The 65,726-nt window shown below is 32.2% G+C and overlaps 3 protein-coding genes and 1 long non-coding RNA gene across 7 annotated transcripts; all 4 read left to right on the top strand.

The window, feature by feature from the left end:
• The first annotated feature begins 8,011 nt into the window (after positions 1-8,011).
• Positions 8,012-10,579, top strand: LOC148605199 (uncharacterized). Its single transcript, XR_015915795.1, has 3 exons — positions 8,012-8,265; positions 9,263-9,372; positions 10,133-10,579. It is a non-coding gene; the product is annotated as an uncharacterized LOC148605199 (long non-coding RNA).
• A 13-nt stretch (positions 10,580-10,592) lies between these two features.
• On the top strand, positions 10,593-14,679 carry LOC148605198 (membrane cofactor protein-like). Its single transcript, XM_088547960.1, has 4 exons — positions 10,593-10,726; positions 11,171-11,338; positions 12,959-13,141; positions 14,247-14,679. Exons 2-4 carry the CDS (start codon positions 11,290-11,292, stop codon positions 14,336-14,338), a joined length of 324 nt encoding a protein of 107 aa, XP_088404086.1. The 5' UTR covers positions 10,593-10,726; positions 11,171-11,289; the 3' UTR covers positions 14,339-14,679.
• Positions 14,680-23,696: 9,017 nt separating this feature from the next.
• On the top strand, positions 23,697-48,739 carry LOC148605197 (sushi, von Willebrand factor type A, EGF and pentraxin domain-containing protein 1-like). Of its 4 annotated transcripts, XM_088547959.1 has the most exons (10): positions 25,615-25,929; positions 27,436-27,631; positions 35,900-36,101; positions 36,518-36,627; positions 37,973-38,116; positions 38,725-38,790; positions 39,192-39,365; positions 44,741-44,923; positions 46,768-46,944; positions 47,601-48,739. In XM_088547959.1, exons 4-10 carry the CDS (start codon positions 36,576-36,578, stop codon positions 47,705-47,707), a joined length of 903 nt encoding a protein of 300 aa, XP_088404085.1. In that variant the 5' UTR covers positions 25,615-25,929; positions 27,436-27,631; positions 35,900-36,101; positions 36,518-36,575; the 3' UTR covers positions 47,708-48,739. The 4 variants fall into 4 exon arrangements, with proteins under 4 accessions (XP_088404082.1, XP_088404085.1, XP_088404083.1 ...); XM_088547956.1 differs by lacking the exons at positions 25,615-25,929; positions 27,436-27,631 and adding an exon at positions 23,697-23,856; XM_088547957.1 differs by lacking the exon at positions 27,436-27,631 and having other exon boundaries at positions 25,628-25,929.
• Positions 48,740-58,812: 10,073 nt separating this feature from the next.
• LOC148605196 (uncharacterized) lies at positions 58,813-65,519 on the top strand. The gene is made up of 6 exons (XM_088549811.1): positions 58,813-58,840; positions 59,736-60,041; positions 61,261-61,450; positions 62,074-62,196; positions 63,631-63,732; positions 63,952-65,519. The coding sequence occupies exons 2-6, from the start codon at positions 59,758-59,760 to the stop codon at positions 64,657-64,659; spliced, it is 1,407 nt and encodes a 468-aa protein (XP_088405937.1). The 5' UTR covers positions 58,813-58,840; positions 59,736-59,757; the 3' UTR covers positions 64,660-65,519.
• Positions 65,520-65,726: the final 207 nt, after the last annotated feature.

Raw genomic sequence — 65,726 nt, 5'->3', positions numbered from 1 at the left:
ATGTATATTTTGCTCAATATAAATCATGAACTTTTCAAAAAATAAAGTTGTGTAACAGAAAAAGAAAAAAAACCAAAAAAGACAAAAAAAAAAAAAAAAAAAAAAAAAAAAATGATTTGTATCATTTCATAATATAAAAAAAAACTTTTAATCACGAGATTGATCATTACTTTAATTCTAGTTTCTAATTGTCCTGTTATTAAAATAGTCCCACATTCCACAATCTGTAGTTCGATCAGTTTTGCTATTACATATATGTGTAAAACTTTGTTTGATATCACAGCCGGAAATGCTGAGTTGAAATGCACAGATATCGGAACATGGTTAAGAACACCCCCAACCTGCAGTAAGTTATTGTGTTAAAGGGCTGTTATTCAAAAATCAAAAGCATCTTATTTGCATGACTCACAAGAAGGCAATGCTCGTAAGTCTTAAATATTGTGACCAAGCTAAATACAGTTTATTGTTATGCATTCTGCATAAACTAATGACAACATACATCATAGTTAGTTTCATCCTGGCGCTGTTATGATTATTAGGTTACTAGCGCAACGGCGACTTTACGTATCCGCCTCATCAATAATATTTCCAAAATAATAAGTATAAATAAACTATAATTCTAATATGAGGCAGGTAAACCTGAAAGTCTGTCCAATACATTCAAGCCACCATTCATTTTGTAAGCCATGTTTTATCACCCTAATAACCTTTCAATACTGTTTATATCTTCCTGATGTACGTCTCAATTGTTGGTATGCTCGAACTGACAAGGTCCAACATGTCTTTTGGCCGAATTGTCCGATTGAGGTAAACATTATGGTAACTAAAATACTGCGTAACGTCTTTAAAGATTTCTTTTATTTTGTTTTTAGAATTTGTTCGTTTTATTTTTACGTTATTTTGGTTTGATTCATTCTGTTTCGAATAAGTTCGTTTCGATTCTTTTTGTTTCGAATTCTTATGTTGTGCATATGTTATGTGCCCAATAATGACGGGTAATGTTGATTACGTCATTTTCTATACACTTGGGCGTAACGCTATCAATTGTTTTTACCATCCCTATCTTGGTAAAAACTATGATACTATTTGTATTTAATCATCGATGTTTTCGAGACTGGTTTGAATCGCAATCGTATTTACAAAGTATACGCAAAAAAGCTGCAATGTTGTTGTTTTTAAGATCCTAAATCGGAAGGTATAAATCGGATATTGATACTCTGTCAGAACCCAGTGAATGATACAACTATTGAATTTCCATTAGGGGGCAGATTTGAAAAACAAAACCGAGTTAATTATACGATACTCATCGTTTGTATTGATTGAATGCTTTGTTTGTTTATTGGTTGTTACTCCGTTCAGCTCATCTCTTTTTGCATTTTAATTTTGAATTTTTCTTGTAAGTTGCTCTTGTGTCAGTAATTGTGTTTACCCTTTGGTTAACCATAATTAGTATCCTTCTTTTATTGACACTTTGGTATTTCATTTTACTAATTCAGATTTGTTTAGTTGCAAATAGGAAAATCTTTCGAACAAAACTAAAGAATGTTTTCTTGTTTGAATATGTTAGCCATAATTATGTGTGAAGAGCTTTGTGACGTATCTAATTCTACCAAATCACTACCTGATCCGACACATACTGCAAATGAACTGTAACATACATCTGTAATGCTGGAAATTTAACTCGGACGCGTCAGGAAGACAAAAAGTGATCTTGCACAGCCCCAGTTTGTTGTTAGTGGAGAAAAAAAGGAAAATAAAGAGATCGAATAAATACGTACCATACACTATGTAAACTATTACACGGATTCTTACTTTCATGCGCACACCCTGAACTCCTAAATACAAAATAAAAAACTCTTTTTTCAAATTACAATATAATTTTAAACTCAAATCGATTTTCGACAAGTTAATAAAAATACTATTAAATCGAATCACTATATATATATATATATATATATATACTCCTTATACCCGTATATATGTCAGTTTTAACAATTGCCAAAAGAAAAATATGGGCAGTATTTGACGTAATGTGTACAATCTGAGGACCTCGTTGTGCTGAATAATTATCGCATAGAAACAAATTAATATGTTCTGACTACAATCTTATTAGTTTATTTAAGTCTTTTTAACGTCTAACTTTGCCAATTGTGCATCCGCTTCTTGCTGCTCTGTTTTTACATTCCGAGAAGGCCGATTTTATCCAGAGTTAATTTGGTAAAAAATGGACGAAATCAAGTATTGTCTTTGAATTTCAGCTTTTTCCTAGTAGTTTTTCAATGAACAATTTTTCTGTTTGGTGATGTTTCCATTTAATTCTTCTATATAGAGCTTGACATTAAAGACATAACAGGCACATCTAAGTCGGTCTCAAATCTATGCATTTATTTTGAAAAAGACAATGGAGGAAAGTTTGCGATAAAATTCTAGAAAGTTTTGTCGGTGTTCAGATTTTATTGTAAGGGCCAACCATATCGCACATGACGTATTATTATTAAGACTTCAATCATCGTATCGAAAGTTTAATGGTCTTCACCATGACGTGGTAGACAGTTATGGCATATATTTTAGATTCTCAATCTTAATCGGTTATTACCTTCATTGGACAGCACGAGAAATCTTTTGCAAGAAGATAAATTGCTCACCTGAGTTCATCCCGTTTTTTATCGGGTTCATGATGCTCTTTTCTACATTCACTTATACTTTTTTTATTTCTTGTTGTTTGGTCTTGTTCGTTTATTTATGCTCAAACACATTTTCAGATGGATTTAACCTATTGGATATTCCTTTTTCCAATGACACATCGGTATTTTCTGCTAACTTTCTTAAAAATAAAGGAAACGTTTTGGTTATTCTAGTCTTTAATTGCTGCTGAAGTTAGAACTTGAAATTGATTTTTAGTCGTAATTTTGTTTTATTACAACGATATTTTTTTCCTAAATATACACAAAAATAAAGTGTCTTTTTCAGCGGTACATGTAATTTCAGTTTCATACCTCGATGTACCAATTGCGTTTACGACAACAATGCTTTTAGTGGTATTCCGTACTTATAAACTGGTGTAAACATAATGGACACGCTAAAGACCAAAGGAAAGATGAATAAAATAATGAGACGAACAGATGAAGTTGTATTGAACCTCTTATTGATTGGAAACCATAATAGGAAAAAAATAAACAATATAAAAGATACAATGATCTTTAACATCATAGTTCAAATGAATTAAGAGATATATAATTAGGTTGCAATCCTATAATATATTTATGGTCATCCAACCTCTGACAAAAATGTTTTTTTTAAATTTTTGTTCTTATTTTAATTACTCCTGTTGTTGCAAAAACAGTTAGTTAACTGCTGATGGAATTAACGACATCGACATTTTCAATTGTGTTTTGCAGATAAAGCAGAAAACGTGAAAATGAATTCTTCGAAATTTTAGGCACTGAAAATAGTTTATTTACTAGTTTCGGTATGGCTGTTAATTGTATAAAATGTGTACTAAAGTATATAAGTAGTACATCAGTTACCAATCATTCCGAAATAAAATGTATAACACACAATCTAAGTGTTGTTTCTTTTTTAAATGAAACTCGCTGACAATTGACAACTGGGGAGAGTTCTAATACAATTTGAAGAATTAATATAATAAAGTGACAAAACATGCTGTCAAAAAAGTGACCAGCTTAATGATGTTCCCCACACACATCTAAAGGTTTCAATTCAAGACAAAGAGTGAAGTAGAGAAATGAAATTATAATAAAGATGCATATGCTACAAATTAAAATGATTTAGCCAATTGTGAAACTAGCGTTATAAACTTCAATGCATGTTTTCCTACTAATTCGTCATTAGGCGCAAATGTCCGTGGAAAAATGACTCTCTTACTGTTGGAGTAAAAACTAGAACTTGAACATAAATGAGAAAGAATTATGAAGACAATGTCAATGAAAGAACATTTCCGTGCAAACGTATCGATAAGTTTCAGTTCATATTCAAACTCAGAAAATAAAACACATATAACCGTATAATTGACTCAACTAATGATATTGCCCTTATGTTTACCTTTAACTAAACGTAATTGAATTTGAAATTTAAATATTGTTCATGTAAACCAATACTTCAATGACTTTTTATAGTTCAATAAAAAACATCCTTGTATGAAAATTGAACCTACTTTTTAGATGTGGTAAACGTAGTAAGATGCGTTGTAAGTGATATTTAAGTATGATGCTGCCTAAACACCAGGCAGTATATGATTCATCATATTTCAAGACAATCAATAAAATTGTTCCAATACATTTGTTAGGTCCACAAAACAACTTTCCTTGGATTTACTATATATTGTTACTAGTTATAGTGTACATATTCGCCCGAGAAATGTCCCTGTACTTTTCTGTAGAAGAACGTAACCAAATTTAAGTGTTAAATTTCCATTGAAAAAAAATCACCAGCACTTTTATTTTTAAATACAGTTGCGATGAATCCTACCGAAGGATTTTAAATAGAAAAAAGATATTTGTAATTTAGAAATGCATTAATCACTAATCAAAAGTTCATGCCTGATTTTTGTTACTTAAGCATTTTAAACAAAATGTTAACAATAAAAATGTGCAGACTTCCAACCATGTATCACATTTTGCATGATTCTTAGCTGAAATGCTACTTAAATGAAAAATTTTTCTCCAGAATTTTTACACTCTAACCAGCCAATAAATAATTAAAGATATAAAGGGAATCCCAAATATTTTTGATTGGAAATTCTGTGTAAAATGTGTAACTACATTAAGAAAGCAAATTCACAGTAATGGATAAATGCATAAATATATCATAGTATGTGTTCTTCTTATGTTCAACAATGTACAGACCAATTAAATAGTGTTATAAAGAGTGGACAGTACAGAGAGAGTATAATAGTAATTTAAGAAACAGACTTTGCAGATCCGAAGTACACAACAACATCTGCTTATAGTTTATCACTGCATACAATTGCTGATTAAAGAGAACTTAGTTTTGTTTGATTGAATAAACTGTGTTTCCAATTTCCTTTTTTGATAAAATGATACACTAAACTTGTTCATTGTGTAAAATTTTGCCACAGCTAAAAATGGTTTTATGGGAATGGATGTTTACCCTTTTTTGTGTTATTTTATCGTTTGAATTGCGACTTTCTCTTGTGGGTAAGTATACACGTTTAAATGCCATGCGTCTGGCTTACAATTGTAACGATGCATTTTTAGTATCTTAAGATGTGTATAATGTTTGGCTGCTGCAACACTTCATACACATGTATGTGCACTAAAATTATATACATGATAACAATGTATTAATGTTTTATTGATGTAAAATATGGGTATAATTGAAGTTTGGAACCTGTTGAAGTGCGTGTAAACGAAGGTTGTTTTTCTATTTATACGAAAATCAACAACTCCTGACATGTATTATTAGATCTATGATAAAACTATAAAATGTATGTGCATGGTGACTTAGCATAGCAGAATTGTAAATACATAATGAGGAAGTTTGGTAACCATGGAATTAATTTACTTCTTAATGAAAATAAAAAAAATTCTAACCATTCAAACTACATAATTTATATGGAGAGATTTTAAACAGAATCAAAACCTCATTAGCAAACGGTTTTAAGCACATCTCAGTTTCAGCATCGTGTAAAAATACAAAGAATAAATGGATATTGTAAATTTGTCAGAGAAACAACAACCCCACTAAGATAAAACAAAGTCAGGTCAAGGCCACCAATGGGTCATCTCAACGAGGAAACCGTCACACCACAGTGCAGGCTGCAGCTTGTCCCGAAACACTGTTATACAAAGGAACAGCGAAAAAGTTGCCCTTGTATACATCACCAACATGGAAGTAAACAGAAAATGAAAATAAATCATGACTTAATGAGGCCACAAATTCCTAGGAACAGGCGAAAAAAAACAAAAACAAAACAAAAACAAAAACAAAAACAAAACAAAACAAAACAAAACAAAACAAAAAACAAAAAACAAAACAAAAAACAAACAAACAAACAAAAAACAAACAAAAAAAAACAAAAAACAAAAAACAAAAACAAAACAAAAGAAAAGAAAAAAGAAAAAAAACTGCGTTGTTAAAGTACTTTGGCACGATCACAACCTCCTTTATACCTGGTACTGTGAAAAAAAATCATCTCACTATTAAACATCTTTTAAACTAGTTTAAATATATTTTACTATACATTACACAAATGCACTCACATCGGAATAATATCAGTTAACCTACATACCCGATTCAGACCTTTTTAAACCTACAAAATGTTATTTCCCCATCGTATTTAATATCAATCCCTATTCTGTCCATGCTGAATTTTGAACCACATTACATCATAAATCATACAATAAAGAAACAATCCCATGACATACCGAAATCTACTTTAAGATATAGTTAATGAGTTTAATGAGTTGACAACAATATCATTACTTTATTCAGCTTTGTGAAGAAGCTTACCATATAATATAGGGTAGGAGATATCCGCACGTATAAATCGATTACAAGGACATTTTTTGCCGTAAAAAACCCGAAACATTGTTTGAAATACGAGCACATCGAACTAATGGGGATATGTGAATATTTTTCCGTAAAACATCTTAAACATTGTTGCAAATACGAGCAAATCAAACTAACTGTGATATGTTAACAACATATGATGGTGAAAAGGGACATCACTATTTAAAAACGGATAGTTAACAATAATGAATGAAAACCTATCCCTTTTATCGTTAATTTCAGTATAACGTTTACCCTTATTGATATGAATACTAAAATCAAGAAACAGACATTGTTTATTATCAATATTTGTTTGTTTTTTTATTTCACAGAAAGTTCTGCAGGGTATATATTTATTTATAATAAAAAGTATGTAGGCATGCATTAAAAATTAAATACAAGTATCAGTTTCGGAATTGCTGTATTTCATGCAATACCTGGTTTGTGAAATATGATGCGAGTACACACTACAAGTTAATATATAGGTAGGATGCAGGCATGTATGCATGGAAATGTTTTATTTCTCTACCGATATGACCAGGTGTATGAGAGTAGATTATGACAAGTTAACCAGATTTTCTTTGGAAATAGATAAGAATTACATTCATCAACCTTGTTTCGTACAATTACACATCTTTATGCTAAAATACTAATTCACCGATTCGGGGATTTATTTCAATATAGTCTATGTTTGGGAAAATCAAGTTAAGTCACTTAACTGGCTGTCATTTACCATGTATTTATGACAAACACACAATCAACATACGTAAAACTGCCAACAATAATAATAACAATCATAATAAAATAAATGATAACATTGGCACATTGAGGTGATACGTTGATGTTATACAAAATGCGACCCATTTTGTACATCTTTTTACATTTTGTAGATACCGTCGGATGCTATGGGCTGACCATTGTATGTTAAGTCGAGTACTTTCTCAAACCTTTGATGTTCAGTAACAGTATATCTGTATCAGTTATCCTTACTTTGTTTTTAAAAGTCGAAATGCTCAAATATATGTTGATGTAGCTCTCCTGCGTTTCAAATTTACTGCCCTAGACATCCGTAAATAAAACTGCAATGATCCTGCAAAGTAATTTAGAGTCATTCCAAGTGCTTATTTCATCCCCTGACTCTTATTCAATTTATGTTTAAAAACTTTATGCTACCTTTCCTTTTTCACATTACCAACTATATGACGTCAGCTTTGTCATTTATTAACTCCATTTCACCCATTATTTGAACATGTAGTCATACAACCGTTAACAGGCAAACTCATTTGTATGTTTTTAAAATTCTTGACATATATATTTTCCTTCTATAAGAATACAAAAAATTGCACAATTTCAAAATAGTCTACACTTTTGCATTTGAAAACTATAGCTTTTCATTTTGCTTGTCTCCGGGGTGGAAATGAAGCCATATAATACTGTTATGTTTTGTTTAACATTCTTTACATTAACTATGAATATGACATTTAGGCAGTTGTTACAGTAAATATTTTGACACAGAATGACCCATTTTTCAGAGAGCCGTGACTGTGAAATATCTACTGAATTAATGGATAAAACATGAATTTACAAACGCCCCGGGCATGGTGATAGGACAGGATAATTTGGTACAAATACACTTACATCGTTCACTTTAATGGTAGAAACATCATATTATTCAGCATACACATGTGTTTTTAACCAAACTCTTTCACCTGACAAGAGCATACTTATTTTCAGGTATCTATCAAATATCATCATGTATTAATTCAATTGTTTAATCCGTTATTGATATATCTAAGCGTAATCAAGGGAACCAAGGTTATAGCGGCAATCAAAAGAATGTAATCCAGGGACAAAGACCAGACATGGAAAACAGACATACACAAAGAACATAAAGTAACTAAAATCACACATACAAAGTAACAAAAGCAAATGAGCAACTCGGACTCCACTAAAAACTGGGAGCATGGACCAGGTGCACCAGTAGGGTAAGTGTCCCCTGCTTTTCTAGAAACACCCGCCGAGTTGCTCATAAAAAGGCTACCAGTCTCCGGAGCTGTTGTTTACTAAAATGTTTAGCTTACCCAACTGGAGAGATTTATTTGTTAATTTTGTTTAAAATAGATGACTAAATTCAAATAAAATTTTTACACTCTATTTCAACTTTTATGTGTCAAAATGACGTCGAATAACATGTCTTCTACGTTTCGTACATGGTTGTAAATTTCGTGGACACTTGTTTTTTTTTCGTTTCGGACATATTAACCACGCAACAACCACACAATTTTACAACTTATTATATTGTTTTAAAGATTTGTTTGATACAACTTGCTTTCATAGTTGGTAAATGTGTGGTCGATGTCTCTTTAAAAGAAATGTAACTAACTCAAGTGTTTTCAAAATTTGGCAACATTAGCATATTTTGCTCCTTTTTGCACAACGTTTGTGTGTTTTTCATGGTAAACTATTAAACAAGTTTTACTATCTAACTAAACATATCCCTGATCAAAATATAGTACTAGTACAAACATTGCTTTGACAGGTTTGTTTTCTGGGTCGAATTTGAATAAAAAACCGAACATTCGCCTTTGTACATTTCAAATCAACAAAGGTATATACATATGTATATGATTTCACTAAAACCTGCACCCGAAATTAAATGCGCCTAAATACCAATCTCAGAATTTATTCGTCAATTATGTATCCATGTTTTTAACCTCTTGTAATTTTGTAGAAGTGATAATACATTTCGTGATGAAGATATTAGTGCAGATGTCCGAATATATCTGTGCATGAAAATGACTAAAGTAACGGATGATTTATTTTATTTCTTTTTACTAAATGGTAAGTACATGTATGTATTGTAGTTTTAATAAAAATTTTATTTGAATGATTGTTTGATTGATTGATTTATTGATTGATTTTGTGATCCTTGATCTTTATTGTGCCAGCGTCCAGAATCAATTGTCCGCCGGTAGGCTCACCACTCAAATCGCTTAAATTACTCAATCTCCGACCCAGTCAGTCGTCTCTCTATTCCCTTAAAAACAAACACACACACACGGCACTTGCAATTGTAATTTGATATTGAAACAGAAAAAAAAACCTTAAATACAAAGCAAACCTTAAAAAAACAATACAACAACAACAACAGCAAGAAGTACATTGTATAAAAAAGTATTCGAAGCAAAAATTATTGACACAGGAAGTATTCATGAGCAGTAACGTCAATGAAACACCTTCCTGTTACACTTCTATATAGAGCACACTTTCACATTCATTGAGAAATCGTCTTCATCAATCTCCATTGATCTCGTTTTGTACACCTTTGTCTATTTGCATAGTATACTACACAAGTATTTGCTTGAACATAAGTATAACCTTTGTGTTAAAAGAGAAACAAAATACCGATTGGGTAAAAACAAAAACCAAAATAGTTATTTTGTGACCTCAAGTACGGAAAGGAAATTAAGCTGACCTCATTATTTAAGGTGACAAGATCAATGAGAAATTTTTATTTCTTACTGTACACATTTAATACTCAATGTTTGGGTATCATAGTAGGTAATATAAGATGCACTTACTAACAAATTCATTTCATTAGATGAACAGACAACTCCTACCGAACGGGTATCGACTCAGAGATGAAGACATTACAATTTCTACAAACACTGTTGAGAACACATTTTGTCAGTATAATACTAGTGACCCACCTCATGACATCAGAACTCTTCAGAGCAAAGGTAAGCCGCAATATTGGTAATCAATTTTTAAAAAGAGAAACAAATGTAAGAAGCAGTTAAATACAGTGTAGAAGGCTGTTCTAGATCCAACCCTTAAGGGAACACAGAGTTGTTGCTTTTTGATAAAAGATATATAGAAAAATCTGTATGCTCCGTAAGGATTTGTTTATTTTGATAAACGGTCAAAAATGGAGTTTCATTTACGTAAATGTCTTAATGGGATCGGTTACGCAAATATGATCACCCAAGGTACTTATAATTACCAAAGGCAGAAAGGTAAACGACAAAAAAAAAAAAAAAAAAAAAAAAAAAAGAAGCTTTTCTCCCTTCCATCATCCATAAAAAAGGAATGACTTACAAATATATAAATACAATATGTATTTCTTAAGGTACATCTGAAGAATTACCATTTTGCATTAGGCTATGTGAACCATTAAATGGTACATGTGAATCAGGTAAGTTATTTTTATTTTTTTCCCTCAAATGTGAGCGTGCCAATGCGAAACGCCAATCTGTTATTGTGGTCCATCTGCTTACTATTTCTTTCAGTTTGTGTATATATTTGTACTATCAGTCAATATGTTTTCTTTTCTTTTTTTTGGCGCATATGCGGGGTATCAGCAATATGTTTATGACATGCAAAATATTCCACTTTTAGTGAACGATGTCCGATCATTTATGTTCAAATGGATTCAATAGAAAATAATAACATTATAAAAGGGAGGTTATGAACATTTGCCACTAAAACCTAAGTATACTTCACCAATGTTTAATCATGATATATTAGAAAATACACCATACTGTTTATTAGTTATGAATAAATTTTGACATAATATTTCAATCATCACAAGTATGTAACACTAACATTAATTTATGTGAAGTCATATTTTTTATTCTAGTTTCAAACTGTCCAGTTATTACAACAGTCCCACATGCCACAAAGACGACATTCTGTAATGGTGATGCCATTTCATTCAAGTGTAATAATTTGTATGAAATCACCGCCGGAAATTCTGAGATGACATGCACAGAGAACGGAACATGGTTAGGAAAACCCCCGAACTGCAGTAAGTTTTTGTGCCAAAAAGCTAATCATAATAAAACGAAAAAAAAAAAAAACAAAAACAAAAACAAAAGACAAACAAACAACTGAACAAAACAAAACAAAACAAAACAACAAAACCAAAATAGTAGAGTGGACGGCTAAGACTTTTTAGAACTTTAATTGGCCTGGAGGGTACAGGACTATATTATTTGATTAATTAATGTAGTTTTTGAAAATCATTCTTTTCGAACTGAAAAGTGGTCAAGTTGTCTGCAATTTTGCATCAATTAGAGGAGGGATCAAAGACCAATCGACCCCAATACGCTTTGATAAATAATTTAATTGAAATAATGCTTATAGGTATCGCTAAACAGGTAACATGTAAAGATCAAATGAATAGAGCTCCAAAAATGAACAAAAGAACTTTTTTCCAACAATAGTTGACTATTTAATTACTGAACAAAAATACCCCCACAATTAGTTGCATTTTAGTGCATTATCATTGATTAAGAGATAATAAGACACGGTAGAATACCACAGTGCGTATCTTAAAAATTTTAACTGAAAATCAAATAATACAAACATAGTTTTCTCTCTTCGATCTGCAACAGAAGATTTGTAAAATGAGGTTTGAGGTGGCAAATTTTCACGTCTTAACTTATAATTGTTTCCGGACAATTTGTATAGTTTTCGGGCTCATTTATGAACAGAAACATATGCAAAGTATCAAGTATACCTTACGTTTTGGCCATGAGACTTAGGGTTTTTGAGATTCATCTTTGTACGTACCAAAGTCATACATAGTTTTATTTTCAATTTCTCTTAAATAGCTTAAAAAACAAACCAGATTCCTTGTGAAATTTCACCCGCACAAACAGTCTCTTTGGAAGTTAAGACGAAACAGAACTTCAAAGAATGTTTTACTCTTATTTATACTAAATTTTTAGAAGCCGTATGCATTGTACATGATAATAAAATAGTTGTTGAAGAATATAAGTACAAAGAAAACATTATTGCCCAAGGAAGGGGCGGATCAATGTTATTTGAAAAAGATATGGGCTCTGATCAAGACGTCAATAAACAAGAGGTATAATCAATCATTTGCTAGTTACTGTCTATAAGATGTTTTAAACTTACATTTTTGCAACATAAACATACATGTGCAGAGCAGTTTTTGTAAGTGGTTTGTGCACTGTATTTATTGATATAAAAAAGGTATTTATACTTCTATTGTCATATTTTAACAAGTTAAATAAGTTGTTTTGAACATGTACAATGTCATAACTTTAATTTTCGGGCAGCCTATCACACCTGTCTGCTCCATGTAAAAGATGAATAAGCTTTTAAAGTTAACAATTCGATACTCATGATATATATTGTTTGTCTTGCTTTGATATTTAGTTGCTGTTTTTTTTAGCTCCGTGCTGCCTGCCTGTTTGTATATTCTTATTTTGTTTTGTTTATGTTAGTTGCTCTTTTGTCAGTTATTATGTTTTACTAACGGGTTACTTATCTTTAATACCCCTTTATAGGCGTTTTGGTATTATTATTCTGATTTGTTTAGTATCGTCAATATAGTGAAAATATGAAAATTAAACTTTCGAACAAAAAATAAAAAAAAGCACTTGTTTGAATGTTTTAGCAATGATAAAGTGTGAAGAGCTTATTGGTGTATCTAATTCATCCATATCACCAGTTGAACCGACACATACGGTGAATGAGAGTGTTACATACATCTGTAATTCTGGATACAGACATTCAGCTGGTAATTTGACTCGGACGTGTCGGGCAGACAAAACGTGGTCTGGTACAGCGCCCATTTGTTGTAAGTGACGAAAACAACACACACACAAAATAATAAATAATTATTAACTCTTATAATGTTTATCACATATACACCTCCACATCTCGAATACCTACATAGAACGAAATATATAAAATTATAAAATGACCCGTTTATACTTATTTAAATTTTCAAAATGTTTAACTCAAATGCCAAACAGTAATATTTCCAAAAGACCAAAAAAGTGTGTAGAATTTAACGATTTGACATATGTATACATTTTGTATACCTCGCAGTCCTGAATGGAGCAGATATAGATAATCTTATTACTAGCTTATTCATACATTTTAGTTCTTTTTATCTCTTACTGTACCAATTGTGCGACCTCTTCTTGCCAAATTGATTCCTCATTCCTACAGAACTGAGTTTTTCCAAGAAAAGATCGCAATATAAACCTGTTTTTTAATATCGTTTTTGTTTTGGTTCTTCAATGAAAAATCATTTGTATAAGGATAATCTTCATCTAATATTTCCTAGGAAGCTAGAAATTAAAGACTTGACATTCATAAGGGAATAGACGACGGATGAAAGTTAAAGGGGAAAAATTCTAGATTTTGTTGTTAGTTTACATTTTTCTTTGGTAGCGCTAAGTATGTCGCAGAGAACATATTAATATCCAGACTGAAATCCTTATATCGGTAGTTATAATGTCTTTGCAATGACATAGTCAACCGTTGTGTCCTATATGTTTGACAAAATGACCAATACACTACATTTGTCTTGGTTTCCATTCCTATTAACCGGATTTGACATTGATTGTGCAGCACCATAAATGTTTTACAGGAGACAGGCTCTTTTCTTTGTAATCTTTATTTGTTTTATTGTTATGTGTCCCTGTCAGTTTAAATATTATCAATATTTTATAAGAAGAATTTAACCTCTTCACATTCCCATTTCCATTGGCATTTCGTTATTACGAAGTTTTCTACTTAACTGTTTTTACATGTAGGTAACACCTATTGGTTAAGCTCATCTTTTGTTGATACTGATGTTAGATTTTAATGTTAATTGTTGTCTTATACATGTTTTATTACACAGGCGTAGGCTTTTTTTTAAATAAATATACAGAAATGACTTTTATTTTCAGCGGTAATCCCGGTTTCATCCGTCGATGTATCAAATGTTTTCCCAACAGGTATGCTTTTTGTGGTATTCCAAACCTATAAATTAATATCGTGATAGTGAAAGCAAAAAAGACACGATGGCATCCAATAGAGAGAAAGATAAAATATATCAGGAGTCGAACGGTTAAAGATGTATTCAACATTTTCTTTATTGGAAACTTTAATACATATACGAAGAAAGTCTCTGTCATATATATTTATATATTTATATATAAATATTCATTTTTATTCTTATTATAACCATTTTGATATTTAGAATGCTGGATAGTTTATGTCTATTAAACATATAGATAATAATATTGACGACCTTGATAGTTTAACTTGTGTTATAAAGAAAAAGTAAAAAAAAACGCAAATTTATTTTTTTTTCAAAATTTACAGTGACTTTCCTACCACCATGACACACTTTTGTTACCAATCTGCTGAGCAATACAAAGGATTGACAAAGCCATTGGGACATTTAAACTAACCAATTGCTATTGTAAGAGTTGATGAACAGGTAGTCACTCACCCATGAAAATTTACTTGGTCAGGTGTAAGGCAGCCAATACTGGCTATGTTTAAATTTCACATTATATGGACTTATCCCAGATTGTGAATATAACTCACAACGTGTTTTGATGGAATTTAATGTGTTTTTTTTTACATAATTGGTATTTTTTGTACTTTCTAACTTTTTCATGGAATAAACAATAACAATAACAATGTTATGCTACTATTTAAAAAAAAATCAAACCAATAAATCCACATCTTGAATTTAAAAATAACCATTGCACTAGATCCAAAACTACATTTTACGGTAATGAAAATCATTCCACTTAAAAAAATGCACTAATTCCCAAACTATTATATTTGAATGAAAATCACTGGGCTTCAATAATCCACAACAGTTTCAAGGAAAACAGCATTCAAATCCTAAGCTATAAATTCAACGAACTGCACTTAATCCAGAGAAGTTTCAATGTAAACAACAATTATTCCAAATCTTGAATTTCATTGAAAATCATTGCACTTATAATCCCAAATTATAATTTCTATGAAACTCAATAATATTATAACACAAACCAAAATTATTATTAACATGATACTTAATCCCAAACTATGAAAACCAGTGCAGTTAATCCGAAACATCATAATTCCAATGGAAATCCTTCAATTAATAAAGCGCTCAATTCACTTTTAAGCTTAGTCATAGTTATACTCAAAATTGAATTAAATAAACTAAGAGCACTATTTCAAAAAATGCAATTCACGCGAACCGCATACTGTTTGTCTTTTGTATAACACTTGTTCCTTAACTATAGTGTGAATCACATACTTTTCACCAAAAGGATACATTGGTAGGCCCATTCCAGTTTTATGAAGGAGGGAATAAATATTAATTGAAGTCTCATTTTTATATTAATATATGAGACTTCTGTGCAATGTAGCAAAGATACAAAATAAGAAACAAAATATAATATTTAAATTTCAATTTCTCTCGCCAATGAAAAATAAAATAGTCCAGATAGCTGCTTCAACTTTAAATAACTAGGATCTAGCTATGAAAAGATTCATAGGTGAGTATTCATCATCTCTTTCAATAGCAACTGGTCAGTTTAAATGTCCCAATAGCTTTGTCAATCCTTTGTATTGTTCAGCTGAATGGTAACAAAAGAGTGTCATGGTTGTAGTAAAGTCACTGTAAGGCGATATAAATGGTTGTTTTGTCAGTTTCGGTATGTGCCTTTTTCAAAATTGTGTATAAATGTATGTAAGAATACATAAAGTACCCATAATCTCGTATTAAAATATATAAGACATTCTCTTGTCTCGTTTGAATCAAAAATCGCTAACAATATGCACCTGGGTAAAACAGTTCTAATACAGCTTGAAATACAACTTCTTCAATAGAAATGCAATAAAGTACACAAAACGTACAGTCATACAAATGATCGGCTAAATTTTGTTCCCTAAGCTGTACAACAATTACGCTGAGTATATAACAGTGTATTGCATCTTTAGGTATCTATGAAGCATGTGTACAGTATATCGAAATTTGCAAAATATATGATTGGTATTTTTTTGTATTTAATAACCAATGGGTCCATGCCACTGGTAGTGGACTTAAGAACCCCACGAGTATTAACCGACCCAGTAGTCGGACTTTCAGAATTTAAAATCATATTTATCAAAATTTGCAGCATTACAAATTTGATTACTTGAAACAACAAGGCTTCATTCATAAGATAGAACCTCATGGTGATGAATTCGGCTTCTTATTTTATTAGCTTCGGTTTTGAGTTCTTCTTAATTGATAATAAAGTTTAGATTAGATCTTCTGGAATACTTAATTATAATGCTGCTGATGAGAGGTTACTCCTTAAAACAAGTGTACAGAATATCAAAATGTGCAATATGATTGACGTCTGTTGTATTCAAAGCAAAGAGTGAGGGAGAAAAAAAAACGTTTGCGTACTCAATAACAAAATAAGTTTATAATGGATTCTTAAATTCGTGGTTATGAGGTTTTCAGTATACATATCAATACGAATCTATTTTTCGCTTGGAACCACATTTTGTGGTATGGCCTACCCACGACAACCACGAAAATTGATACCCAACGAACAAAAGCACTTTTACAGTATATGTTATCAACTTAAACCTTATCCATATCAGCTACCAATAGTGAAACTGGCGTTCAAATCCTTTAATAGAATGTTTGTATATCTACGTTTCTTTCGTTGTCAGTTCACTGTTGAATTCATAATAACCCACAAATCCAATTAAACTTTCGTCCAATTCTTCTAACCAGACTTATACAGATATAGAGGTCATACTATAAGCTATCTGTATATCTGACTACTCATATATTATAAACTTCACCCTTCGTACAAAAGACAATTATTAACGTCGTAATATCAATGTCATGTGTTCCTTGAATCATTGAGTCTTAAATATTTTCTTTTATTACCTATTCAGAAGTGTTAACGACCAAAAATGAGTTTAATATAGGAAAAGCTATACTATTTTCGGCTTGTACCATTAACTCATATAAAAGATACTTAATCAAAATTTAAGATAGAGGTTTCTTTTTATTTTACAAAATACCAAATTATTTTTCTATTAACGCATGTTGGATTCGAACAAGTAGAATGAAAAGTTATATTATTACATTGAGTAACAATGTAAACTTCAGAGAATAGAGTATTTCGAAAGGAGAGATTTGAAAATGTCTAAACCAGGCGTCCTATGTGAGGTTGACAAAACTGTCATTTAAATTGATTTTACACATATTACCTTGTAAATGCATTTTTTGTTTCATATAACAAACTTGGAATATTTCTGTATAGTTAGCGTCATGCATGTGTGTTTATAATTTATAAACGTCAATTTATATTTTGCATCGATACTGATACGGTAATGTAAGGTTTACTAGATGTTCCAGATGCAAAATCATTGAATATTTCATGAAATCATTGGAAATGGATTGGTATATCCGTATATTTGAATACAAAAAATATCAATAGGAAAAATCTAACAAAACGCGGGAAAAAAAGAGAACAATCGGAAACTATGCGAGTAATTTGTGACTGTACAATTAAATGGTTATAGTACTATGAATTAAATCCCTAAATTGTTCAGTCCTTGACAAGATGTAATTCAAACATGTACCGGTCATACAACTACTTTGTTTGTCGCTATGTTTTAACCAAATTAGAATATAATAAACTTAAGTTAGTCACTTACACAATAATATGTAAAGGTAATACAACGTAGGAGAACAGTCTTACAATAGACGTCTGGATGCAGGTGTTTAACATGTGCATATGTTTCACAATAACGGTGAAGTGTCAATTACTAAATACCATCTTATGTTGTAAAATGTCAGCAAGTTTACCAATTAATAAACGACATTACGAGAGATTGCATCACTGTAGCAGTATAAGCATGAAATGTGGATTGAGTGACGGTTGATACGCTATAGGAGTCTGAATAATAATTTCGATTTGAGTGACATGCCAACATTGGAGCTAAACTTTGCAAGCTAGTACAACAAAACTCCGTTTAAGCGTGTCGGACAGGTAATAACAGTACATGTACAGTTTGAAACAGCTCAAATGTGCCCTAGAACACATTGTTTATTTTTGCTCACAAATATGATATAAACCAGATATGATATAGATAACTAGATATTATGTTACACATGTTATATGAACATTCTCTTTTTCAATTATATTAGTTTGATATATCCATACACTAACGTTGATGCAGATGCAAGGGCCACATAAGTTACAAGCATACCTTTTTTTTCAAATAATTAAAATCAATACGTCTGCAGGCAAACTATTCGGTAAATCAAAAACAGAAGGTTTGAAACGACAGAAAAAAAACAACAGTTGGTTGTTAGAATTATTTATTTATAATTGTTTCATATGGTGCATTTGTATAAAAATATTTTTGAGAGGTCAGCAATTATAAAAGAATAATCAAGGTTATAGCGGTAATCAAAAGAATGTTATCCAGGGACAATGACCAGACATGGAAAACAGACATACACAACAAAGAACATAAAGTAACTAAAAACATACATACAAAGTAACACAAGCAAATGAGCAACTCGGACTCCACTAGAAACTGGGAGCATAGACCAGGTGCACCGGTAGGGTAAGCGTCCTCTGCTTTTCTAGAAACACCCACCGAGTTGCTCATAAAAAATCAAGTCCGGGGTAGACAAACGAGGAAAGGAAAACTATGACCCGTTGAATAAATCAGTTTTCATGGTGCAGGTGGATACACCATAACAATCCACGAGTTCATGATGACGACCATAAAAGTTCTGTAGTGGTGACTTCAATCTTGTAGCAACATAACCCTGTTCCAGAAGCCTATTTGTTAGAGTTCTAGCGCGATACAAAAATGCCATTATATTCTCTCAGAAACATATGGGCAAGACATAAAATAATTGGAATGGACAGACCACCAGTACCTTTCAGGCCTCTGGAAACAAATATAACTGTCTTCTTTTTATAACAAATACGAAACACAGTCATTAGCAATTGAATTATGTAAAATAACCAACGTCAAATATACAGATAGGTAAGACATATTGACACGACAAACCATCACCAGTGATGTATCTGTTCCAGGAGATTAAACCAACACTAATAAATGATCATTTATGCAGCAGCGCACAGTTTACATACCACTTAGCTACCCCTGTTTATTTTAGTATTCACACGGACCTCAATATAGAAGATTGAAAGAAATGTTTTGTAAAATTTATGATATCAACGAATGGCCAGTTTCAAGGCCTTTATTTATACCAGTACACCCCAATTTCAAATTTCAGAGCTCAGAGTATACAATCTTCTTTCGCACTGTTTCGTAAAGCAAACGTCTTGTACTAAACTATATAATTCATTTTAAGGCTAAATTGTTCAAACGAAAATGCAGGTTTTTATTTTTGTTTGTTAGATTGTTGCTTATTTCTTTTAGATTTTAAAACTGACATACACAACAAAGAATATACAATAACCAAAATACAAAGCAAAAGAAGTAAATTAACAACCTAACAACCCGTGATTGGACTCCGCCAAAAACTTGGAGCATGAACCAGGTGCATCAGTAAGGTAAGCGTTCTCTGCTTTTCTAGAAACACCCGCCGATTTGCTCATGAAAAGTCCAGTCCAAGGTAGACGAAAGAGGACATGAAAACTATGACACGTTTAGCAAATCAGTTTTGACTGTGCAGATGGATACACCGGTACGATCCACGAGTTTATGATGACGACCAAAAAACTTCGGTAGTGATGTCTTGTACCAACAAGACCCTGTTCCAAAAGCCTAATTCCAAGAAGTATATCGCGATACAAAAAGTATGCGTAGTTACCATGGTTAGGGTAAGACCTAGTAATAATATGATATGAAAACTCCATACACAGAAGCAGGTGTGTTGCCACATATGAAAGGAATGTTAACAATACGAAATAGAAACCCATCGCATGTGTCATATAGTCTGATAAATAGTGAGTTATTTTCAATATATATATATAAGTTTTTTTATTTATGTTTACCACATACCGTTGCTTCTTTTGTGTTATTGTGTGTTTTATCTTTTTGTTTCTTTTGATGATACCTATCATAATATATTATAATATCATTTTAACTGTATGTAGAAAAAACAGTCACACCACATGCTTAATACGTGACTATATTAATACACAGAAGTAGAATGACCGATTGGCATCAAACAATACGGGTTTCCTTATAAAACTTAACATCGTTGTTTTAGCTTAAAAAATAAATATATACATGGTTCTTTCTATCCAGAAGGCAGTTTTTTTTTTTAAATTCCATTTTGAAGGAAAAAATATTTACAGAATACAAAATACGAAATTAAAATTTCAGAATCTCACACTATGACAAACTATTTATACAATAAGATACTTTTATAAATGTATAACGTCAGCATCAAGAATACTTATATGTTATTTTAATGTAATTATATTTGATAATTGATAGGATCAGGTATAAAGTAAAATCCTTTCTAGTGTTGAATGCCCTGATGTTGAAACTCTCTCGACCCCTGCTGTTCTTAGGGTCATTATATTATCCTTAATTGCACATTTGGGTATAAACTGAAAACCGAAAATGTAGAATAAACATGCTGGGATATAGGAAATTGGAACACTTCCAACTTGTAGTACGTTCCTTATGCATGTATAAATGTACCTTAAGTAGTGGTTTTATTTTTTTGTATGATTGTGTTTCAAACAAAACCTAAAATTTATTAAACTTAATTTGAGTTACGAAAGGCTAGATTTTTGGTTTCCTGATAACGATTTATCATATGCGACAACAGTGTGAGATATGCAAATTGCAAATTACTAAAATTTTGATCATAATTTCAGCATTTATTTCTGTAATTTAGTATACAATTGTGGCATTTGGTTAACATAAAATATTGCTTCCCGATTTCTTTGTCTCGCCCTTATTTTTTTTTTTTTATAAATGACTGGATTTCGAACTGTGGTACATGTATAACAGGAACTTATTTACAAATTTGTGAGACAAGCGTACTATCAAAACAAAAGCAAAATCATTTATTTGATAAAAATGAAACATTTTTTTTATGATTATCTGTGTAATTCATTATACAAAATGCATTTATTTTCCTACTCTAGTCAGACAAGTCCTGAAAGCAATCTGTATTTGGGGCGTCCTGAAAGTAATCTGTATTTGGGCCGTCCTGAAAGTAATCTGTATTTGGGGCGTCCTGAAAGTAATCTGTATTTGGGACGTCCTGAAAGCAATCTGTATTTGGAACGTCCTGAAAGTAAAATATTATCAATTACAATTGATACCTCGTCTTGTTTTTATTATCATTGAAAGAAACCATTGTATTAGACAAAACACTACGCAATTGGCAAGATTTCTTTTTTGTTGTTTTAGATGTAGTAAACTGTGGCCCTCTATCGAGCATGACTTTCACGGATTGCATTACGACCGGGAACTCGTTATATGGACATAATAACTTACACGTGCTCATCTGGTTACATACATGTCAACGGTGTACTACCTCGACAGTATCAAGCTGATCAACAGTGACATCATACCGCGGTCGTTTTTATAGTAACATTTCTGAATCAAAAGTAGGTGATAACTGCTGAATTTGTTGATACACAATCGTGTTATATCTTTCATTTAAAAAAAGTAATGGTGGTTTATAGACTACATGTATCTCGCACGGTTTGGTAATATTTTAAGTACATATTCTTTATCATGTAATCAAAGGGTTTTCGCATTTATATTGGTTAGAATTTCCCCTTACTGAGCAGCATATGCACGAACAGACTCATAAAACTATAATATAACTTAATATAAAACTATATAATATATATAATATAAAACTCATAATATGTTTTGTTTAATATAATGTTTACCAATATAAATGCAATAACCACTTGATATAATTTATTTCAAATAAAACAAATTTATACCTTTACCATAAAGTCTCAATTGCATCCTTTTCGTTTTTATAAAATATATAAATTTTCTGTGGTCTAAACTGTTATATTTAGTCAACATTGAATAGTTTTTACAACTAAATATCTTTCATTCAACATCTCTCTTTCGAAATCGTTATTGTTTTTTTACTTATATAAAACAATATATGATACGCTGCATAATACATGTAATTTGGGCTATCAACTTGTATTTGTTCAGTGAGTAAGATATTGATGTAGAAATAATGACTGCCCTTAAAGTGCTGACTTTGGAAAACCAACAAAGGAAAGCAAATAATAACATTGATAAGATATGATTCAAGTATTATACTTATTTATACTGGTGTGCTTAACATGAATCTGTGTTTGAATATAAGTTTAACTATAATATATACAACATATAGGCAAAATCATGTGTCGTCTATGACGTACAGTCGTGCACATGTATTTTTAAAACCATATCACAACACCGATATAATTTGTTATTGAGAATTATACGTACAGGTGTGACAAAATAATACATATACTTCAATTTGCATTGTTGGTTGGAATTTTGAAAACAAAACCCGATGAGATAATTTGTTTGTGATCTACACACTGTTGCAAAGTGCAATGTCATATTACAGTACAAGGAAACAATGCAAAGGTTTTTTACCGTTTACGCCCGAGTATTGAATTCAAATAACAATTGCACAACAAAAGAAAACGAAACCTTCAAGCGTATTAAGTGTTTTATGTTTCATTTATTATATCATATTGCAAAAAAAAATAATAATAATAATAAATAAATAAAAAAAAAAAAATAAAGGATGAACTAGGGGAACTGGAGCAACATTTCCCTCTCAAGTAGAATTTTGATCATTCTCACTCTACAAAATCACCAAATATAATCAAAATTACAGTCACTTTTACCTTTATAGTATAATGAAATAAAAAATTAAAATCTGTCATCCGTGTTTGACTTGTCATCTATAGTTATTGGTTATATACAATTAGAATCAGTAGTATTCAAGATAAAGTTTATCTTGAGCATACATTTAAAAGTAAATACAGCAGTTTTGAATATTGTACTCGTATGCATTTTCGCTATTTTCAGTAGACAAAAAGCACAATAAATAGTACATAGAAATCGTTTCTCAACACTACCCAACACATGTAATTTGTTTTATGAACCGCCAAAGTTGATATTTCCGAATATGTTCGATTGAAAGAATTCACGATAATTTATACGTTTACAGCATCTGATTAAGGCTGAAATGATTAATCTGTATCAAACATTGTGACATTAATAGGGACATTTAAAATTGTGCTTGCATCATTCAATGTAAGGTTTTAAAATAAGAGTTGGCGAATATGACTATTTATACACTAGATGTATTTGTAAGTTAGGTAATTATACCATATGTCGGTTTAAAATACATGAACATAATGAAGATTTAAATGAAAAGTCAGTCTTTGAGTCGCAAAAAAAGATTTAAGGTGAAAACTGCAAATAACACAATACAGCTGAAGAGATCCGGAGCCCGGCAAATTTCTAAAGAATACATTTTGGCATTTGTTTTTGCATTTGGAATATCTGTCTCTGGTAAGATTTCTTCTTCAATATATGTCTTTGGCAGTTGAATTTTTAATAACAAAAGATAACTTGCAATAAGATAAGGTTATACTGTACCTTTATAAAAGTGAAAATACTTTTATTTCATAGGTAGATTTTGTTACTTTATATAAAGAGTCAAATTTCTTCATTATATCCACGAATGCAGTCGACATCTTGAACTCGCTTTTTCGTTGTCATATGATTATCACATTAAAATCAGATTTGAAATTTGGTATTGATGCAGAAGTTTAGTATAACATTAACAATACATCAGCGTTTTTAGTAGCATACCTCGATTAATGAACAAGAAACATATTTTTTATTATGATTAAACATTTTTAATCAAATCAAACAAGTAGAATTGAACATCAAAATCTTAAACCTCAAACGACAGGATCTAAGATCTGTCGCATTATTAAAACAGTACACGGTTTTGCCGTCATCTTTGTCAATAAAACTTCACACCACTAATATTTGGTGAGTTGAAGAATTGAAGTGTTTGCATTGTACTCATATTTTATTGCGTCGTCTCTCCAATTTGTGGAAGTCGGCATATTGCTAGCCGAATATAAAGACGGAAAGTCCCCATGTCTTCTCCTGCTGCCTGAAAATCTACCAATAAGACTACGTAGGTATCAAAATTGTGTAAAATAAATTAAAATAAGGGTGATACCCATTGTCATTGAGGAGACAACCAACTACAATACTTCCTTTCTAAAATAGATAGTAGAACATTATGCAGAGGGACGACTATCAAAAACCTTTGTGGACAAAGAGATAGACATGTTTACAAAGCGTGTGACATGATTGTATCAATATACTTAAGTAGGTATTCGTAGAGGACAATGCACTATTTAACATGAGCCCCTCAAATTGTTAGGCACCTTTAACCTTGCTACCGCAACATCCAGTTCTTTTTTGAGCTGGCTAACCCATTTTAGGTGGAAGGAAATAGGAGTACATTATAGCATTGGTGTTTCCTTAACATTGGTGCTCCCAGTCCTAGTTGCTCATTTGCTTTTTGTTACTTTGTATGAATGATTTAAGTCACTTCATGTTCTTTGTTGAGTATCTCTGTTTTCCATGTCTGGTCTTTGTTCCTGGATTACATTCTTTTGATTACCACTATAACCTTGGTTTCTTTGATTACTCTTAAAACATTGATTCTTAAGTTAATATAACGCAGTTCATTTTTAACGAAATGGAAGAAAAGGAACTGTTGTATAAATAAGGGGTAATCCTTGAACAAAACGAAGCCAGTAAAATTTTTGTGTAACATACGACCGAAGTATCCTTTCGATACAAACACTTGTAACTAAAAATTACGTATGGACAGTAAATATATAAATTTGTCTGAAATGCTTTTAGAAGAGCGAAAAACTGATCAACTGACATTTACTCTATACTTTGGAACATCTATATGCAACTTGTTGGGCTTGGTAAAGATTCTCCATACTATGAAAAACAATCTAAATTCTTAATTAATCGATGATGCCAAAATACTGATTTTTTTAATTTTCGACTTATGTTTTTCTTGTGTGGTGGACTTTTTTTTCAAAGGACGGTCGACTATCAAATGAGAAAAATGTGTTCCTCTACTCAATGAACCATTTTGTACACATTTATGAGGCTGAATTTGAAGCTGGTATGAGAAAAAAGGAGCATCGTTGAGCCAGATCATTTGATCTATGTGTTCATTATATATATTACGTATTATCTCTACACAGTCCTACATATGTAGTTTGGAATTTTATTTATGGACTCTATCCAAAAGGACTTTTAGATTCATCGTAACCTTAGTGTGTGCGTGTGTGTGTTTGTGTGTGTGTGTTTTTGGGTTTTGTTTTGTTCTTTTTAAATGTCGTACCATGCACGAAACGTTTTCTTGTGGCTATAATATTGCACTTTACACACAATGGTACAGTTCAAGTATTGAGGAAGTATATCAAGTAGAATGACACGCATTACGGATGTTATGTCCTTGTTGAAGTTGAGCTATGAAGTCAAGTTGTTATCAGTTTTCTTCTTGCATCTGTCTCATTTTGACCTTTATGCTGTCAGGTAAGTACGATTAAAAGTATATTATATTCATAAACAGATTACCTTCAGAAAAACGTGAGTAAAATAATGGCTTACAGTTTTTTTGCAGTATACATATGTGAATTCGTTGATACACACTGCCTCTATATTGAGAGGTCACTGACATCACATTTGCTAATCAATATCTTCATACGTGTAACTTTTATGACTTAAATAAAAATTGAATACTATATTCAGTAAGAAGCTAAGCAACAAAAGAAACAATAACTATGGAATATCAAAACGTCAGTATTTAGTTTCGCAGGTGAATATAATACAAATATTTTCCCCACTTTTCCTGATAAAAGAATTCTGAGCCCAGTCTTTCTCGTTTCTCTTGTCATAGCTAAGCCTCATCCCTTGTACATATCTTAAACCTCCCCCTCTTAATGGACGTAACCTCCAGCTTACTTAGCAGGTTGATGACATCTTAATGATTCGTCATAAGAACGATGAATGATATACTAAGCTATACAGCGAACATGAAAGACAGTGAGAGAGGGAAATGGCTACTGAAAATAATCAAATTAAGTCGAAAAAAAACCTGAAATTGAAGGAATGATTCTAAGATTCACAATGAGGTATTTTTTGCTCTGTTGCATTTAATATTTTTGACTATAAGTTGATTTAATATCGTTCTCAGATTAAGCGCAGTCTTTAGATCCCTGTAGTGACTACACTGGTAATAATGACACACATGTGCACACGCATGTGAAAGAAACATTTCATGCCACCCATGTGATACACTTCTGAAAACCTCATGTGCTATGAATCGCATATGTAATTTTGTGTTTCACATGCGTTTTTCATGTGTGAAAGAATACACATGCTTAATTGTTTCATTTGAAAACTATGGTACAAGTACTGTACATATACTTTATACTTTCAAAATGTCCTACTTATCAAACTAACATGATGGTTCATTATGAATCATTGTTCTCAAGTTCAACAACATTGACTTTGTAATGTATCTTGATTATCTTGATCTTTATTATTGATTAACACAACTAAAAACTGCACATAATATGATTAACAGTGTGTGGTCAACGATGGGTATGGCCAAAACATTCTAAAACTTGATTCATATCTTGAAAGTTAAATATCTCTCTTATGATTAGATGTTTGACAACGAATATGTGATTATGACCAAAATGAAAGTTGTCAAAGAACTTTAAAACTTGCTATTAATTATACGAAACAATCAATTCATACAAAAATGAAGAACATACTTATTTATGGGCCTAAAATGGCAGAATCAGGAAAATGTTGTTTTTTCTCCGAGTTCTATCATGATTATGGTCATCTCCTCCCCTTTCAACAATATCCCCAGACGGATTATGATGGAATGCAACACATGCCCCTGACCTGATATAAATGTACCCTCAAGACTACATTAAAATCAATATGCCTACACTAAAAGATGGCAAAGTTACAGCCTGGACATGAATCTGTGATGCAAAATGATTAATATTTAATTTGATCTTGCAGATAAAGTTCATGGTCAAAGATCATTACACATCATCTTGAGCTGATATGCTTACATGCCAAATTTCAAAAGTTTACATCAAATGACAACAAAGTTACAGCCCTGTCATGACTTTTACCATAGTGGCAGGGCCCTGATAATGGAAAGAAATTTTATATGTATACACCAATGATGACTGATGGATCTTTAACCAATGAGGTATCTGATCTGAAAAAAAAATGCAAATAATGACACTCGTGCCCTATTTCATTGATGTCCCAGTTTGCAGTTTTAACGACCTCAACTCTGATATTCTTCTACAAAAACCACATTTCTGCATAGATTACTCGTTTTAGAAAGTAATAAGAGCAGTGCTCCAGGTCCCCCGCCTTGCAACCCCCCCCAAAAAAACATTCATGGAATATCATTTTCGTACCCCCCATAAGCTTTCAACTGTCCAAATTTGGTGAAATTATATCATGGCGTTCAAAGATAACGCCCTGGAAACCAATTTTTGCATCCAAAGTTATATTTTGTTAAGTCAATGTACCTTTCACCTAATCTACACAAGTAAGTGAGCTTGTTTTTGGAAGAGATTCAAATTTCTTTATTTCTACATACAAAGTGGTCACTGTAACTTTAAATATTAATTAATATTTGAATGAGTTTTGCATAAAGCCCACCTTTTGTAAATAAGAGGAATTCCCATTATATTTTGTGCATTGTCTGCTAGACCCCAGCAAGGTATTTAACTAAACCCCACAAGGCACATGATATTGTCATAAATATTAGTGTAAACATGCGGCTTTTAGGTTATATATATATAGCTCCATCGTATCAAAGAACTGTGTATAGCGTGATGTAAATCCAACATTATACCATCTTCAAAATAAGGAATGATATGTAAAATCTTGACCCTCTTTCTTAAATCAAATCTCACAACTCAGAAACTAATTATGTAAAAAATAACAATATGTTGCATGCTAAATTGTATGTCATGCTTGGAATACACAAACTAAACCATTACTGTCAAACTTGTAAAGGAAGACACCATAATTGTGCAAATCATTATGCCAAGGCAATATATACCAAAACACATTTCCTCCTATACAAACTAGTTACGGAAATTTTCAAATGCACCGCCTAAAAATAATTAAGTCAATTGGTTAACACGAAGTAGATGAGACAGAATTCTGAAAAGGGGAGACAACTACATGTACAAGTCATTATGCAGAGATATCTGCTACAGAAAATGTAAAACGGACACAGACTGAAAAAGAAGGTGATTGCAATATAGACCTCACTCATAAGATTGAGCTGTAATACAGTCAGGAAAACTCCAATAACTAAGAAATGTATAAAGTTTGAAGTTAATTAACTGAGGGGTAACCAAGTTTCAGTGTGACATGTTAACGCAAATTGACAAATCGCCATTAAAGTCAATAAATAACTTACAATGATTGAAATAAACAATTATTACAGTTTCATGGACATTGAGGCAAGGGTTTGTGAGTCCGAAAACAAAAAATCTGAAAAATCAGAATTCATAAACAAATCTTAGCCAGGCTCTCACTTAAAACGAAACAGTTCAACAAGGTTTTAAAAATATTGATGACAGAATTTTTCAGTTATAATGTATTAGACAGACAGTTGGATAGACAAAAGTATACCATGTTCTCTCTAGTAAGACAGGCATACATGTTAATAGCTTTAGTACTGTAAATAGGCCACCGTATTTTCTGTTCAACATCTCATAAAGGTATTTAATGCAGTAACCTTCACTCCCGGTAAATTCAGTTTCGGCTAATCTAGCCTGCTTGAGAATTTTTTTTTATTTCTTTTTCTTTTAATTTCTACCGCTTTAAACATGTAATACACTATTCATCAACTAATGTTTGCCAACTAATTCTTTTTCTTACCTGTATCAACTTTACATGTGCATGTGTATTTACTAAGAAAGTTAATATATGCAAAGAAATTCTGTAAATGCTTTCTATGCCCATATCCCTCTTTTTTTATCAATTTAGCTCGACGATCATAATTGTTGTAGCTGTCGCCAAAACCTTTAAGATTTGTTAAACCTGTAAGCATCTGAAATTATGTCACACTACCGCAGAAAAATAGTCCCACTTACATACCCCATTAGGGTTCAAATGCAGATAGTTCCATGAGTTAGGTCAACTTTATAGGTATCTCAAATATATCATATATATATATATTTAATTCTATACTATTTACGTCAATTTAAAAAATCCAACCAACAACTTTAACCGCGAAATAAATATGTCGATTAATTTGGTTATTATAATAATAACGAACCATTTTAAAATAGACCTATCAGTACCTACTTATTTCTATGCATTTACTCGAATAAACCAATCGTTTGTTACATTATATTCATTATGTCGATATATTTGAGTTGCCTACGAATGCAATTTTCTTTGACGCATAATATTCCATTCGGTGATTAGCTAGAAAATTATAAATACTCATCCGTCGTAGAAATGAAAAAGAGCAATGCTAAGAATTTCATGCAGGGCATGGTGGATCTTTATATTAGCAAAATTGGGGCAGTGGTTACGATCAAGAAAGAGGTTCCAGGCAGTGACTACACTCCCCTCTCCAGGTTAATATTTACCGCTTATTTTTTGCTAAAATTTAAACAAAAGAGTGGCATAACCCCAGAAACCATCATGATCCATAATCCGCTGTGTCGTGTATTGTTATAAGGGTTACCAATTCCTGATATCAGAAGCCTGGAAATGACATTAAAATGAAACTTTTTTTGTAGTCGACGGCAAAAGATTTTCGATAATATATTTATCAGGACTGGTGTCGGTCTGTGGTGTGGTGATATTGTTTTTTGTAATAATAATTCTATTTGGCTATTCGGTCATGTGTTATTATGATGGAGCTTTAGGTGCGTCAGGGCCCTGAACGTGTATGGCGAGTGTTTACTGCACCAGACATAATTGTTGAAATGTTATTCTAGGACTATGTCGTTTATTTTATCATTCATGTCTCTGGGACAAGGTGCCAAGAAACTAAGCGCTTACATAACACACAGGTGTCTATGCGATTACTTGTAGGAATTAAGCTGTATAGCTTATCAACTAAAAAATGTCGCTAGTTGAGAGGGACATGTACGCTGTAAGGTTAAGGCTGTTTTAAGTGAAATTATAAAAAAAACCCAAAAAGTCGCATTCTACAATAAAACTGTTTTGAAAGGACTAAAATTGCTATTATACGTTTTCTGTGAGGTTTGTTTGATAAAACAGGTTTTAAAATACACGATTTTTCTATTTTCTATTTTTCTTTTGAATCACGAGATCATTTCCTGTCTTCTTCCAACTCAACTACAAAATGCTTTTGCCCGACCTGTGAATCGCAACCAAATTTGTTGAAATTTGGTAAGATAGTTTGTATCAATGTACTTGTCCTGAATTTTGATGGAAAAAATGAATCGTCAGATTAGGCAAGAAAATCATATTAGAAGTATGTTTTGGGGTAAAATTTGTTAATCTGTAAAAGTCGGCGAATGATTATTTTGTTTTACTATCCCCCGATTTTTTGCCAGATACAGATAGATTCCTTATTTCATTCCGATTCTATTAATGTATGACACAAGAAAGTCGGTTGAGTGGAACAGATGAAAAACCGACATTGTACGTTTTAACTTTCGTTTCTCTTTTGTTTACAAACGCTCAAATGATCTATGTTTAGAATCAAGATTAAGCGACACAATGGGTTATAAGGTAGAGATATCCGATATTTCTTTCCCTTATGTGTTTTATTATAACCGTGCACATTCGTACCTTATCCATTGTATGGCAGTGAATGCTTTAAATTTGTAATACAAGAGTGCGTGATGCTGCACAGTTCGTTGATCTATATATAGCACTGATATATGTATGCGTTGTGAATGAGATGGATTTTATTGCAATTACACGCCTGTGCTAATAAATTTATGGATTTTTTTAATGTTGTAAATGTTTCGACTATTATGGACATGCGGGTAATATTCACATAAAAATGAATAATTGAGTAAATAATCATTCGAAAAGGGGGGGGGTGCCGTGAAATGTTCAAGCTAGTAAACAACGCCGTCTTCCATATATGGTAAATAGGCCACGCCTACTAAAATCGTAAGATATGTGAAATAAACAAACTTCTAAAGAATATTTTAGCTGAAAACTAAAGTGATGATTGAAATCTTAATTTTTTTTTCTTTTTTCTTCCAATGTATCTAGAAAGCATTTCCGAAAAACGTCTGTTTAAAGGAAAATTGTAATGGCCTGCATATGCACACGGCGGGTGTTTCTAGAAAAGCAGAGGACGCTTACCCTACCGGTGCACCTGGTCCATGCTCCCAGTTTTTAGTGGAGTCCGAGTTGCTCATTTACTTTTGTTGCTTTGTGTGTATGATTTTAGTAACTTTGTGTTCTTTGTTGTGTGTGTCTGTTTTCCATTTCTGGTCTTTGTCCCTGGATTGCATTCTTTTGATTACCCTATAACCTTGGTTCCCTTGATTACCCTTTAACGTAAACATTGCTTATGACATTGTAGTATTTTATGACTTTGTTATTTTATGTAGTAGAAAATACACTTGAAGTTTTCAAAGACCCCGATGTAGCAAAAACATTGTCTACTGTACATGACAAGTATGTTGTTGTACCAGCAGACAAAGCCCAAAACAAGATTGATTTTGTCTGTAAAACGTTTTACATCCAATGTTTATTATCAGAGGTAGACGTAGAAAATAATAGCAGCGATAAGACCTATACTGCTACCACACTCTCCAAAGAAGAGGTTGTGGACAACCATTAATCTGTGCTATCCTCTTTTGGTCTCTCTACCGAGGACGATGATTGTGATCTACCGTCTATGTACTGGATTCCTAAACTCCACAAGAATCCATACAAACAACGTTTCATAGCTTGATCTGCAAAATGTACCACCAAACCTCTTTCAAAACTTTTAACTTATATACTCACAACTGTCAAAGAGGGTCTGCAGTCCTTCCACAACACTTGTTACTCCCGTAGTGGTATTAATTCGATGTGGATCCTGAAAAATTCGAAAGATCTTTTGGAGACAATTAGTTCAAAACTATTATCTGAATGTAATAGCATTAAAACCTATGATTTTTCAACACTGTATACTTCTATTCCCCATACTCAGTTAAAACCTCGACTTAAAAGCATTAAATATCGTTATTTTTCCAAAAAAAGATGGTACACGTAGATACAATTATAAAGTTCTTGGTAGAGATTCCTCATACTTTGTAAGAAATAATTCCAAATCATCTTCCAAATATACAGAGAAAGATGTTTACAAAATGCTGGAATTTTTAATCGACAACAAATTTGTCCAGTGTGGTGGACGTGTTTTTCAACAAACGGTCGTCATTCCAAAGGGACCAAAGTGTGCTCCTTTACTTGCTGACCTATTCCTTCACTTTTATGAGGCTGATTTTATAGCTGATCTGATCCGAAAGAAATAATATTGTTTTGCTAGATCCAATAATCTCAGTTTCCGCTTAATAGATGACGTATTATCTTTAAACAATCCTAATGTCGGGGATTTGATACATTGCATCTACCCCAAAGAATAAAGGATACTACAGACACTGTACGGTCAGCCTCATATCTTGATTTACACTTAGAAATCGATGGTAAAGAAAAACTATAGACTAAACTTTACGATAAACGTGATGACTTTTCATTCAAAATTGTCAACTTTCCTGTCATCTGTGGCAACATCCCTCCAGCACCTGCGTATGGAGTGTTCATATCACAACTCATACGATATGCCAGAGCTTGCCGAAACTATGCAGACCGTTTGTATCGCGCTAGAACTCTAACAAATGGGTTTCTGGAACAGGTTTATGTTGCTACAAGATTGGGGTCGTCGTCTTGGGCTCGTGGATCGTTGTTGTGTGTACATCTGCGCCATGGGGACTGATTTATTCAACTGGTCATAGTTTTCCTTTCCTCGTCTGTCTACCCCGGACTTGACTTTTTATGAGCATTTAGGCGGGTGTTTCTAGAAAAGCGGAGGACGCTTACCATACCGGTGCACCTGGTCCATGCTCCCAGTGTTTAGTGGAGTCCGATTTGCTCATTTGCTTTTTTTACTTTGTATGTATGATTTTACTTACTTTATGTTCTTTGTTGTGTATATCTGTTTTCCATATCTGGTCTTTGCCCCTGGATTGCATTATTTTGATTACCGCTATAATCTTGGTTCCCTTGATTACTCCTTAACTATTCTGCGTATCTAAGGGTATGCTTTATTTCAAAGATTGTGGCTAAAATATAAATAATTTGACAGACATGGATATCATTAAATTGAATTGAGACTTAAAAACCAAAGGGAGGAAAGGGAAAGGCCAACTAGTAATTTGTTGTTCAATTATGCAGTATGTTGGATGATTTGTTTTAGTTCATCTAGGTATTACATGTAAATCAATATTGAACCTAAATATATCGTTAACTGGTGGACGACATGCTACGATGCATCGCAAATATTGTGTTATGTTTATTAAATGTCCTTCGTAATTAGAATAGTGAATTTAAAAATAAATCAAATAATTCAGTATGAGCGATTTACAACAAAAAGCTTGTATTTAGATACATTTGAATTCGATTCCATATTTTTCTTTTTTCCCTGCTTTTATCCGATAATTTTGTAGTTTGACGATTATTTGAAACGTATAAATTCAAACGATCGATATAAATTGATTCACTAAACGAATACTTTGGTTTAATGTAAGTAGCAATGAATTCTTCAAGTCAAGTGACTGTATATATTAACAGTATATGAAGTACTGTATCCTGTGATCCATCAACTTTCTTGGTTTTCTTCTTATTAAATAGAAAAAAAAACATAAACCACAATGTAACATGTCGGAAAAAAGGCAAATCAGACTTAAACTACTACATGTACATATCTGCATGAATTCTGCATGTCATCAAATTTTATTGACTTGTGTAAAAAAAAATAACAGATTTTTTACTCGAAATATTTAAAAAAAAAAAAAAAAAAAAAAAGAAAAAAAAAGAAAAGCAATAGAGAGATAAAAAAATCTATAAAGAACACAGCATGTATATATTTGTTCAAAGAAAATATATATTTGGTACCCAATAGCTACATTTGGAGTACTCCGAATTTTATTTGACCCTTCAGCCCTCCCCTTTTTTATTTGCATTTAGATATGTTGGTTTCGGGTCAGAACGATATCTCATAAAAAAAAGTTGGTGATTCAGCTAATCGTAATACATTTGAAATCCAAAAAGAGTTTACAAGTGTATCAAATGTATGGGCAAGTCACTTTTAATTATTCATTTATAAATACTTATCTAACAATAGGATTGGTACAAATATAATTTTTAAATGACTGTCTGAATCGCATTTCCATTTTCACGAGATGTGATGAAAAATCGACCCACTTTCGGTTGTCCTTTCAACGATTTGACAGCGCTCCTGTATGCATTAGAACACAAGTGTAACACATTTAAATTTTACATGTTTCACATGTGTATTCTAAACACACGCGTTATATGTGAGTTTTCTGGAACATGCGTTTCACATGAAGTCAAGAAACATGCGCATTACGTATCTGATGCACCTGTTTAACATGTGTTTTAAGGAACATCCGTGACACATGTGTTGCATTTTTACCCTAGTAAATATTTTTAAATGTTAGTCTTATAGTAATCAAGGGAAGCAAGGTTATAGCGGTAATCAATCAACAGAATGTAATGCAGGGACAAAGACCAGACATGGAAAACGGACACACACAACAAAGAACACAAAGTAACTAAAATCATACATACAAAGTAACAAAAGCAAGGGAGCAATTCGGACTCCACAAAAAAAAGAAGTCTTGGAGTATGGACCAGGTGCATCCGTAATCCAGTACTTTTCGTTGTTTTTTTTTTTTTTTTTTTTTTTATCACTACTAAGGTACTTGTACAGTACATTTCCTAATCAATGTTAGCTCATATATAAATTTGTTTTAAATTATTGGCGGTATATCAATAATAAATACTTACTTGAAAACCAAGATAATTGCATAATTTTAAACACTATTTGCTCATTGAAAATACATATTTCTGTACGATCAAAAGAACTAATGCATTGTGTAATATGATTGACCTACCTGAACATTATTCAGTGATCATGAAGCATGTCGGCTCTACATTGTTGTGTACTAAGTAAAACATGTGCTCATTCTTCCTATAGGGAAATAGACAGCTAGCCTAGTCATTTATTGCAAAATATTTATTTTTACCATTCTTTGCCATTCGTGGCATTTTCTGTTTACAATATTGTGTTGTTTACATATAATCTGATAGTGGTATCATTTTGTCGACATGTCACCATGAGTTATTTTGAAGGAGCATTATGTTAGTCAGTCTTGAAATCTCCTAAAAATACTGTTTACTATGTAGTATTAATTGGGATGACATTCTTTTTTTATAGAAAGCCTTGTTTGTGAAATACCAAGTGAGTTAAGGAATGGATCGTGGATACATAAACTTCCGGGGCAGAATGATAGGACAGTAAACTTTGGTACAACGACACTACGTTCGTACACTTTAAGCGTGCAAGGAACACAGATTTCGGCTTACACATGTGTTTTGAATCAAACTCTTCCATCTAACAAGAACATCTTGATTTTTAGGTAGTGATATGAATTATTACATATGTAATAATTTATATAGTTGATTTTGAAAACGAATATAACTTGTTGTCGCCTGCCATTGTAAACAAATATTTTACACATCACTGTTTGGCCGTTTTGATTGCATGCATTTCTTGAACAAAATTGCAACATCGTGCACAAATAAGGAGACTGTTATAATATTATATATAACGTTGTCATTTTTCTGACTCACAAGTCCTTCAAATTGAAAGACACAATTTGACGAAAACTGTTATGCAATTGCTAATATTTTGTTTAGTTGCTATGGACTATCTAACATATATCAAATTTCTTTACTATCTATCGCAAATCGTCTTAATAAATAATAATCGTACCCACCAATCTCTCGTGTCCACATGCAAACATTCTATAATATATGTTTATTTCTCTTGTAGAAGTGATGAGCAATACCATGATGCAAGTACTTCTCGGAATAATCGAATATATTTGTGTATGAAGATGACTAAAGTGTCGGATGTTTTGTTTTATTTCTTTTTACTAAACGGTATGAATAAAGCGTTATTTTCATGTGTCGTCAGAATAATACAAACGTAATATATTTGTTGAACCATAATATCAATTCTTGAAATAAAGACATGTATATTATAATATTTATCCTTATTTATCCTTATTGAAAACATCAATTCTTTATAGTTGAGTTGTTATTTTTATATCAATACTTTGTAAAATGAACGGAAAAAATGTACATATTCATATATTTTGTACAGAATACAGCTGTTTTAAATATCTGATAATGTATTTTCAGTTTCATTAGTATTGGGCATTGTGACGTCACACACGTTATCGCAACCCTCTTTATCAGACCCTTATTTAAATTTCTCTAACGTTTTTGTGCTTGGAGTTTTTAAGTATTTTTTTCGAATAGCAGAGCGTAAATCAATGAATTAAAAACAAATTGAAAGAAACTATAGTAGTAGAAAAAGCGGAAGTACAATAGTTTGAATCAGGATCATTAAATTCAAGTACAACTGCACGTAAGCATCACTTATTTTTTCCTGTTAAAACATATGATAATGTGGCCATATCACCCTCGACGAAAATCAGCCCTCGGGATAGAGGCCCTCTGGCTGATATTGGCATTTCGGGAAGATACGACATATGATATTTGGTTAAGACAGGTGTTCGATTAATCAAAATAAATTTATTAAATGCAATTGATATCAATTGTCTATAAAACAGTATTTGTTTTTGAAGAGTTTCCGGATAATTTTAAAAGTGTTTGGTTTTGACAAGTTTCATTTTGTATATGATGTAACAAAACCTTTTGAATTCTATCTTCCTTTTCTGCTAATATGAAATTTCCGTACCTCATTTCATACTCTCGGTCGTCAAACCCTTTTCCGTCCATCTATACACTTAAAAAGAGAATAACCAATTTCTTTCCACTAAATATATATCAATGCATATAGTGCTCAAAGCTGTACAGGTCATGAAAAAAAATGCTGTATACGACTCCAAATGAGTATTAATTTAGAAGAGTATCCGAAAACGTTGTTTACTTCCTTTTACCTTTTGGTACGTAGTTACATGCTTTTTTCATCACTTGGCTGGTCTTAGGTTGATTAATAAGCATAATTTATAACCTCAGCCATACTTTGAACTTGAGCTTTTGCAGAATGGAAAAAAAAACAAAACAAAACATATTAATAGCGTCAACTTAATGTTGTGTCAAATACAGAAAGGGGAAGTACCGAGAAGCTGAAAGACTAAGACAACTTTAACAATGAATTCATTTTACTGATAACCGAGTAAATTCAAATACGATATACATCTGATATAATATGTACATATTCAGATTATCAATATCTTTTTTCTTTTTTATTACTTAGACGAACAGACAATTACAAGTCCATCCGAACGAGTATCGACTCATACGGATGATGTTACCATTTCATCGGATTCTTTTGAGAGTACATTTTGTCAGTATGATACTAATAACCCACCTGATGATGCCAGAGTTCTACAAAGACAAGGTATATATATGCTATTCCTATTGTTCGTTTCTTTTCTTGCGTGTATTTTGTTCACTATTTCATTAAATATAAAAAAATACACGTGATAAGAAGGTAAGGGAAGATAAGTACACCTAGAAATCTGTTTTAGTACCTTACATTTTGTCATCAAGAAGACGTTGCCTTTAGTGAAAGATCTATGCTATTATTTCATGTTACATAGTTTCCGAGTTTATAATGATTGTCCTTAGGGGAGTCAACGTGCGATGTCTAATATACATTTTGTACATTTATTTGGTGGTCATGATTTAGTCAGTAGAATATTTACCTGTAGGTAATTATATGTGACCGAAATAAACAGTCCACAAATATGTTATTCAATGTACTGAACAGCTTAACGACGCGAATCATACAGCCACGATTGTATATATTCGCACATACGTCCTGTAGCAGACTGTAACGTTTTGCAATATCTGAATTAAAAAAAAAATAATTACGCCACCGTTTTGCCCTGTTATTAGTAAAATGAAAACAAAGTCAATATAAACAAGAACAAGGAAGTCACTTTGGAGTTTAAAGTTCTTTTTTTTTTCAATCGAAAATTTATAATGATGTACGTTTCTATTTAGGGACATCTGAACAACTACCTACTTGTATAAGGCTGTGTGAGCCGTTAAATGCGACATGCGAATCAGGTTTGTTTTATTGAATACATTTTTGTAAATTCCAAACGTCTTTCATTAAAGGAAAGCATGCCGAAATGTTGAGCTAATTCATTCATCGCTTTGAAAGATAGTCCGTTCGTTCGCTGAATATGTTCACATTTCTTAAATTACGGTCACTAGGTATTTTATGGTGTAACTGAGAGGTATTAACCATACGTTTATAATTTTTAAAGTGTTTAGTTTGTAGCGCACTGAGTATTCGATCTTTGGAGTTGAAAAATAAAGTTAAAATAAATAATCTAATAATTAAATGGCCGTTAGAAATGTTTGTGGTCAAATTGTTATTGTAAAGTAGTTAAATTATATGAAGTTTTCATATAAGAATATTACGATTATTCTAAAAAAGTGATGAACTGTTATTTTAATTATAGTTTCGAATTGCCCTGTTGTTGAAACAGTCTCACATTCCACAAAGACGACTTCATGTGGTTCTAGTGGTTATGCTATTACATACAAGTGTGAGACTTGGTATGAAGTTACCGCCGGAAATGCTGAGTTAACATGCGCAGACAACGGAACATGGTTAGGAACAACCCCGACGTGTAGTAAGTTCTCATGTTCAAAATATAAAATTACTTGAAAATAAGAATTTGCCTCTCGGCAATTAACTTATGAAAATAAGCAATTTACCGAAAACGCTTAACTTACCAAAAGCATTTTACCTATATGTATGACTCTGGAAAGGGGAAAAGATCCTAAGTAATAACTATTGACTGTCTTGAAACAATTGTACTGACATGTTTAAACTTTTTTAGGAAAATAATGGAGTGGAATATTTGTAATAGAAATGATTTCTTTTCGATTGATGATTATATGTTAATACGGAAATTCCGGGATTCAGGATTCGAATGGTAACCAAGAATATATTTACAGAATAACGACCATAGAGAGTAAATAGAAAACGAAAAATAACCAAAGTAATACGCAAAAGAAAAGTAAAACAACAACAATGAACAACCGGGCTGTACAAAAATAACATAGATTACCTGTGACCAATGTGTACAGATAGTCAGTTGTTCACTTTCCTGCTTCCAAAAACCTCAGTGGTAGAGATTCTTAAATAACACATGATTTGAAATTTATTTCGTATAAGCAGTTCTACGTCTAAGCAACCTTGATACATTGACAATGTTTTAAACAATAATCTAGCAAATGATTACCTAACCGACGATTTATCACTTATTTGATTATGATTTTTAATTCCATTTAATTCGGTTTAATTATCCGTACATTTTGTACAATAACTTTTTGAATACACAAAAACTATTCACTGGTTCGAATAGTTAAGCCATTATTATGTGTGAAGAACTTGAACACGTTACTGATTATACCATAACACCAGCTGTTCTGACACATTATGCAAACTAAACTGTTACATATACGTGTGATACTGGATACAAACTTACATCTTGAAATTTGACACGGACGTGCCAGGAAAACAAAGAATGGTCAGGGGCAGCTCCTGTTTGTTGTAAGAAATATATACAAAATAATCGAATACATATGAGCATGTACAAAAACAACTGTTATAATGTTTCTGTCTTGGATATCTAATACCTCGAACGATAGAATAAAAAAAAGTAAATTAAATGCTGCATTCAAGTTCACTTTATTTATTTTCAAGTAGCAACAAATCAATTTGTTTTTTTCCTTTATACAAATTTATATAATACAGTTACTGTTTCATATGTAGTGTAAACATTGAAACCGTCTTTTTTTCCGATCTGTTTCTTCATTCCAACGAGGCCTACTTCATCCAGGGTTCACTGAATCTTAACGAATGCACTTAAGCATTGTCTATTCATGTCAGCTCCCGAAAAAGCTTGAATTTAAAGACAATGCACTCACAGTTTGATCTGTCCTGTATTCTGACATTGATCTCGAAATAGACAATGGGATAACTTACACTCTATACGACAAAAATGACGCCATTTTCTGATTTTCGACAATTTTATTATAATAGCTTAGCTTCTAACGACGAAATTATTGGAATACGGATATGCATTCCAAATATTGAAAACATCGTTTGGAAATTTCCACTGTCGCCACCAAGACCTAGTTTTACAGAATGGCCTATGAGTTTCCTGGTCAAAGATTGTCTTCCTCTCATCTGGCAGCACAAAGAGTGTCTTACCAAACGCATCAAATGATCTCCCTTCAGGGACAGCTAAGTTTAAATCTTATTTTAGTGGGTTCTTTGCTGTTCATCACTTATAATATTTTTTTGTCTTTGTCCATCTTGTTTCGTCAATTTCAACTCATAAATTATGAAAGGATTTTTTTATATAATTACCCACTTTGGTATCAACATTCGCTTTAACTTTCCCCATTGCGATACTTTTATTTTCATTTCTTTTTTATAATATAATGGAATGTTTATATTAGAAATAATATTTTTACTATTTAGGATTACATGTTTATACGGAAATCACGGGAATCAGAATTCGAATAGTAACCAAAAGAATATAATTAAGGAATAACAACCATAGACAGTAAATAAAACACACACAATAGAAAACGAAATATAACGAAAATATCACACAAAAGGAAACAAAAGTAAATGAACAACCGGACTTGAAAGAATTTAGTTTATCTGTACAAGATGGATTTTGTGTGTACTGATATCCAGCAGTTCACTTTACCGCTACCGAAAACTTCAGTGGTGGAGACTCTTACGTAACAGCCGATTTCGAATGGATTTGGTTTAGGCCTAGGTCTAAGCAATCTTGATAAATTGACGAATTATTCAACCATATTCAAGTTAATCAAACGCATAGATTATCGAACTGGCAATTTATCACTGATTTGATTTTTATATTTCAATTACAATTAATTCAATCCAGTTTAAGTATCAGTGCATATAGTAAAATCAACATTAAAAGCATTTTAAGGCTTTCGATAGATACTGTAAAGTTAAGTTACTAATGTATTGAATTGTTGTTCTTTCTAAAAACCAGGCAAAGGGATTTATCATTTCAATACAAATGTTCAAATACATTTGTAACATTCTATTACAACTTTTCTAAGTTAATTTTCAATTTTCTGATTGGTTACAGTGTAAACTTTCTGGCGAGAAATTTTCCCGTATTATAGTACTGTAGTAGAAAGTACCACAATTTATAAGTGTTAACATCTCGAGTGGGCAACAAGGACTAAGCTTTGTTTTATAATGAAGTCAGTATGAATATATCATATATGATGTGACACATTGACAAAATATTGCCCATTATACTTTAAATGTTTGTTTGTTTGTTTGTTTGGGTTTAACGTCCTAGCAGCAGTATTTCAGCTATATTCAGACGATGAACATGAAATTGATGATAAAATAAATATGGAATGATGATGAAATGAAAAAAGGATGGGACACAAGGACAATGGGATCGACAAATTTTGATTGCCACTGGAAATAGGGAGAGATGGGTAGGGTCGGGCAATTTAGCCTCCTGTGGCGGAGCCCTATGGTTCCAACTTCGGGAGAATACCATATTAGGGTTCTATAACGTGTAAGAAACGTGGCATCTTTCCCAACACGGTGTACCACTATGGTTTGCGGTCAGGTTTTCCGTATTATAGCCTGACAACCCCAGCATGTAACACGCCAGGGGTACCCCATTCCACCACCTGGGACACACATCCCAGTTGCTCTGTAGGGTTCTGGGCACTATTTAGTCGCCTTTTACGACAAGACAAGCTTAGCGCTGCTGCAGGTCTATTCTTTTAACACCCGGACCTGCACGGGGCCTCAGTATACTTTAAAAAAAGATTGTTTAGTTTAAAACAAATTTGATGGATGTGGGCGAAATCATTTAGCTAAAAGCAGCCAAAATAATATTCTTGATTACATTTAAAGTGAGATTGATAGAGCAGTTATTAAAATGTTGACCGTGTTGTTTACCCCTATCTATTGAAGATAGACAGAATAATGAAAAAAATACGATAAATGCACGCGTATTACATCCTCATGAATAGTTCAAAGGAGCTAGGCTCAATGACTTACAACAACACTACAATCAACCACAAGTAAACCATTTGTGTGCGTTGTAACTACACAGAGAAAAATTCCATTGTCTTTCATTGTACTCAAGACCCTCAATTAAAGGAAAAATACACACAAATTAATATACAGTTTTAGATTATATCATTAAAGCCAAGATTTAAAAAAATGGATATCATTGTATCACATCAATTCTCAAAATCTTTGGGTTTTTTTTCAAAAAAACCAATCTGTTTCTACCAAAAAAACGTTTTTATTCAAGTATTTTCATCAAGAACTTCTTCAAGATGATTATAATAACAAACCAGATGCAAACTATTATTGAAGTATATTGAAAACTCAAGTTATCAAATCAACGGGACTCCATTCTCAAAATCTGTGATATTTCAGTAAAAAATCTATGTTTCCCAAGAAACTTTTTATTCAAATACTACCATAAAGAACTTCTCCAAGATGATTATAATCACAAGCCAGATGCAAACCATTATTGAAGTATATAAAGAAAACTCAAGTTATCAGGTCAACGGGACTCGATTCCCAAAATCTGTGATTTTTCAGTAAAATACCTGTTTCCCAAAGAGACTTTTTTATTCAAATATTTTTATTAAGAACTTTTCCAAGATGATTATAATCACAAGCGAGATGCAAACAAGTATCGAACTCAAGTTATCAAATCATCGGGACTCAATTCTCCAAATGTGTGATTTTTTTCAGTAAAAAATGTATGTTTCCCAAAACACTTTTTATGCAAATATTTTTATCAAGAACTTTTCCAAAATGATTATTTTAACAAGCAAGAAGCAAACTATTACTGAAATAAATTTAATACTCAAATTATCAAGTAAACATGGCTCAATTCTCAAGGTGTTTCTAGAAAAGCAGAATACGCTTACCCTACCGGTGCACCTGGTCCATGCTCCCAGTTTTTAGTGGAGTCCGAGTTGCTCATTTACTTTTGTTACTTTGTATGTATGATTTTAGTTACTTTATGTTATTTGTTGTGTATGTCTGTTTTCCATGTCTGGTCTTTGTCCCTGGATTACATTCTTTTGATTACCGCTATAACCTAGGTTCCCTTGATTGCTCTCTCAAAATCTGTGATTTTCCAAAAAAATCCTTATTTTTTTCCAAAGAAAGAACATCATTTATGATAATACAAGTTAGATGCAACATGCAAAGAGGATTAATAAAATCTACCTATGTATTGCCTTGTGTAATCATTTAGTAAGACAAAAAATGTAGAAAAGATTTTGACTAGGAAATGTCATTTTTTGTTGCCATGGTAACACAATATTGGCCGTTTATTTTTACTCAAAAGCACGGTGACATATACCTTTTTTTGCATTTTCTCATCTTCATTAATAATGAATTAACATTTGAGGGTTGACAGGAATTCTATAATTTAGTTGTTATATTTTTTACCATATTAGGTAGGGAATGAAAAAAATTTCCCTAGCATTGTTCGTTATTGTATTTGGGTGAAATATGTGGAAAGTGACTCATATTAAAGGGGCGGATAGCCCTCATTAGATGATCAATGACCCCTAATTTTTTTTTAGCATTTTTCTAATCCATATATTAAAAGGTTCAAAGTGCAAAGTTTCAGAAAAATCTGTTATTTACACCCTCGAATCTCCTTAAGCATGTATTACTACTATTTTACAAAAAAAAAAAATCCAAATTTAACCTGAAAGACATGTGTAACGGGAACTGTAATAAAGTTTAAAGAAAAACACAATTGAGATGAACTTCTTTAGACACACTATATCCTATCACTAAGCCTTTTAAGAATATATTTCCATTTGAAAAAAAAATTACTAATGATCATTTATTTTTTATTTGTGTTACATACACTGCACTAACATCATTATGTCATATCAATAAGATACACCCATGTTTGTTTTTTTTTTGGATTTTATATTTTAGCTTTGATTATTTGTAAAGATCTTAAAGAAGTTCCAAATTCCACAATATTACCAGACATACCGACAAATAATATCAATGAGACTGTGACATACCATTGTAATACAGGATATGAACATACATCTGGAAATATAACAAGAACGTGCAAAGAAGACAAACAATGGTCAGGATTACCTCCAGTTTGTAGTAAGTTGTATCGAAATTGATGTAGGTGAAACACGTAGAATTGTTGAGATTGGTTGCCTTTTCGTCTAGTGATGATCACGATATTATATTAAGCACATATTCAAACGAATCCTTATCTTATGCTATTTACTTTCACTTGTAATTTAAACGTGGTAGTGACTCAATGCGGTACACAAATAAAATAATAAGAAAGCAAACATTGTTGTTGAACATAATACTTTACATGTACATTTTGTAGTAATCAATTTCTGTATTTCTTAACGTTTCGTTGTTGCACTTGTATCTTAGTAACTTCATGTAGTCACTTTGTCACTTTGTCCAATAATTTCAAGTATTTTGTCGTGTTCTTAAGATGAATATATGGTATACAGGTTTGATTCATTAAAAATATACAGTCTGTACTCATATAAATTTATATTGTGTAGTTATCTTCTTCTCACTTTCTTTTTATTTGAGAGGGAGGGCGTTATATTATTATTATTATTATTATTATTATTATTTAGCACTTATCTAACTTTATATACACATACTCAAAGCGCTTAACAGTGCATATAAAATACATAAATGTATAAATACATAAATAATAATAATGAAATAACGCAAGCATCGCAAACATATACAAAATAAAATTATATCATTTAAATTGCGAGGTAAAATGAGATTAACTATATATTCTAAAGAAGAATGTATTTACACAAAAAATGAAAAAAAAATGTCACAGCAATAAAAAAAAATCAGAAAATTTGACGAATAAATCCCTACTTTGTGATAAATAAAATAAACTTACAAAATTCATGTTAAAATCTTTTAATCGAATAAGAGAAAAAAGGAAGTAAAAAAATTAAAATGAAGAATCAAAAAAAAAAAAAAAAAAAATCAACCTTGTATGAACATTTGTTTAAAAAAACGCATACATGTAAACATACTGCCTCAAAAAATATTATCAGTACGAACCCAACTGAAAAAAAAGTAAGCAGTTCCTGCTTACCATAAGACACGCAAATGTTGTCTCTCATATTGATCAATTTAGGCACTATCATAGAAGATGTGAAAAATGACTTTACTTAATGGTAACGTATTATTGTCCCTCTTTAGACGATAAAGCTAAAATTGTGATAGCTGTTATTGTAAGGTTGGGCCATATAAAGTTGCTGTATTATATACTAGCCCCCCTCCCCCCCCAAAAAAAGAAACGATACGCAAGTGTTTTTTCCCTAAATTTAAAAATCTAATAACTCTTGTAAGATAAACAGGCATTACTAATCGCTTCTGTAGTGGTCGCCCTAGGGAAACGACAGAGCTTCAAGAGCCGGATTATTCTTGTCACAATAACAGCAGCGTAAACACTTGGACGACATAATCCGCCGATATCACATACTCTCCTGAACAGGCTTAGAGAGGTTAATTTGCGAGCTAGAACTAAAAATTGTCCAACGCCTGGTCCATGCTCCCAGTTTTTAGTGGAGTCCGAGTTGCTCATTTACTTTTGTTACTTTGTACGTATGATTTTAGTTACTTTATGTTCTTTGTTGTGTATATTTTCCATGTCTGGTCTTTGTCCCTGGATTACATTCTTTTGATTACCGCTATAACCTTGGTTCCCTTGATTACTATTTATAATATGCAAAAACAACTCGAACTGTCTTTTTGATACCAATAATTAGATATTCCAAATGAAATTAAATATGACATTGTAACTGATGAGTCAAGTAACTGTGAAAATAACTTACGAATGTTCCTTCAATATTAAATTAATTTTATCTATTTATAATTATTACTAGAAATTATTATTTGTTATTATTTGTTAATCTAACATGTTCAATATTTTTTTGTTTTTACTCTAGATCCTGTAAACTGTGGTCATCTGCCGTTCGTACCTTTCACACGCAACACTACAACTGGTACACATTATTTAGACAATATTACATACACATGCTCACAAGGATATATACATATAAACGGTACACTGTCTCGACAATGCAAATCTGATAGAGTGTGGGATGGAATAGAACCAACTTGTAGTAAGTTTTCAATACACGAATTTAAATTTGTCATTTTGCTCCGAATGAATTAGATTTGTCTCCGAAAACCTATTGACACATAGAAACAACTTCATTTTTTTTCTTTGCGCCGTCAATAATATTTTAGTTTAAGAACTCAGATACGTCTATCAATATCAGGATATAAGACAATAGAAGTATGCAATCACTTTTTTTATTAAGACATTAAAGTTGACTAATGTATGTAAGTGCTAAGTATGTGGAAAACGTCGAGTTCTCTATACGACTACAACATGCGATTGAAGACATTCGTATGTTTCAGGTTCTATTAAAAAATCCATGTATAAAAGGGCATATCAATCTCTTAATATTTTGAAAACAAAGGTCACAAACAGACGCATATGAATGCAGTTATCGAAGATTTTTTTAATAGACAAATGTACAATTCTAAAATGGTTCATCGGCAAATATACTTGTAAAAAGGTCCTTTCTTCCTTTTCATATTTTCCCTCTGTAATACGCATACTCTATCAGAAGAGATATTCTTCTTTTTGAGCACATCTCATTAAAGTGGGACAATTAATAACAAGTATAGACAACACAAGTTAAACATTCGCTTTAAAACGCAGGCAGTTGTTCTCGTCCTTTTGTGAGTATACATTTTTCCATTATTTTAGGCAAACTTCCAAGCAGTCCTGATGCGTCATCTAACGCATTTGTAGCGGCAGCTTTTGCAGGCAGCATATTATTTATTCTTCCATTCGTAATCACTTGCTTCGATTAAAATCCAAAGTTATTACAACACTGTCAAACTCTCGTTAAAACTTCAAAACAAACGATAAATAAATACATATATAGGTCGTAAAACATATATTTTGTTTAACATGTATTAACTTTTTCGTGTTTTATCAAATTTGTATCAAAAATAATATCATAGGATTAAACACTATTTTTTTCAGAATATATCGATATGAAAAATCGGACCATTCACTCACAAAACAAATAAAGGTCCTAAGGACGTTTATGTTAGGTTTGGGAGTGAATGGTCTGATTTTATATATCCAAACATTCTGGAAAAACAGCGTTTAATTCTTATAATTCCAATCCTTAACTATCCAAAACATATCAATATTTATTTCTTGCATGCTCTCATTTAGCGAAATCGAAATTGACATTGCAAAAGGCGGCCTTCAACGGACAACTTGACATGGTTGCAAATTTCAGTTTTTTAAGTGTTAACGGGCTACTGATTTTTTTTTCAAATATTGTTGGGAATTTACAATGCCGAAAATGAATCTAATGAAGCAGATTAAACCGTTTTAAACATGTAAATAGTTTGTCAAAACGATGAGACATGTTGACTACGATATGTACATTGTTGTAAATACTGTCATCGCTGAGGTAATAAAATTTGTACAACCAATTACAATATTGTAATGCACGAAAAGGCATATGCTAATTAAATTGGAATTATACATGTATATTATTTTATGGATACATTGAATAACGACAGTAGGTACAGTATATATGTCAAAGAGACAAAAAAACCATTGAGATGAAAATGTTAGCTCTAGGCCACCCATAAATCTTCAATGAATGAAGAGAAAATCCTCTTTCCACGTGGCAGATCGCAGCCGGCCCCAAAAATTTAATTATTTTGAGGTACAGTGAAAGATTTGCTCCTATGTTTAATGGACCATTACTGTTAAATATGTAATATAACAAAACTTTAGGAATAAAATGATTAATTATTAATTATTAATATTGAAATATCAAAGACATAAATAGATGTAAAAATAAAGTTCTTGTTTTGTTTTGTTAGTATTTTCTTTTGTTTAGTTATAGTTTCTTTTCTTCGAGAATTTACTAAGAGGAAGACTTTTAATTTTTTTCGGTCTATGAAAACGAAACCTTAATCACGTGGTGCACATTAGTTAACCTACATTGTAGATTATACGTGTGCACCATGGACATTGAGGTTTTCTCAAATAGATCGACAAAATATAACACCTTTCTCTGAATTTGTTTTTATTCAAAATTCAAGGAGACAATCATTAATAAAGGTTTATAACGTGAAATTCATATTGCAAATTTTGTCTATGACAGAATAGACATTGCTTCATCCAATCAGAAAGCGCGTAACTTCTGAATTTGAAATATTGTTGAATAAATTGATATGTTCAAAATATTACCAGGTAGGGTAAGCGTCCTCTGATTTTCTTGAAACACTCGCCGAATTGCTCATAAAACCATAAAACGTCAAGGTCGGGGTAGAGTAAGAAGAAAGGAAAACTATGACACGTGGTGCAGATGGAGACACCGTAACGATCCATGAGTTTATGATGACGACTTAAAAGCTGTAGTAATGACTTCAATCATAACCCTACTCAATAAGCATAATTGTAAGGATTGTAGTACGATACAAGACAGTCTTTGTAGGTTCAGCAAGCTCTCGCATAATATATAAGTGGTGATATAAAATCTACATATGCTGTTGCTAAAGGGATGGTGCCACAATTGACAGGAAAGTTGACAATACAATTACAAGTTGAAAAATGATCGCGTTTGTCGTGTAGGTTGTTCAGTAGTTTTTCTTTATCATCAACCTCTAACTGTAGGTTGAGATATTAGGCTGACTTCACAGTGTATGTAACATTCTTTATCTCAAGTTCCTTCGGGTAGGTGCGATGTATAAAATCCTCGAAACTTAAATTTTTTAACGATGAAACATCATCTATATAGCGACAACCGATAGCACAGGAACTAGTTAAACGATGCTCCTTCCTTCGGATCAGATCAGCCATTAAGTCAGTGTCAAAAGAGGGAAAACATAGGTCAGCAATAGAGGAGCATACTATGTTCCCATTGCATAATGTTAATGAGGAGTCTCTACCAACTACTTCATATCAGTATCTAGGTTTACCGTCGTTTTTGGAGTAACAACGATGGATTATGTTTTGAGGCGGGATTGTAACTGAGTATTGGGAATAAAGAGTATAAAAGGTATACAGAGTTTAAAAAAAATGCTGTTGTATTTTGATAATAATCTTATATTGACAGTTGCCAGAAGATCTCTCCAATTTTCAAGCTCCACATTGAATTAATACTACGGTAGTAAAAAGTACCGTGATAGGACTGGAGACCCTATTGGAATCTATGAATATAGAAGTTAAAAGTTTTGAAAGAGGTCTGGTAGTACATTTTGAAGATCTAGCTATGTAGCGTTGTATGTATGGATCTACAATCAACGTATTTGGTATAGAGACCTACAAGGGATAGCGCTGATATATAATTTTGCACTCACTATCCCATCGATCTTTGGAGATTGTGGAAGTATTATAAGTCTTATTGATGCTATCATTTTATACGTCTACCTATAATAATAAACATTTGATATAATGTGTTTTACAGACAAAACAATGTCGTTTTGGGACAACATATGTGTTATTTATAGTATGCAATATTTATGATAGATCGGGGTCTTTGAAAACTGATGTAGCATTGAATTGACGTACTTAAAATTCTATTTCTTTTAAAAATCAAAAACCCCAAAGCCGTTACCCACTCTGACAGTGAATCAATGTCTTCTTGTTCTTGTTTTATCCATTTTCTTGCATAGCACTCCATGGCATCCACAAGAACTTTAAAGCTATAATTCAAATTTTCTGGAGCGTTGTTCACGGTACTTGGGACCTATAGAAAGGACCTTACGGTACGATTCGTTGTCTATGATGTTTAACTCTCCCGTAACTACGGGAACGAAAAGGTATTTGAATAGAGAGTTTTAGAAACAACAGTCAAGTGATTTAGCCTTAAAGTTCTCAATCGCAGGGTCCTGCTCTACATTTTTATAATTGAAATTTGTTGATGAAATAAGTAAAGTATAGGAATATGAAATAATCGGTATTGATTTGTCTTTGAAAATTGTGGTGAAAGATATGATCTGGTTTTTTTTTCATACCGGTAGAAATAATCAGTGGAATACGGTTTCCAAAATGATAACCACAAGTGTGTAAAATGATAAGGCAGGTTCAGGAACAGGAGTCTCAATACTTGTTTTGTAAATGATCAAAATATATCGTATTTGTAAGAGTTTTGACTTGTTGTTGTCGTTAAGTAATCATTTAAGACACACAGCACAACACAGATTTTCGATACATTACGTGTTTCTATTTGGAAGACGGATTTTCTAAAACTTCATTGATATGCAGATATCTAGATTTACTATATAAAGACGAATGAACATACTATGTAGAGAGTATCTCCTCCATACGGAACACCTATTTTCTTCCCAATGTTGACAGGGCTCTATGCTTCGTGCTTCTGATTGTGTTCTCTTCTGCCGTGTTGCACAACTCGTTCTTTTTTACATTTAATTTCTTGTTTTTATACCCCAAAAATGTATGTCAAGCATCTTAAATAGTCCACAAGCCCTATTAATAAGCTGATATTACAATGTAAGCCGATGCGATGAATGTAAGGATCTCGATGGTTTCTAAATTTGAATAAGTTATTGAATGTAAGGCGAAGCCTTTCTGGTAAGATTTAAAAAAAAAAAACGTCTACTATAAGTTTGTATAAACACCTAAAAGAAACAGTGAGTCAATGAAAGAATAAAGCACTGGTGTTAAATGATCGGATTTTTCTTGTCAGTGGTATAAGCTTTGCTGCCGTATTTTACACAATTTTAGTAATTGTATGCCATTTCATTTGCGTTCCGTGTATTGACGAAATTGTTCCGATGTTACAAAGTTGGTGGAAGCATGGTATGAATACTACAATGACGTGTTTCGTCAAAGTAAATGGCGGGTGTTTCTAGAAAAGCAGAGGACGCTTACCCTACCGGTACATCTGGTCCATGCTCTCAGTTTTTAGTGGAGTACGAGTTGCTCATTTGCCTTTGTATGTATGAGTTTAGTTATTTTATGTTCTTTGTTGTGTATGTCTGTCTTCCATGTCTTTGTCCCTAGATTACATACTTTTGATTACAGCTATAACCTTGGTTTCCTTGATTACTCAAATCAATACTGTCCCGAGTATTTCGGATTCTAAACACATATGACGAATGTTGTGCTCAGTCACCCCGAAGGCTGCTGATACATCAAGCATTATAATACAACAAGGCACTTTCTAAAAAAGGTCGTACAATAACTATTGCCAAACTCTCCTCAAACGACTTACTGGCTATACCAATTATGATGGTAGCTAATCTGTCAATTCCAGATTTGTGAACGATGTTGGTAGAGATTCGTGTTCACATTGATTACTCGTCGCCATTAGTATGATCTTACGTATCTCGTCGACAGAAGTTGATGGGAAATTAGCTGATGAATATCATTCAAATGTAATATCGGCTGTTAAAGGATCAGATAATTCGATATTTTCAATTGCATTTGACAAGTAAGTCCCGATTGCTTCGAATTTACTTCCATATGTTCCAATTAAAGTTATTATAATTCAGTCTGGTGTGATGGCAGAACAACTGCATTTGTGTTTCCCAATAAGTATTGGAAAGCATGAAAAAGTTGTTTATGGTAATTACCGAACTAGGTCATTTTGTTTGAACAATGGTCAGTCTTGCTTTTCTGAAGTAGTATATTTGTTCTGGCACAACGTATGTCTGTATATCTGTTTTCAACTATATGGTTTGTTTTTCTCATTCTCCGCTCTGCTCCTAATCTTATAAAAACGGAGACGGGCAGAACACCATACATTATTAACATGCTGCTGCAATTCAAAATAATATATTGATTCAAGAAATCTATTGCCATTCAAAAAATTGACGTCATTAATGTGAAAGTTCAAATTGCCTATGATAATTTTGTCTTTTGAAGTGTTTAATATATAGTCAACAAAGTCTAACACTCTTCGAAAAACTTCGATATTTTGAGATTGTTACTTTTAGTCATCTGTTTTCCATAAATAAAGAATAGGCGAAAGGTTTAGTTTTTCGACTGAATACTACAATCTGAAACTACTTTTATGTTATTGAAAACTATGACTTGGTGCAACCTGATTCGTTAATCTTCATTAAATTCAAATCAAACAGGTAATAAAAATATATTTCCAGTAACGACCTGTGAATTGGATATCCTACGAGTTTTATTACACACATGTAATGCGTCTAATTTTACTGGGATTAAAGCATAATTGGGTCAACACACAGGGAGTGGATTCGCCGTAACCCCGACTACATGTGGGTAAGAATCATGTAAAACAATAAATAAACCGTTCATTTGGGCTATATAGATATATAAACTATTTTTATCTGAAGGAGGACCATAAGGTGCTTTAAAATTGGAATACTTAGTGTAGATCTGTTTTGTTTTGAATATGTTCTTTTTGTATTCAGTGTTACGTACACAAAAGCAGTATGAAGTTAAAATAATTCTATGGGTCTTCCTTTTGTTGACAGGTGTGAATGAGGCGACAAACGGTGACCAAAAGATAAAATAATAAAAAAAAAGTTAGTGATCATAGTCACATTACCTCACGTGCCCACATTTGCTCTCTTGAATAATCAAATCAATATACCATACATAAAAAAAACAAACAAACAAACATGCGATCTCCTTGACCATTTTCTGTGGAAAACATTACTATCTAACCCTTTATTACTACTAATCATTCACGTCAATTTTAAGGAAATCGGTAAAACAAATGGATGCGCAATCAGCTTGTGATAGAACAGTACTTAGACATTAACATTAATGATTAGATTGTTATTTTGAGAAAGGGAGGAATGTGTTGGTGACTTTAAGAATTAATATTGTTCATGTTAATTATAAACTGAACTATATATGCTTGGGGGTATGGAACAACCAAAAAGTGGGAATTAAAAGAACGTATTATCAAAACAAGTAACTATACAATAGCAACAATACCTAAGGCTAAACAATTAAAGTGTAAGCAAAGGCACATACAAAATAATTAATTATACACAAATAATAAATGGGTCAGTAAATCATACGCAAGGCAGGTTAACTGGACACATGGGATGTTTATGTCCAGAGTTATGTCCAGATATACATTGAATTTAGGTTATGTCTTATATAAGTGAATAGTTAACTGGACACATGGAATGTTTATGTCCAGATTTATGTCCAGATGTACATTGAATTAAGGATATGTTTTATATAAGTGAATAGTATATATTCGGAACATGTTGTATATTCTGTGAGCTCGCTTTTACTCTTGTAATAAACGTTACAGTCAGTTTTACTTGTCTTGGCATCATAGTCCGTACCAGGTTCAACCACAAGGTGACAACATAACGGGTGAACAGACGGAAGGATGAAAAACTTATTTCACAGCAGCTAGTTGTGTCGGTTTAAAATTAATCATTGGTAAACCCTATAGGGTAATATTAGAGATTATGGTATGAATAAAATCAGATAAGATGACAATCATACGCGTATGATAGTTAAGGCTCTTCAAGTGTATTTTCTACTACATCAAATGACAAACTCATAAAATACCACAATGTCATTAGCAATGTTTACGCCGACGTATGCAGGCGATTACAATTTTCCATTAAACAGACGTCGTTCGGAAATGCTATCTAGTTATATTGGGAAAAAAAAGGAAATACATTAAGGGTTTCAATAATGACTTCAGTTTTCAGCTCCAATATTCTTTTGAGTTTGCTTATTTCACATTTATTACGATTTTTGTAGGCGCGGCTTATTTTCCATCTATAGAAAACGGCGTTGTTTACAAATAATTCACGGCACCCCTTTGTAGTATAATTATTTACTCAGTGTTTCATTTTTATGTGAATATTACCCGCACTCTCATAATCATAGTTCTTAACATTTACAACATTAAAAACGTCCATAAAATTATCCACACAGGCGTGTAAATGCACAAAAATGAATCTCCTTCACAATGCATATATCAGTGCAATATATATAGATCAACGAAATGTGCAGCATTATGCACAATTGTAGTACACATTCAAAGCATTTACTGCGATACAGTGGATAAGGTACGAATGTGCACGGTTATAATAAAGCACATAAGTGAAAGAAACATCAGATATGTCAATCGTATAACCAACTTTGTCATTTAAATTTGAATCTAAAATAGATCATTTGAGCGTTTGTAAAGAAAAGAAAAAAACGAAAGTTGGACACGTACTATGTCGGTTTTTTATCTCGCCCGACCTGTTCCACTCAACCGAATTTCTTGAGTCATATACCAATAGTATCGGAATTAAATAAGGAATTTATCTGTATCTAGCAAAAAATCATGAGGAATGGTATAACAAAATGATCATTCGCCGACTTTTACAAATTAACAAATTTCACCGCACAACATCTTTCTAATATGATTTTCTTGGCTAATCTGACCATTCATTGCTTTTTCCAGCAAAACGCAGGACAAGTACATTAATCAGACTCTGGCCAAATTTTAACAAATGTGGTTGCCATTAACAGGTCGGGCAAAAACATTTTATAGTTGAGTTTAAAGATGTCAGAAAATGATCACGTGATTCACAAGGGAAAATTAAAATAAATCGAAAGTAGAAAAGTCACGTATTTTAAGAAGTGTTTTATCAAACACCCCTCATAGAAAACGTATAATAGCAATTTAATTTAGTCGTTTTAAAACAGTTTGTTTTAGAATGCGACTTAAACAGATTTTTTTCTTATCTAAATTTCACTTAAAACGGCCTTAACCGTCCTGCGCGACCCTTTTTCTCTCTTGTTATAGCAAAAAAAAAATAAAATAACATAACATAACATAAACGGAGTTCACACAAAACAAGACAAAAACTAAAAAATGCTGTCAAGGCTGTACATTCTAAAACGATGTCCCTTAATGATAAACCCACTTTCAGTTGGAACATGGATGAAACAAACATGAGTATGGAGCATACACCCCCTTAAAAGCTGTCCAAAAAGGGGTAAATTCCGTCCCTGACTTAGTCTCTAATACAAGAGAGTCTGTTACAGTTATTGAGTGCGTGAGTGTGTCAGGAGTTGCCATGCCTCCGGTGATTATAGTTAAAAGAATAACTGAAAATCTTTTGAATGGTTTCAATAAAACCAAAAATCCAGAGAATTCCGTTTGGTATCATAAAAAAAAATGCTGGATCGACAAAACCCGATGCTTGAAATGGTTCAGAGATGTCTTCCTACAAAAACGAAGACAAGAAAGACCGCAGCTGTTTCTGGTCGACCAGCACAGCTCCCACGAAGCGTTGAACCTGATAGAGGAGGGGGTCAGAAAACATAATTATTTTAGCTTTATCAGCACAGATAACTTATTTGTGCCCTCCTGATCGTACTGTATTTGGTTCATTCAAGATGTGTTAAAACTCCCTTTGTGAAGAATTTACATCTCTTGCACCAGGTAATATGGTGATGAAATGGCATTGGGGCAGCTTCTGCAATCAGGCTTTCCATCTCTCTTTCAATCAAAGGAACATTCAGAGCAGCTTTAAAGCATGTGTCGTATACCCAATGAATCCTCCAATCATTCCAACTGAAACTTTCATAGCGGCAGAGCCTTCAGGCAAAGATATTATTGTAAGAGAACTTGCAAATTATAACAAAACAAGCTGTATACCGTTAATGAACCCATTTATTGATCCACATCAACAGTAACATCAGATAAGTCCGATCAAGTAGAATCAGAGCATCTCCCTCCGTTTGATGGGAGTAATTCTAAAATTATCTTAGAACTGCTTTCACAAGTCGCACTTGACCAGAATATGGATTGACCAGTCAGGTGCGAAGCGAAGTTGAAGGCACCGTCAACCTCTATTCGTTGATAAGGGATACTCCGGAGTCCGATCCTTAAGTTATTATCTTCCACTAGTCATGCCCTCTGACAACAATGGGGATGATACCCGAGTTTTATTCAATATTCCTGTAATACACAATAGTAAAACCCATACCTCTGATGATGTGATGATGATCCTCTCTGATCATCCACCATAATCATGCCTCCATCAAAATCTGCTGATTGGAGTATGGAGATAAATAAGATATGTTCCCTTCAACCAGCTAAATTGCAGGTGCAAGAAAATAAAAGAAAAACACTGGACATATCAGTTTTACTTCACCTGAGTTTATAAATGAAAAGAGGAGAGAGAAGAGGAGACTGCAAGTAACCTACATTATTCTGAGAATAGAAAAAAATAAAGCATTAGAAACATTTCTTTAGACAATGAAATAAAGAAAATGATTACATGTAAAATTAAGGAGATCCAACTTGTATCTTTGCAATGGGTTCATTGTAGTCTTTTATGATTGATCTTTGTTCAGATATTATTTAGTTCCATAGTTATAGATTTCCATGCAGAAGTGACGAATCTGTAAAACGCCAGAATTTCCCCATGTTTACCATATACGTTCTTTTGAAGGTGGCCAGTCACATAAATTGTTTGTACAAAACATATGCAAGTATAAGAGTAATCGGGGGAATTAAGGTTATAACGTAATCAAAAGGCTGACTCTAGGGACAAAGACCAGACATGGAAAACAGCCATACACAACAAATAACACAAAGTAACTAAAATCATACACATAAAGCAACAAAAGCAAATAAGCAACTTGGACTCCACTAAAAACTGAGAGCATGGACCAGGCGCATCGTTCGTTGTATGCCACATTTATTAAAAACCATGTACTCAATATGAAAGAAATCCATAGATATACATATAAATGTACTAATATTGGGAAAAATGATAATTGCAATGAATTACGAATGGACGAATTTTTGCATTTTAAATCATCAGTTTTAGTTAATGTAGAATACATATTTCAATAACAGTAGACCGTTTTTGATGACATACTTTTACATGTGAAACATTGTTGTGAAGTCTTACTGTATCAAGTCGTTCAGTAAAGCTTAGGCATAACATCGGTGAATAACAAATAACCAACTTTATTACGATATCCTGAAAATAACAGCTGCACTTTACTGAGAGTATAATAAATAAAACAATTCATGGCGGTATGTGGTTGTTCTCATTCACAGTTGGACCGGGTCTTAATATTCGATTTTTGTATATTTATACAAAGCGTCACCAAAGTATGAAATACGAAAATTTGGACCAAACTGTGCGTAAATTAGAATTACACTGTAGCTTTCCTGAACATTATTATATGACAAAAACCCAATTTTATCATTGGAACCGGTCACAGTCAAATTATAATGTGCTGTTTTTCATGCTATGTCTGTTTTATTTAACAAATGCCATTTAGTGAGAAGAGGACAACATCTAATCATGATTATTAATCAAGGAATACCTTTATAACATGTTATAAAAACATTTTCCAGAACATATAAGTTATTGTGCTTGGCGTATGAAAGGTAATAACAATAATACTGAACTAATAAATTGATATACAAATAAGACCAGTCATGAGAAGAGTCCGTTTGACAAATTGCAATTCGCTCATCAGGGTAAAAACTGAAATTTTGGAAGCTAAACCCCTGCAATTGTCCTAACTTGGTACAGGCATTCCCGATAGGAAAGGTGGGTTAAACCAGGTTTTATAACCTAATCCGTTCGTTTTCATTTACGGTTATTTTTTTTTTTTCGTCTGAAAAGCAACTAAATTGCTTTCGTTGTATGCCACATTTATATAAAACCATGTACTCAATTTGAAAGAAATCAATATATATGTACAAATATTGGGAAAAATGATAATTGATATAAAATACGAATGGACGGATTTTTGCATTTTTTATACGTAATACGTTTTGTAAGTTGATTTTTAATACTGTACAATTGTAAACATGTGGGAAGTAGTGTAAAGATAACAATATTCCTCGACATTGTAGTAACGCTTCACCTTCCGTCAAAAGAAAATCTATTTGTAAGATTTAAAGTTAAATATCAAGCGTTAGTGCATAACCGTGCTTTTTGTTCGCTTGATGAAAAGAAGGGTCCATTTTGCAAGTAGGTGTATAGTATAATTCTTCCCTATTAAAGCAATTGAAAAGTACCAAAAAACCTGAATTTCCGCGTAAACTAAACCAAGGTTAGAATTTTAAACTTCCTTAAAAGTTACTATATGGGTGACATTTACCGCTTTAACGCAACAGGTCAGTCTAGTAGAATATGACATTTATTATTGTATTGCATTATATCAATGAATTGACAAAGCAAAAAGTCAACATAAAGATTTGGTAAATATATATGTACGTTTGTTGTGTGTTTTACATCAACATGTATATAAACAGCATAAAAGTACTTCCTTAATTGATAAACCAACATGTGTGATCATTAGTTTTCAATACGAATTAAAATATATCATTTGCAAAGAAATACCATTTAAACTTCTTTTCACTTCGTTTAAGTTTTTGATGAATTAGTATGACAGCATCACTAAATGCAACCTCTTATTCTGTTTGTTTTTGCTTCTTTTGTTTGGATAATACGTTAAACGTTATACAACTGTCATTGGATACAAAGAATATGTTTTATCTTTCTGCACCTTAAGAGTTCTTTTTACAAAATGTCATAATGGTTTGTATCTATTGTGATATCTTCACTAAACAACATATATGCATGTTTTGGTTTGTATCTCAACATTGGCATATGCAAGGATAAGGAATGGAATTTAAAATCGTTCTGCAGAAATTAACTCTCATCAGCAACATTTAAATCACTGATTATTCTGGTTGAAATGGTTGAAAAAGATGTACTAACTTTTCTGATCAACAACACTTTTTTTAGATACATATTAATGACTTAAAGATACGTGTGATTTGTGTGACCTTTATAAGACTAAAAAGTGTGTTCGTTATTTATATCTTCAGATATTTTAATTATAATTCTGTTTATTATCCAGTAGATCTCGCTTTCATACAAGTATGAAAGCAAACACACAAGACGAACATGTCTATGAAGATGTCAAAGTTAATGGCAAAAGTAAACAAAACAGAAAAAGTCCAAATATTAAACAGAAGAAATGCTATACCGACCCGACCATTTGTGACCTCATGAGACAAAATGACGAACTGCAAGGTCAACTGAATTTAAAAAAAGACATCCTAGACAGCACCGACAGGAAGAACTCCAAACTTTACGAAGAAAATAAACATCTGAAGAATGAAATGAAATTTTTAGTTTGCGAGAAAGAAGGAGCAGAAGCAAGGTAAACAATAGACAATAGAATTCTAAGAATAATTTTACCAAGTTTATTCAATGAAAAGGTAAGGATATCTGAATGATAATTCTGTAGAAATGAGGTATTTACAAAAAATCGACATTCATTACTCTTGAAAAAAAGACATCCAAGGGAAAACATTAAAATTTATTCAAAGTATACACACGAAAACTTTTTGATAGACAATCACCTCGAACTCCACTTAAAACTGGGAATATCGACCAGGTGCACTAGTCGGGTAATTTTCGTCCCCTTTTCTACAAACACACGGAATCTATAATATTTTTAACAAGCATTTCTTTTGAATATGTGTAAATAATTGACATATAATCGCCACCGAAATAAAAGAAAAACATTACAAAGAAATGAAACAGAACAACTTGTAACATGCCAAAAAGAAATATAATTTATGACCAAAAAAATTGAAAACATTTTTGTGAGGAAAAAAAGACTGATGTAGTGAAACATAACAAAAAGAGTAATCAAGGAAACCAAGGTTATAACGGTAATCAAAAGAATGTAATCCAGGGACAAAGACCAGACATGGAAAACAGACAAACACAACAAAGAACATAAAGTAACTAAAATTATACATACAAAATAACAAAAGTAAATGAGCAACTCGGACTCCACCAAAATCTGGGAGCATGGACCAGGTGCACCGGTAGGGTAAGCGCACTCTCTCTGCTTTTCTAGAAACACCCGCTGAGTTGCTCATAAAAAGTCAAGTCCGGGATAGACAAACGAGGAAAGAAAAACCATGACCCATTGAATAAATCAGTATTCATGGTGCTGATGGATACACCATAACGATCCCCGAGTTCATGATGACGACCATAAAACTTCTGTAGTGATGACTTCAGTCTTGGAGCAACATAACCCTGTTCCAGAAGCCTATTTGTTAGAGTTTTAGCGCGATACAAAAAGAACCCATGTACATTCTACACATTAATTACAAAACAGTAAATACTTTCACAGATCACATAAAATGTATTCAACAAACCCTGAAGTAAGCTCTAAATTGCCCCTACGATAAAATTAATAAAATCCACAATAATTAAATGATGTGTGTACAATTTTGTTATTTGTTATTGTCCATTTGTATCGTGGTTTTTCTTTTTGTTTCTTTTTTTTAAGTCGTAAAATACACAAATATTGCAAAGAATCACCAAACTCAAATTAAATGTTATTGTGGTTATTTGTTTAGATTGAGAAGCCTAGGTTATAATGTAGAAAACGTAATGATGAGTCAAGACCTCAGAGTTCAATCTATTGCTGAAAAATGGCATGCTTTATACAAACATGAATGGAACGCATTATATGACGAGTTTTGTAAATTAAACGAATACAAAGATAACCAGAAGGAAGTAGAACGACGTTTACTTGAAATAACAGAGGTATTTTTTGATGTCATAACTTCCTTTTTATTGGGAATTAAGGAAGGTATAAAATAAAGAAAATAATGTTAAGTGTGAACAGACAATTATCTTATTTTACAATTTCGGAGTCTTGATAAAGGAAAGTATGTGAGGTCAACTCATATGTTTCTTTTCCGTGTCACTTATTTTGTATGTTAAGATACATGAACCCTTAAACTACATTATGTGTTATATTGTTATTGTATTGTTCAAAGGCAGAAATATACATCTAACATATTGCCGAGGAAATCCGCCATAAACTTTGTTAGATGTAGACACTATTTGTGTTTTTTTTTTCTGAAACAGAATTATGAAAAAAATGAAAACAAATGATGTTATATATGCATGAATATAAATATAAGCGTGAGAAAAAAATATCAAAAAAGTTAGTATAAGTATATCTATATTTAAAAAGGATGTCTCCGCAATATAATTTAATAAATCGCAGTAATTGAAAATTCTACTCATGACTCGATTATTCGGACTATCGAATTTCTTGATTTTTACAGACCAATTTAATAATAATGTTGTCAATTATAGGAAACACGTTTCACTATTTCCTTGAGTATCTACGGAAAAAGACAGGTTTTTGTTTATTGCAGTGGTGTTACGGTGCTTCCTCTAAATTGGCTGAAGAACAGAAGACAAAGTTACAGTCATCGTTGGCTGAAGTTGCTGCACATTTGAATTTCACAAACCCAACGCATACTGTTTGTAACCAAAACGTATATTTATTTTATTTTTTTTATTATTATTTATTTTTCTTAACTGTGCATACATCTCAATTTCAATTTGCTATATCAGCGCGATTAACTAATATACATGTAACACAGTTATGTAATGTTTACATTTAAGAATAACTTATAACAAGTTGCAGGTAATCTGAATAATACTACAGGTAAGAATTGCACTTTGTATTTATCGCCGCCTCTTGAGTCTCATGGTAATACATTGGGCTCGACTGCAGGAAATGAATGGGGGTTTTACCAGCAACACACAAACACACACACATATATATTTACATATATATGTGTGTAAGTGTGTGTGTGTGTGTGTGTGTGTGTGTGTTGCGGTTAAATGCATATTTGCGGGTTGTTGCCTCTTTTGACAGACATTATAAATACATTACTCGTGTAGGCTAGTGTAGTTACACATACATTTTTGTAGAAGGCTGTTTTATGATAAAAAAAATTTGCCCTGAATACAATTGAACAATTAACCGCAATCAATCAATTAGGTTAATCCTTTTTTTATGGTGGATGCGATATTTTGTCATCAGCAAGCAACGAATCCTTAGTTTTCTGTTGTTAATGACTGCTACGCCAATTATTATGGCATACTTTAGTTTTTTATTAAACTCATCGGCAAATCACAGTTACAAGTAAACACAGCAGCAACTTAAGTCGGTTACACATATACTTTTTAACAGTTACATTTCCTTTTCAAATTATAATTTTGTTTGCATTGACTGAACTAAAAGTATTATAGCATATGTTTCTGCAAGGAAATATCATAATTATTCAATGAGAACACAATATTCGTCTTTGTCCCTGGATTACATTATGTTGATTACCGCTATAACTTTGGTTCCCTTGATTACTCTTTCAAAATCCAAAACCCTCGACAAGTGATAACTATAATATATTTTCCCTTTCTACCCTTTATTTTCCAATTTTGTATCAATAAATCATTATAGATGCATTATCCCATTTGTTAGGACTGCAGTAAATCATAACTATATAACTATTGAAAATTTGTTTTTGTACTTAACACTTCTCTAAATAACAGTGAATCATTTTTACGGCCAGTTTCATTGTTTGTTATAATGTACCACGTCATATTAGTTAGGCGATGAAAATAGTATAGTAACAACATTGGATGGGGATAAAGGCAACAGCAATAAGCATATTTCACTTGGCATCTCTAATATTCATGTAGTTGCTAGTTTTGTTTGTTTGGTTTTTTTTTGTTTGTTTGTTTTTGTTTTTGGTTTTGTTTTTGATTTTGTTTTTGTTTTTTCTTTTTTTTTGTGAAAAACTTAAATCAAAATATTAAAATTAAAAAAGAAGGTTATCATTATTTCCAAGACTCTATTTGAAAAAGGAGCATGCACGAGTTATAATGTGCAAATTCATAGATAAACATTTAATTCATTGTAGAGAACAGGACTGAATGATTGTGTTACTGAGTCTTTAGACAATCTCACGAGATTAGTACAACATTATCGCGCGGACATAGCGACACTTGAGAAGGTGAAAGAGGTATGTGTAAATAAAAAACTATTTTTTTGTAAGTAAAATCATTGAGTCAAAATCAAAATACTTACAGAAGATCATGGAAAGCACGGTGATAGTTACCATGGTATTTGTTGATTGGTATGTTTTCAAATGTGAGCTAAATTTTGAGAATAATTTAATTTTAAGTATATAGGATATGAGGATTTCTGCTCTTCTAAATATTGAACGTCCTACCTTTTCCAGAAATGCTTAGCAGAGTACCAATCTCTTCGCACAGAACATTTAAAAATTGAACTCAGGTATGTTGGAAACTGTTCAGCTGTTTGCTGGTTGATGAGAATAACTGAACCTTATATGGTACTGAAATACAAAGATCTGGAAGGGACGATTATTGACAACTCAACATTTGACAAATTAAACCTGGCTGGGACTATTGTAGAGCAAGTCATCTGGCCTGCGTTGCTGCGTTATGAAAATGGCCCTTTGGTTTCACATGGCCTTGTTCGTACATTACCTGAGAATGTAGGTGTAATCACAGAGGATCCTTACTCCTATGCACAAATAATAGATGGACAATTCGAGACTGAGATAGATATTTTAGATGATGAGAGAAATAAAAATTCGGCGTCAAATAAGCGTGGCGAAAACTACTATATGGCAATGCAACCTCCTATACCTAAATTAAATACAGATACACAAACTCATACCAGACAGACTCCAAAAGTATATATCAAACACAATCCGTTTGACTCAAACCATGAAACTTCGAAAACACTTTCTTCGACAAAAGATACAAAAGGTATCTTTCAGAATCTTTCAAAATCTGTGCCTGCAAAGTTAAGACGTTCTATGGAAGTTTTGGATTTTGTTTCAGTTCCAGATAACAAGAAGGATAAAAAGAAATATGATCTGAATAAAGCATCTCGGGAGACCTTTGTCTCATACATGTGAAATACAAATAATGAATATGAAAATAAACATATACAGATTTTCAAAGGAATGCTCAGTTCCAAGACAGAACTGTTTCGTTTATTTCGAAGGATGACATATGCAAAATGCTACGCACTTTATTACTAAATGTAATTAGAATACATTTTCAAATGTTACTTATACTTTTATCACTATTTTTGTAATTTTTGTAGGTGATATGAGTGAAAAATGAGTAATGTTTGATTTCTTTAAACGTATCTAAATAAAACATTTATTTTTGTGAACAATATGGCAAAAAAACCAGGATTTCAGTACCCTTCTGTGTAAAAATCAGGCAATAGGTGGCACATCATATTTCTTAATTTGGTCTTTTTTGCCTCAAATACATTCACCACATCTAGAACACAACTGAACAGCTATTTTAATGTATCCTGAAGCATTGGTGAAGTAGAGATTTTTACTGCTTATGTAAGGAAAAAATTCGGGAAATCTTCCCGCCATTTTTTCATAGTACATTACAATTAAACTTGACCTATCAATATCTTAAAAAGGCAAATTTTTCAAACACTTGGACAGTAATTTCTTGAGGTTATGAGGTATGAATACTTGGATTATACAATAAAATGTCTGTGTATTTTACTTCATGTGCCACACTTTATACACATTTTGCCTGATTCTTAGACGGAGAAGTACTTAATTATCGCTATTATCCGAGAAGTTCATTCTTGCGTACAGTCCTTGAACCGATCCTCGCAACGATTGGACGGATCTATAACCGTTGACTGATTGAAGGATCGATGATCGGTGACCGTTCTGATCGCAGTGTTGTTATTTAAAAATAATGTAAGATCTGTTTTAAATAAAAGAAAAGTAAAATAAAAGTATGAATTGATGTTAAAATATATAGCATGATGTACATATTTGTGTAAAGTTGACAAAAAAAAACAACAAAAACCGTAAAATACATTGAACGCTGTGTGGTCACGTGATGCAATAACCAGTTAAATGGAGCGGTTTGACGGATCGATGACTGACCGGACACTGATCGGTGATCGATGACCGATTGCAATTTTTGTTGCACGGATCGG

Source organism: Perna viridis, chromosome 10 (genome assembly GCF_037379345.1).
Source record: "Perna viridis isolate PV_CMFRI_1.1 ecotype Kerala chromosome 10, ASM3737934v1, whole genome shotgun sequence".
In the NCBI taxonomy this organism is placed as follows: domain Eukaryota; kingdom Metazoa; phylum Mollusca; class Bivalvia; order Mytilida; family Mytilidae; genus Perna; species Perna viridis.
This window is presented reverse-complemented; position numbering and strand designations above follow the sequence as displayed.

Coding starts and splice junctions, on each gene's coding strand:
- LOC148605198 (XM_088547960.1), top strand. CDS start 11,290: ATGACATGCACAGAGAACGGAACATGGTTAGGAAAACCCCCGAACTGC. Junction 11,339..12,958: donor AGGAAAACCCCCGAACTGCA/GTAAGTTTTTGT, acceptor TGAATGTTTTAG/CAATGATAAAGTGTGAAGAG. Junction 13,142..14,246: donor TGGTACAGCGCCCATTTGTT/GTAAGTGACGAA, acceptor TTTTATTTTCAG/CGGTAATCCCGGTTTCATCC.
- LOC148605196 (XM_088549811.1), top strand. CDS start 59,758: ATGAAAGCAAACACACAAGACGAACATGTCTATGAAGATGTCAAAGTT. Junction 61,451..62,073: donor GTTTACTTGAAATAACAGAG/GTATTTTTTGAT, acceptor TGTTTATTGCAG/TGGTGTTACGGTGCTTCCTC. Junction 62,197..63,630: donor ATACTGTTTGTAACCAAAAC/GTATATTTATTT, acceptor AATTCATTGTAG/AGAACAGGACTGAATGATTG.
- LOC148605197 (XM_088547956.1), top strand. CDS start 23,712: ATGAAAAGTCAGTCTTTGAGTCGCAAAAAAAGATTTAAGGTGAAAACT. Junction 36,628..37,972: donor TTATTTCTTTTTACTAAACG/GTATGAATAAAG, acceptor TTTATTACTTAG/ACGAACAGACAATTACAAGT. Junction 44,924..46,767: donor AGGATTACCTCCAGTTTGTA/GTAAGTTGTATC, acceptor TTTTTACTCTAG/ATCCTGTAAACTGTGGTCAT.